The sequence below is a fragment of the Rosa rugosa genome, chromosome 2, assembly GCF_958449725.1.
Source record: "Rosa rugosa chromosome 2, drRosRugo1.1, whole genome shotgun sequence".
In the NCBI taxonomy this organism is placed as follows: Eukaryota; Viridiplantae; Streptophyta; class Magnoliopsida; order Rosales; family Rosaceae; genus Rosa; species Rosa rugosa.
Genome location: NC_084821.1, coordinates 37,665,054 through 37,733,512, shown reverse-complemented (window position 1 = coordinate 37,733,512; position 68,459 = coordinate 37,665,054). Strand labels below are relative to the sequence as shown.

The 68,459-nt window shown below is 40.6% G+C and overlaps 2 protein-coding genes and 1 long non-coding RNA gene across 8 annotated transcripts; all 3 read right to left on the bottom strand.

The window, feature by feature from the left end:
• Positions 1–10,747: 10,747 nt before the first annotated feature.
• Positions 10,748–16,610, bottom strand: LOC133733871 (ankyrin repeat-containing protein At5g02620-like). Of its 3 annotated transcripts, none has more exons than XM_062161520.1 (6): positions 16,509–16,610; positions 13,325–13,499; positions 12,617–13,084; positions 12,280–12,432; positions 11,748–12,196; positions 10,748–11,528 (listed from the first exon to the last, which is right to left on the bottom strand). In XM_062161520.1, exons 2-6 carry the CDS (start codon positions 13,446–13,448, stop codon positions 10,914–10,916), a joined length of 1,809 nt encoding a protein of 602 aa, XP_062017504.1. In that variant the 5' UTR covers positions 13,449–13,499; positions 16,509–16,610; the 3' UTR covers positions 10,748–10,913. The 3 variants fall into 3 exon arrangements, with proteins under 3 accessions (XP_062017504.1, XP_062017505.1, XP_062017503.1); XM_062161521.1 differs by lacking the exon at positions 16,509–16,610 and adding an exon at positions 16,175–16,501 and having other exon boundaries at positions 11,748–12,187; XM_062161519.1 differs by lacking the exon at positions 16,509–16,610 and adding an exon at positions 16,175–16,500.
• A 15,577-nt stretch (positions 16,611–32,187) lies between these two features.
• LOC133733349 (ankyrin repeat-containing protein At5g02620-like) lies at positions 32,188–35,493 on the bottom strand. 2 transcript variants are annotated; one of them, XM_062160983.1, is made up of 6 exons: positions 35,275–35,493; positions 34,942–35,160; positions 34,159–34,629; positions 33,851–34,006; positions 33,315–33,763; positions 32,188–32,972 (listed from the first exon to the last, which is right to left on the bottom strand). In XM_062160983.1, the coding sequence occupies exons 1-6, from the start codon at positions 35,321–35,323 to the stop codon at positions 32,358–32,360; spliced, it is 1,959 nt and encodes a 652-aa protein (XP_062016967.1). In that variant the 5' UTR covers positions 35,324–35,493; the 3' UTR covers positions 32,188–32,357. The 2 variants fall into 2 exon arrangements, with proteins under 2 accessions (XP_062016967.1, XP_062016968.1); XM_062160984.1 differs by having other exon boundaries at positions 33,315–33,754.
• An 8,885-nt stretch (positions 35,494–44,378) lies between these two features.
• On the bottom strand, positions 44,379–59,741 carry LOC133734612 (uncharacterized). 3 transcript variants are annotated; one of them, XR_009858430.1, is made up of 8 exons: positions 59,596–59,741; positions 58,758–58,858; positions 58,514–58,621; positions 56,825–56,865; positions 56,281–56,533; positions 45,353–45,480; positions 44,881–45,147; positions 44,379–44,595 (listed from the first exon to the last, which is right to left on the bottom strand). It is a non-coding gene; the product is annotated as an uncharacterized LOC133734612 (long non-coding RNA). The 3 variants fall into 3 exon arrangements; XR_009858429.1 differs by having other exon boundaries at positions 58,514–58,605; positions 59,596–59,740; XR_009858431.1 differs by having other exon boundaries at positions 58,514–58,567; positions 59,596–59,740.
• Positions 59,742–68,459: the final 8,718 nt, after the last annotated feature.

The following is a 68,459-nucleotide window of genomic DNA, read 5'->3' as shown; positions in this document are numbered from 1 at the left end:
CGTTGTTTTCAACTCTAGGAGTGCTAGGGTTGTATAACTAATTTATGAGGCCAGATACTGTTGTGAGGACAGATTATGGATTATGACGTGGTTAGTGTGAAGTGCTATAATCACAGAATTTTGACCCACTAGATGTTGACTTACCACCAAATGAGCAGTGAGGTGATTCGTGGGTGAGATACTGAGTGTGGTACCAGTATCGATTAGTGGATGCTAAGATGGTACATATTGCTTGTTGAAGCAATTGATAGATGGAGTGATCGAGATTTTTTTTAGAGTTGTAAGTGTGACTCTAAAGATGTGGGTTTTTCCTAGCTAACTCAGGAAGTGTTTAGCTTTATTAATCCCTAATTCTAGCGACGAAATTATTGTGTTTGGTTTGACTCAGAGGATACTAGCTTGACCTCTGTGTGACTTAATTGATTGCTAGGTTTTGAATGATTGTTTGTGATAAATCATTTTGAAAGATGTGTGCAGCAGAGTCTCGATGGTTTTGAAAAGAGTATTAAGTGACCAAGGTTCGATCCTTGGTGTTGTTGTGGTTAAACAAAAAAAAGAAAAAGAAAACATGCACACAATCTTATTGATTTTATATTACAAAAAGGGAAACGAGGACTATGCTATACTAAGCCTAGTCAGCAGCTCCGGATGGGTTGAGGCTGAGCTCAAGAGAAACGTTTGAGCCACTGTGGTAACCGCCTGAGCCACCAGAATAGTAACCAAAAGCGCTACCTTCCTCGGAAGTAGCCTTCAGGTTACCAAAGACGTCCTCGCCGTGCACGGGGAACAGAGGAAGAGTTTGAACCTCCTGGTGATCTCCTCCTCGTTGTTGCAGGGATGTTTGTCCTCCTGTTGTGCCAAAAGAGTTGTACTAGTATTAGTGTTGAAGTGTGAGGAAGAATATGAAACAGAATTTAAATCAAGAAATCCTTCATTACCAGTAGAATAGGTGGAACCAAAGTTGAGATCAATGGATCTACCATCATCAGTAGAACTAGTGGACCCAAAATTGATGTCAATGGATCCACCAGCTGGCCCAAAATTGATGTCGATGGATCCACCAGCACCAGTAGAACCAGTGGACCCAAAATTGAGATCAATGGATCTACCAGTACCAAGAGAACTAGTTCTCATGGGCACTGGAGCAGCCTGATTACACCTATTCATCTGCTTCTCTCGAGCCCTGACGTTCTGGAACCAAAAGTAAATGTTCTTACCCTCAACATACCCATACTGGTTCAGCTGGAGACAGATCTCGTGAATCTGCTCTGTAGTTGGGCACTTAAATCCCTTGACATAGTAAAGATCCTTGAGGATTCTTATTTGTTCTGGAGTAGGAATCCACCTGGTACGGCTTCGCCAGAAATCCATGTTGGCACTACTTCCAGCTGCTTGGGTGTTTCCTCCCTCCTCTGTTGGTTGCTGTTGTTGTGGTTCCATTTGTTGCGGGGTTTGGAGCTCCATTAGTTGCAGAGTTCGTGGCTCTTGGGTCATGGGGTGAGAGGATGTGGAAATCGAGGAATACATGGTTTAGTGTTTGAGGGAGATTTTGTTAGAAGGATTGGAGTTGTTGAACTGGTGATTGGAGATCTGAGATTCTCAGAGGAAAGATGAGATCGAATCTTCAAATGGAAGAAAAGATCTGAGAAAGAAGGATTGAAGATTTGGAGGAAAATATTGAAGATCTGAAAGTTCAGAGGAAAGATGGGATTGAATCAACTAGATGGGAGAGAAGATCAGAAGAGAAGGATTGAAATTGATGAAGAAAGGATTTGAGAAGAGAAAGGCTGAAGAGTTGAGAGAGAAAGACTTGAGCTCGGAAGAAAATTTCTTTCTTTTGGAGTGAACAGTTTTTCTCCAGAATGCACCTATTTATAGAGCGAGGTGAGCAGATCTCCATCGTTGGATGAACGATTCCTGTGATTCATTCTACGCGTTGGATTAAAGTCGCCCCGAAACCCGGAAAAGCTATTGGCGCGTGTTGAGCGTGTAAGGGGACAGGCCGAACCTCGAGACGCTGTGGCAGACAGCTTTAGCCGAAAGTGATTTGCTTTCCGTAAATCACGGAAGAGACGTGTCGTGGCACGTGGAGTGTACCGACAGTTTGTTGTTATTCTATCGCTTATGATAGAATAAATAAAAGAAGTTGCATGGATAGTAACGAGAGCAGCTGGTGCTCTAGTGGTTGAAGAGCAAGGCTCATGTACAAGAGGTCAGAGGTTCGAACCTTGCCTCTCGTTTATTTTTATTATGTTCGCTTATGACATAATAAGTAAAACATTTGTACACATTATATTAAGCACAGCTTGTGCTCCAGTGGTTGGTGGGCAAAGCCCTTGTGCAGCAGGTTAAGGTTTCGAACCTTGCCTCCCCCGTTATTTTATTTATGTCGCTTATGACATAATAAATATAACACGTGAGCATATATTAATGAAGGCAGCTCTTGCTTCAGTGGTTGGGAGCAAAACCTTCGTGTTTGAGGTCGGGAGTTCGAACCTTACCTCTTACAAATATTTTTGGATCTCGTATATGCTTGATATACGACGTATACACGGTATGTACGGTATACATACGTATATACGGTCTGTACGGTATGCATACGAATATACAGTTGTACGGTATGCATACGTATATACGATCTGTACGGTATGCATACGTATATACGGTATGTACAATTTCATACCGTAGCCGAGCTGGAAGTTGGTGGGCCGATTGGTAGGCCCAAATAGTAAGCCCAAATAGTAAGCCCAAATAGTAAGCCCGAATAGTAAGCCCGAATGGTAGGCCCAAATGGTAGGCCCAAATGGTAAGCCCAATTGTTCGGCCCGAATAGTAGGCCCAAATGTTAAACCCAAAGTGGTTTCGGCCGGTTCGAAATGTGGATGGTCCGATTTCTTCAGGCCCAATTGGCCAGCCCTAGTGCTTAACCCAAGGATTGAGCAAGCCCAAGTCATCATCATTGGATGACATAATTTATTGGCGTGCTTTTGGGGATGATTTGTTTTGAGTGATGCATCTTAAGTTTTACTATGGAGATTTACCGTGATGCTAATTGAGTAGCGAAACACTTTGTGAGAGTGTTTACTGTGCTTGTATGCCAGTACAGAGTGATGATCTATGTGAAGATCTATGTGATGATCTATGTGAAGATCTATGTGAGGATCTATGAGATGATCCATGTGATGATTTTGTGTAATTGATGTGGATTGATGTTGAACAATTGTGTTGTGCGTTTACGTTTGTGATGAAAGGATTTAGTGGCCATAGGAATGTATTTTTATACAAGGGTTGAGGCTTTGTAGATTACTACAGCTTTGGGAAAGATGGATATTCGATGGTTAGGTCAACCTTAATCGAGAGGAATTGACTTACGCTCAAATTTCGGGACGAAATTTCTTTAAGGAGGGTAGACTGTAATACCCCGGAAAATCCAAATTAAATTCCGTGGATTTTTAGAAATGATTTCACGATAGTAGGAGCGAGTACGAAGCTTGGAGAAGTTGTGGAATTAGTTCGAACGATTTTATTTTCGAAAACGAACGTTTTTAGGGGGTCAACAAAGTTGACTTTTTATACGTTCAAAATTTGGGAAAACTCCCTTCATGAAAGTTGTAGAGCTCGTCGATACGAGTTCGTGGACATGTGGAACGCAATATTCGGAGTTCGTATGATTAAGTTATGAATATTTGAAAATTGGGAATTTTCTATAAATAGGAAAAATATCAGATTTATTCATTAAGGACGAAAAAAATGCAAATTTTGCATTTTGGCCCCCGGTTTCCTCCGTTCTCTCTCCTCCCTACGCAGCCGACCCGACTGACCCGACCCGGACCCATCTCCCTCTTCCGGCGTCCTCCGGCCACGACCCGGCCCTCTCCGGACTCGCCGTGCCACGCCCAGCCGCCTGGTGGCCTCCCCTTGCACCGCCGCTGCCCCCAGACGTGGATCGAAGCCCCCCAGAGCCTAGCATTCGACCCGACCGGATCTTGGCCGTGCCGGCGTTGCACGGGCCGATCCTCCCCATTTTCGTGATCTCCTCCTCCCCCTGATCATCCCCATATAGGCCTTGCTTGACGATTTGGAGTGTGGAGTGAAAGATCACGAGTTGAAGATTTCGACGTCCCTGATTCAATCTGGAATCTGATCAGACGCACGAGATTAATCCAACTTCAACGCTTGATTTAGGACGATCTAGGCCGAACCAGGCTTAGCTCCAGGTATGAAAGTCGACCACCCTTTCATTTTGAACCAGTTTGTAGTTGGTCACTTTGCCATCTGAGGTGGTTGACCGGCGTTGACCGCCGCGTTGACCGCCCACTGACCACCGCTTGTGGCGGCGCATCAGACCATATTTCGAGTTTTCATTATCTAGGTGATGATCTATGCATCCATACGAGCGTTTTGATATATAACATGGTCATGTTAGAAAAAGTTGATAAATAGTGGATTTTCGTTTTGACGTTACTATTTAACGTTTTTACGTTTATCTTCGGTTTACGATCTGTGAAGATCTGACCATCGGTTTTGCTTCAATTTTGGATATGTTGATCGTATGACTGTCCCGGTGACTTTGTGAGGTCACGGGCGAAGATCCGACCGTTGGATCTTCGTATAATTGAGAAATAGTGATTCGGAAGGCGATTCGTGAGAATCTGACCGTCGGATTTTCATATAATTTTATGGAGATGTTTGTTAGAGTGATTCAAGAAGATCGGAGTCTTCGTGATAATTTTGGAGGATGATCCTAAAGGCGATCCGTGAGGATCCGACCGTTGGATCATCATTAAATTCAGATCCGACCGTTGGATCATCGTATGATTTCGATCTGACCGTTGGATCATCATTAAAATTAGAATCCGACCGTGGGTTTCCGTATATGTGTGCTTTTGAGTTGTTGGCTAAGTTAAGATCATTATTGGATTAGGTGATCGATGGATTTATTTGGCGGACGATTCGTGAGATTGTTAATGGAGCTGTTAAGAAGACGCAGCTGGATTAGAGGTGAGTAAACCTCACGTGGTTCATATTACGAACCCAATATATTTAATTGCTTTATTTTGCAATCATATGAACTATTGTTGGTGTATTAGACATTCCTGTGTGAATGTCTGTATATATATTATTACGTGAAATAATATGTATTGTTGGAGTTGTGTTGAGTTTATTGTTGAGAAACAATATATTGTGAGAGGTATTGAGTTTATTGTTGAGAAACAATATATTGTGAGAGGTGTTGAGTTTTATTGTTGAGGAACAATAAATTGTTGTGATCTGTGGAGATCACTAGGTCACGAGGTGACCATGGCATCTATTAGTGAATCACGCTCTTGTACCGGGCTGGTGGTTATTAATAGTATTAAATCGTAATCACGTCTGTGGCCGGACGAGTGGTTACGTTCAGTTAGAGCTCTAGTCTGTCTGCCAAATGTGGAGTGACCTTATGAGTGAAATTGAGAGTAACTCATAAGTGTCAATATATATATGGTAACCTTATGAGGGAAATTGAGAGTAACTCATAAGGGTCTATATATATATATGAGTCTGTCTACCAAATGTTGGGAAATCTTATGAGCGAATTTGAGAGTAACTCATAAGTGTCTATATGTATATATGAGAGTGAGTGATCTTATGAGCTAAATTGAGAGTAACTCATAAGTGTCTACATATATATATGAGAGTGAGTGATCTTATGAGCTAAATTGAGAGTAACTCATAAGTGTCTATATATATATATGAGAGTGAGAAAGTAACGTGGGTTTGTGGTAGTCTTGAAATCTAATAAATCAACAGTTCTTTCTTGTTTACTCATACTGGCTGTAAAAAGCTTACCGGGTTTTGTGTTGTTGCAACTCCCGGTACACTATTCAAATTGTGTAGCGGGTAATCCTACAGGACAGGAGAACCAGGACGGTGATCGTGCGGTTAGAGCAATTGTTAGAGTTTTACAACAATTGTAAGTTGTGAGGTGTGTTATGCTCATTTGAGCTTTATAATATATTGTGAGAGTGAATTGTAATAATGAACTCGAAGTTTCGAGATTTGGTTTTTTTTGTAATTGTAATTATTCAGGTTTCGGATTTGAATTTATCATTCAAAATCCGGGGCGTGACAATGAGGAGGAGGGTTAGGCATCTGTCTTCGTCTTAGTGGTGGAGGAGTTGCTACTGTGGAAGATGGTGTGGATGGAGGGTGTGGTGGTTTTGTGGGTGGTTCAGGGGATGGAGGATTGGTTTGGATGGTTGGAGGTGGAGTTGGAGGCAAGAAAGTAAATGGTGGAGCTGAGAGTGAAGTAATGGTGGATTGTGCTGGTGCTGAAGGTGGTGTAGAAGTGATAATTTTAAAGGGGAATGTGGAAACGTCAAACACAACATGGCTTAAGATATAAACTTTGCCACTTTTTGGATCTAGACAACGGTAGCCTTTGTGCTCAGTTGCATAGCCAATGAAAACACACTGCTTGCTGTCAAGGTCAAACTTATTTGATGCATATGGTCGCAACCAAGGGTAACAAGCCCAACCATAGGCTTTGAGAAACTTGTAGTTAGGTGTGCAATGCAACAATTTTTGAACATGGCTGAGATTTTGCAAAGTCTGGGAGGGCAATCTGTTAAACAAGTAAACAGAGGTGTAAACAATTTCAGCACAGTAAACATGGGGAAGACCAGATTGCGAAAAGAGAGCGAGTGAGCTCAATGATGTGTCTATGCTTTCTTTCAGCCAGACCATTTTGTTCCGGTGTGTGTGGATAAGAAAACTGATGGGTAATGCCATGAGAGGCAAGGAAAGCCCGAAAAGCTATGCTGGTATACTCCCCACCATTATCCAACCTTAAAGATTTAATGGGGAGGTCAAATTGTTTCTCAACTTGTGCTTTGAAAACTTGAAATATAGCAAAGACATCAGATTTGGAATGGATAGGAAAGATCCATGTAAAACAAGACCAATCATCCACAAAGATAACATAGTACTGAAAATTGCTCAAAGACTTGACAGGAGATGGCCCCCAAACATCTGAGTGGATTAATTGAAGGGGAGCTGTGCTGCTACTCTTGGAATCAGGGAAAGGAAATCTGGAACTCTTAGCTACTTGACAATCACAACAGAAGGTAGACTTAGATTTCGTTTGAATGGCTTGTAGGTGAGAGAAGGATAAAATGTGTCGAAGAAGAGGAGTGGATGGATGACCAAGACGACGATGCCAAAGGGAAGCAGAGATTGATTTGGCGAAGAGAGCAGTTGGTGAAGTAGGAGGATGAATTCGAAGATGGATAAGATAAACTGCCCCATCATTTAGACCTTAATAAAGAGTTTTTCCAGTGATGCTATCCTTGATAATATAAAACTGTGGGCTGAGAATGAAATGACAATGGTTGTCATCAGAAAATTGATGAATTGAAAGCCAATTCTGGGAAGCTGAGGGAACATGAAGTATGTTATTGAGTTTCAGATGTGAGTGAGAGGGGGAAAATGATGCAATTGAGGTGCCAATCTGAGCACTCGTAAGTTGTGCTCCACCAAGATATGCAAGGTAGTTTTCGAAAGCAGCAAATGGCAATGTGGTTATTTTGACCACAAATTAGACAGAGGAGATGCTTACCACATGGAACATTAAAAGTCCTTGATGCTTGAGAAGGAGGCTTGAGAGAGGGATGGAGAAAGACATTGGGATTTTAGGGTGAAATAAGATGTTTGGAATTGAAATTAGTGATTGGGCCTCGGGGTTTGGGTGAATATGGGTCACTGGGCTGGGGCAGATAAGATGAGCTGTCTATGGTAACAAAGGCCTGGGGTTGGTGAACATTGAGACTCAGAATGGGGTTTGTCTTCCTCCGTAATAACTCCACCTCTCCACTGATTAAGAAGCCATGGAGTTCGTCCGGCAAGATGGGTTTTGCTCTGACCCTAATTGAGGTAGTAAAGACATCATACTACTGTGGAAGTCCATGGAGTGTATATGCGACAAGATCCGCATCAGCAATTGGTTTGCCAGCTTGCGCAAGGGCATCTGCAATCTCCTTTCATTTTTGAAGATAGGCTTGCATGTTTTGGGTTCCCTTCTGAAGGGTTTGGAGACGGCGACGAAGTTGAAGGACATGGGAGCGAGTGGTTGCTGAAAAACGTCGCTCAAGTGTGACCCAACGAGAATGGGCTGTGGTGGATCCAACTTGGAATGGTAGAACAACATCAGAAAGTGTGGTTGTCAGCAATATTTTGCTGGTACGATCTTTTGATAACCATTCGGTATATGTTGCATTGATTTTGGTACAATTTGATGAACAAACATCAGGGCATAGTTCTGTACCAATAGCTAGGCCAAACATGTCATATTATTGTAGGATAGGAGTGAGCAATGATCTCCATAATACATAATTCTCAGATGTAAGCTTAATTGGAACCAAGGAAGCAAGTTGTTGAGGAGTTGGGGTGGGATTGAGAAGATGGGTAATGAGATCTAGAGAAAGATGAAGAATTGGAGGTTGAGTGCTGTGTAGTGATTGATGGGGTGGTGTAACAGCCATTGTGATTTAGAGATAGATGAAAAACAATAAGGATTGATGAAAATTAAAGAAGGAATGTAAACTGGGCAAGAGCAAGGAGGATTGACGAAGTAAAAAAGGAAACTAAAGCTTTAGGAATTTGAAAGAAGTTTAAGGAGTGAGGAAGAGAAATTAAAAGGGTCAATGATGTAGAATAGTTGTGAATCAAAGAGCCGTTAGGCAGAGGCTCTGATAACATGAAGGGAATCTATAACTTTCATAATGAAAGATAGAAAGATAGAAGTGTTGATGTATAACTTTGTATTTCATTCACTTGAAGAAGATGTGTTCTTTACAATGGTATATATACTTCAATTCTAAAAACCCTAGATGTTGTAAAGCTATGATCAACACTTGTGTGGTGTAATGAGCAGTAGTACACAAGGCATTTGTCTTGGTGTACAGGTTTATATTTATCTTGACTAGGTGTGCTCTGCTCCACATTCAGACTTCTGTCTTGTTGCACTAGAATGTGTCTTTACATGGTTAGGAGAGCCATAGTGTTGCAATCCTTTGTTGGGATTGATATCATTTTCTGATCCTATTAAACTGGCATTTCTTTGCTGCTTTGCTGCAATGGGTGCTACACTCTTAACACCTTGGTCTTCATTTATACTCCCATTGGCTTTATTCAAAGAAGTGGCTATCGTTATAAGTTCTGTCCATTTGGTTATTAGGAACTTAAAATCAAACCATTCACCGGCCGGTCTATTTGCAACTACCATTCCAAGCCTATATTTTGTTCCATGATCATTAATCTTCAAATGGGTCAAATATTTGACAGTAAAACTCTGAATTAGACTTGGAGTAGGGGAAGTTACTGCAAGTCTAAACCCTAGATTACTTCAGGTAAAGTTCCCACTAACCTTTGTTTGTCTTACATCTACGAGAACTCGGAAGGCGATAGTAATCCTACATCCTATGATTCTGATGGACTAGACTATCCATCTAGACAACAAAAATATCTTCAGTAATGGCCAAGCGTAGGTGTCGATAGATAAAATCACAGGCAATATCTAGAGTGAAAGAAGAATATAATCACATTTAATTACGAAATAGATTTAAGTTGTCAATGTGGTAACATCTGTTTTCAAGTTTTTACATGATAAACAACATGCATGTATTACAGCCTTATCCTTTAAAATATAAACTACTCATGTTGTCTGGTATCCTTTGGTCTAGTGCCATTAGTATTTTGTAAGCGAAAGAACTTAAGTTCGACTGATGAACTAATTGTTATGCTCAATTACCATTGGATATAAATCATGAGGTGGATAATAATAAGGTAGTTAAAATTTATTTATTTTTCTCTTTCTTCTTCACTCTTGGATTTAGATCCAATGGTGTAGTTGAGGATAACTGAGCAGTGAACTTATTGAGTAGGTAAACATAACTGAACTAGTATTTTGTGGTCTAGTGCCATTAGTATTTTGTTAGCGGAAGAACTTAAGTTCGATTGACGAACTAATTGCTATGCTCAACTGCCATTGAATATAAATCATGAGGTGTATAATAATAAGGCAGTTAAAATTTATTTATTTTTCTCTTTCTTCTTCACTCTTGGATTTAGATCCAATGGTGCAGTTGAGGACAACTGAGCAGTGAACTTATTGAGTAGGTAAACATAATTAAACTGTTGTACATGTACTCTCATTTATAATATTATGATGAGTTATTTCCCCGTGCTAAAGGCTACTACATCACACTCTTTTTTTACTTGAGCTTTATATAGATCAGAATATCAAACAATGAAGATAAATACAAACAAAAATAATCATTTAGGTAAGGGGTATGCAAAATTGCAACAAACAAAAACAGTGATCCAAATGAATGGAACCATTGGTTTTCACTTTTCAATATATATGAATAACATAAAAGTGAAATCTTTTCACCAATGAACAATGTATTCGATCTTTTGGAGTTTTTAAATAACTTATTTATATTGGACCAACTTGATTTGTTTTGGTAAGTTATTGATATGCTCATGAGTAATTTTACGATTTAGTATATCAACGTTCAAAATGACTTGTTTTTTATGTCGAGCTCAATGTTGAGTACAAGCTAGCTCAGTGTTAAGTTTAAGCTAGCTTAGCTTGTTTCTTTTATTGGTTGGGATGAGAATAAAGCCGCTGATTTTTAAAGTGTTGTAAACATCACAAGATGTACTGCTATTACAACATCAACATGAGAAATATTATGCAAAAATCATGTAAAGTAAAATTGATACCATGTTCATCCTTTTGTCCCATATATGCACAGCATAGATAATCAATCTATAATTACAACTTCATTCTAGCTAGAATATATAACTTTAGTATTGTAGCTAGACCAATGGCTTAACTTGGGAGAATATGTACAACATTACAATGCAACTTTCTAATATATTATACGTTTCCATGGCTGAAATAAAAGACTTGAACAAAATGTTGAAGACGACATATCAGACACAAGAGGGAATTGCAGAAATGCATATAAAGCAACAGGGACAATTGCAAAAGAAAATGTAAGATCTGGAACCCATCTTGATCCATATTGACAAGACAAATAGAAGGCAGTGCTAAAAGCCATCATCATAGATGCTATTGAGATGAAGAGGCAAGTGAGTCCAACCATCAACTTCAAGGGCAAGGACATGAGGAAATCATTTTCTGCATACCGTGAGGTAAGGATGAACAAGAACATCAGCATTGCAGTTGAAGAGGAAAAAAGTGCCACTCCGTCGGCTATGGTAAAGTATAAAAACGCTTTTTCTTTTAAAAAGTTTGGCTTTCCAGTATGATCATCTGTGCCACCTGGTATACTAAATGCAGCTGAAAATACAACAGTTGCAATAATAGTTGCAACAAGCAAGCATGAAGTTGCAGTGTCCTTCATCCATTTTTCTCCTTGATGCATTAACGTCCCATGCTCTTTAGTGAATATTTCCTGAGGTGTTTTCCCTTTCTTGTTTTCCATCTCTATATATTGAGGTTGCACAATCTTCTTTACTTCCTGCCATTTCAATGATATATAATTAAAGAAGTAACAAAAGCATTCAATCAAGTAAAGTAATTAATATGGATATAAAATTTGAAATGAATTCATTGGAATTTTCTTCTGTGCATGCATGTATGGCACACATGTAATTTTTCCTTTGAGTAACCAAATAATTATTAATTAGAACGCACATCAAAATGAAAGGTAAATTAAGGATACAAGGAGCAGAAGTACCTCAAACCATACTAACTCTCGCTGCATTTGAAGAGCTACGCCCGACACTAGATTCAGTTGGTTTTGAGGTGCTGCTTTTGCAGCCATATGCACTATATTATTACCCTGATCATCCTCATAAGTCACTATGACATCCTTGATTGAGCCTATTTCATGCACTAGATTGAAAATACTTGAATGACGATGTAGAACTGCGACATGGATTATGGTTCGATTTTTTTTATCAGTTTCCCAAACTAACTCAGGATATGAGTTTATAAGCGCTGCTAGGAACTCATAATTCCCTAATTCTGTTGCATCAAATAATAAATTTGAGGGATATTTGATCAACCTCATCACGTCATCATGCTCATCTTTCAAAATTTCTTCCCAAAGGCGTTGGACTAGCTGAAGTGCTTCATCAACATGATTTAAATTTCTTTTCAATGCAAACTTAAAACCTGGGAGGGCTTGAGATGAAAAGTTTGAAGAACATAAGCAACAGGGTTAATAATGATAAGGATAAACATTAACTTTCAAAGACTTCACTCACATGATTTAATGAGTCTACCCCACATTCCTGGACTATGGGTTCCAAATACTGAAGGCCTTCGAGCCAAGATATGCAAGGCTGTTTTATTTTTCGGCCTATCAGTACGTGCCTTGGCTAATGTTGTATCAGTATCCAGCAACTGTAAGGCTAAATCTGCATATTTTACACAGGAAGTTAAGAATGCATGTATAATTTCTTTAATTATTTTAAATCTTACCATAATGTTCCAATGCATGTATAATTTCTTTAATTACAATATGTTCATTCATTATTTTCTCTTGACCTGGTTAAATATAAAATAAGAAAAACAAAAGGATGATTTGTTTAGTATACCTACCATACAAACCATTGTTGATGCACGAAAAGAACAAATTTTCGAGGTCGGTTTTCTCCAACATCTTTTTACTTTTAGGGTATAGGTACCATGCCATTTGTGACTGTCCTAACACAGCAGCCATATATGGTGGTGCCATTTTTTGACCTCCTCGAACTGTCAGCAAAGAATCATTATGATTTATCAAAATTTGGACAATCTCTACAGATCCTGCCGCGGCAGCAATGCATAGTGCAGTGTTTCCATTTATGTCTTGGAGTGCCAAGTGTTCTTTGTCCATAATTTCTACCAGTTTCTCCACAAAGTGAATATGTCTTGCTCCTGCTGCAATATGAAGGACAGTGTCCCATCCCCTTGATATGCTAGCACTCAAAAGTGTCCAATCCTTTTCCAAGATTTGTTCAGCAGCTTCCCAGTCACCTTTTAGTGCATACTTATAGAGAGGCACACATATCTTAAGGTATAGCTCTCCTGTGTAGTTTCATTAAGCAGGCTAAGACACTTATATAAAATATTAATTGACATGTTGGATATAGAGTGGTCAAGATATGTTGCAGTACGTTAACTTAGCAAGTATTATGAATTTCAAACAGTCCATGCAATTCACTGCCAAGTACAACTACATGGATCTACCATTTTATACTGTATTGATAAATTTGCTTTACCAATTATGTCAGTATGAATGAAAACTAAATTAGAGATGATACATACTATTTTTGTGTTCTAGTAGATGAAGTGAAGGTGTCTTAGGTCTAGGTAAATCTGCTGAAATATCGATGGTGGTGGTTAATTGGATCCCAGCAGGTGGTACATGTTGTTCTTGTGAGATAGACATGGTTTCAGATTGAAAATTGAACACACTGTATAAACATACCGGCGTGGGCACCTGCAAACAAATTATTTATAGTGAGTTTTGATAGGAACAATTAACTAACATTCATATTTTTGTCTTTATTCAAAAGTCAGGAAGAAAAACAAGTGATCAGATAGTATAAAATAAGGGATTATATATTTTTGAGGGTCACTGGAAATTATTGTTGTTCTTGTTTTTGTTTTTTGTTTTTTCCTTTAACAAGTAAAATCCAAAAGGAATATATAGCTCTGTTGCTTTTAAAATTTAAGGCTTTTTTACTATTTTTTATTAGTATAGGACTTAATTCAACGATTTCAACCATTGAAGAATGTGTCTACTAAAAATCAACCATATCCATAATCATTTGGTCATTGAAAATTGCGTAAACAAATGTAATCTATTAAATAAAATTAAAACGAATATTGTTCTAATCAAATGGTCAGACTTTTTTGATTTGGCTATTTTTTTTGTAGAATTCATGTGTGTATGTAATTAGAGAATGAATGGTTTAGATTATTGAAATTTATGTTAAACATAAAAACATCTTCACATTTCAAGTTTAAGGAGGTTATATATATATATATATATATATATATAGGGCTCTTGACCATTCACCCAATTTGGGCCCAACAAATGCCCACTTACTCCACTAAAAGATTTGTGTGCCCACTTACCCTATTTAAATATAAAAAGACAAGTTTACCCTCCAAATAATTAAAAAGTCATTAGAGACTTTGCCGGACTTGGGTCACCGGACGCCGGAATACGATCGTCAGAATCCGGACACCCGCCAGAGATTATCGGAGGTCCCCAAAAAGGTCATCAGAGATCTTATAGATCACCAGAGAGGTCACTAAAGACTTTTATTCCCTAATAAAACGCAATAATTTTTATTGCGGGGCAATAAAGTTTATTAGATTTTATTGGCGTTTATTAGATATTATTGGGAAGTAATAAAACCAGACACCGGACTTCGATTACCTATCACCGAAGATCCTCAAAGAGGTCGTCGAATATCTTGTAGGTTACCGGAGAGGTCGCCGAGGACGTTTATTATCCCTCAATAAAAGTTTTTTTGGGGAGCAATAAAAGTTTATCAGGTATTATTAGAGGGCAATAAAACTGGACGCCAAACTCCGATTACCGATCGGTGGACTCTGATCACCAGTCACCGGTTGCTGGAGGTCCCTAGAAAGGTCGCCAGAGATCTTATAGATCACTGGAGAGGTAGTCGGAGACTTTATTGCTCCCTAATAAAACCCAATAAATTTTTATTGGCGGAAATAAAAGTCTACTGGGTTTTATTAGGGGGCAATCTAAGTTTATTGAGTATTATTGGGGGGCATAAAACAGAACATTGGACTTCGGTCACTGGTCTGGAGGTTGACGGAGGTCCCTAAAGAGGTCACCAGAGACTTTTATTACACCCCCTAATAAAACATAATAAATTTTTATTGAGAGGGTAATAAAGTTTGTTGGGTATTATTGGGGGGCAATAAAACTAGAAGCTGGTCACGGATCGTTGGACTCCGATCTCCGATCACTGGAATCCAGCGGCCTGTCATCAGAGTCCTGCGAAGTCTCTGATGACTTATCTCTCTCTCTCTCTCTAAGAGCGAGGGCAAATTTGTCCCAAAAATAAACAAGAAATAATAAAAATATTTAATTGGGTATTAGGGCAAAAAAAATATGTAATTTATTATGTAAGTGGGCAATTTCATAAGATGTGTGGGTAAGTGGGATTAGTGTAGTTGAAATTTAGGTAAGTAGACATTTTTCTATTTACACACACACACACACACACACACACATACATACAGGCCCGATCACAGACGGACGTCCGCACTATCGCTAAAGTGCGGACGTCGACGCAGCAGCCGCTTTCAGGCCGCGACGGCGGCGGGAGGCTTGCCGGACGGAGGCCGGAGGCATCCCAGACGGCTTCTGGGCAGCGATCGAGGTCGGAGGAGGTCGAGGTTGCAGGTTTATGGGCAGCGACCTCACCTGCAACTGCAGGTTCTGGGCAGCGCTGCAAACCAGTCGCCGGCGACTCCACCCGATGGCAGACTGGCTTCGCAGACCCCTGGCCTCCGTCTGGCAAGCCGCGCCGCGCCGTCGACGCTTGATCGAGGCCGAAGGAGCGACGTCCGCACTTTTTCTGGATTGCGGACGTCCGCTCTCGAGCAGCTCCATATATATATATATATATATATATATATATAGAGAGAGAGAGAGAGAGAGAGAGAGAGAGAGAGAGAGAGAGAGAGAGAGAGAGAGAGAGAGAGAGTGGAAAACATGTACGTATGATTAAATTGACTAGACTACAAGGGAAGGATCACCAAAGAGTTAAAAACATGCAGATCATGCATTCAGCTTATATGGAAATTAAACATAGCATTAAAATTGCATGATCGGTCGTATAATTTTAATCTTTTTTAAAATAAATAAAAAAATTGCATGAATAAAAACTATGGAAGCCATTAAATTTGAAGGTAATATATATATATAACCAAAAACAAATAAATTTGAAGGTACTATAATTTCCTTTCCCCTCCCCAGAAAAGTAAGATTCCTTTAGATGTAAGAAATCGCTATTGAAAATTTGAAACTATTTTGGATAAGAAACAGCTTGTCTGTAATCAAAATAAATCAGAGGGAGGGAGGGAGGGAGGGAGAGAGAGCGCGCTATGGATGCAAAGATTGCTTACAGATCGATATGAAATGGTGCTAAAGCAGCAAGTAATACTCTCCTAGCCTTTTGCTTAGTCAGTAAAAATCTGTCTGAAGCGCATATATATAGGGGTCTGAAAGTAGTCGTCGATCAATGTACCAGAGCACTGAAGGAAATTTACAATTTAAGTATATGGAGCTCGCTATCATAAAGCCAGTAAGACCAAATGACCAATCTCTCACAGATTATAGCCTATAAGCCTATAAGCTAGTCTGTAAACTAGTGCATCGTGGAAAGACTTTCAAACACAAATGGACCACTGGATGATCAACAGACAAACAAGGTAGAAGGAGATATAATATCAATCTCACCACTGAAATGAACTAGTGGCAGGTGAGGAGCGACGTATCACTCTTAGTATGTGGATTAATAAAACCCCATAGTCCATGGAAAAAGTCTATGGATATATGGCTTGACTAATTGTGTGAATAATATCAGGGGGAGGAGCCCGCCACCACAACAGTACAGGATAAACTAATCATCGTCACCGGCCAAGAAAGAGAACCTCGACGACCAAGTTTATTATTGAAGTCTCCCACTAATAATTTCTGGAGGAAATTGGTAGGAAATTTCCTTTCCCCGATCAATTCGGGGCCCTGGTATAGTTTTATAAACACTGCACTTAAAAGAGTAAAATTAATAGAAAAACTGAATTATGTTTAACTGTCTGTAGTTTGCTTCATATGATATATCACTTTTAATTTTTAATTTTGACGATCCACTAAAATTAAGGAAAACTTCCGAAAAGAATTTCATGTTTAACTAATTTTAACGAGTAATATTTGTACATGGAGAGACAATCCCAGGGTCAATGACAATATATAGCAAATTTCATGCATTAATTGAAGCTTTTTTCTTCTACTCACGCACATCTTAATTCTAGCTAATTAACCACCTACTCCATGTTAGACTCCAGAAGATTCAAAAGATTATTAGCATATTGAAATAGATTGATTCCAAAGTCCAAACAATAAATAAAAAATTCGAGGAGGAACTGCTATCGATCCGACATGTATACTGATCTTGTAAACACTAGATAGAACAGTAATCCTATGTTTTTGAATAACAAACAGGGCTTTGTAAATAAACAACACAATTAGGAAGACCTCAACAATTGCTGACGCAGTGTAAACCTCACCACTGAGGAAACTTCACTGCGTGGCTTTTAACGTAGCCAACACGAGAAACAAATCCACTATTAAATCAAATTGTTACAGATCACAAGTCGTAGTATTCAACACAACCACATTACTAGCAACACAGCTAATTTGTATACAATTTGATAATCCTATACTGCAAACTTAAGTCTCTCAATGTTTTGTAAGCTTCAACGAATCAATCTTTCCCTTTTGCCTTGTATCAAGGGCTCACTGATCTCAAGTATGATATGTGAGAAAGAATGCAGTGAACATGAAAGGTAAATATCAAAGAGAGTTTTTCATAAATCAGTTTATGAAGATCATGCAACACATGAAACAGTTAAAAATGCCTAACGCCGAAAACTCTACATCATAGATCAGTTTGAAAACCTTATATAGAGGAGCAAGACTCCCCCTCAATCAAATCTTTTCTTAATCACCGAATAAGATAAACATGGAAAGGTTTTAAAACTGTTTTGAATATACAATCAAATCTTTTCTAACTGCAAACAATGTCTCAATCGGATATGCACTCAAATGAGATTTTTCATATCAATTAAAAGCAATGCATATCAATTTAGAATCGTGCAAAATGATATGGATTAAAAGACACCTTTATCTCAAGATCAGTGAGAGTTATCTTCCTTGATTTCCTCTCCATGATACGATTCTGCGATCTTCTTTTATTTTCTTTAAGTCTCCGAACAAGTAGGAGAGATACTCTCCTAATGCTTTGCACTTTCTGATGTCCTTGTGGCCTTGGGAAAGTCATGTGTTGAATAGGAATAGTCCAATGTACTTACAATCTCCCCCTTTGGGCATTCCCATTCAACACATGACAATTTTCATCTCCGTACTCCTGCATGTTAGATTTCACAGACAGCCACTTATCATGAATAAAAAGTGCTACTTGGATTTAAGGAATTAGTTTCCATCCTTTTCCAGATCCAAGCCACCAAAACAAATATCAACTAATAATAATAAGCCTCCAAATAATAAGCATCCCAAAAGGTCTGTGCTTATGCACTTACAAACCCAAAACCAAACAAAATATTGTTCAAGAAAAAATAAAATGCAGAAACAGAAAGAAAACAGAAAGAAAATTGTTTTTACTTCTCCCCATTTGAATGGGAAGGCACATCAAACTCCTCCATTAGCTTGGTCACGGTATCCTGAAATTCCTCGCTATCCATGGAAGCAGTGTTGTCCTCCTGTGCGTCTTCCTCCCTGACTGCAGTGGACGGACCAGGATCGCCAAACCCAGGAGGGTGGCGCTGCATGTTCCGGACTTCCCTGGTGAGGTTGGTCAGAGCGTGATGAGTGCGGACCAGGAGGGAATGCATATCGTCCATGTCATTAGTGAGGCACGCAATCCGCCAGTCAGCCACCAGGATGGAATCACGAACACTGTCCAGAGAAACAGGAGGAGGAGATGCATGAGAAGGCTCGCCAGTGGGAGTCGGAAGAGATTGACGGAGAGGAGGGCTGCGGCTTCGTTCGCGATGCATGCCAGGGTGGAGGACGCCGGCTCTGGCAGCGGCCTGGCGGCCCTCCTCAGGAGGAGGAAGACGCCGGTGTCCACCAAGGCGTGTGGTGATCTTAGTGCGAACCATGATGAAAGAAGAAGTATGGGAAAAACCTGCACACTTAGACAAACCAAAGTGAAATCCGAGAGAGACAGGATAGACGTTATATATATCGGACCAGTAGGGTTAGAGAAATCGAAGAGACATGCCAGTTGGAGGTAGCGTCTCCAAGAAGGAGAGGAATTATTACAAGTTATTTTTCCGAGATACACGCATGCAAATAACGTCTCCCCCTCAACCTAGGCTTAATCAGTAAGGAAATTAAGTGCAACCAGATGGCAGTCGAATATAGAGAGTCCAAGAGAAATCAATTATATCACACAATATATGCCGCTGCCAAGTATCGAAGCAATGAATGCATTTGTCATAATGGAAGGAGAAAATATAGCATAGTCAAAACACAGAGAGCACAAATCAATTAGTGAGAGGAACATATTTCAAAGCATCAACCATGAGGTATTCTATCAACAAATAGAATTGGTACTCACTATTAGGCCTTAAGGAGTAAACCTGTGACAAATGTGAGTATAAACAGTACGTGGGGCTTAGAAACAGGTTTAGTGAAAGAGAGGAGAAGTGAAGGGGAAGAACTGATCATATAAACTGAGCTCAGGAAGTAGGAAACATTGTTCCTAGGTACTGATTTTAGTTGAGTCATAGACTTCTTTATTTTGTAACAACAAGAACTCATGTAACAAGACCCTTCTCAGTAACTCCCAGACCAGATGATCTTAGGGTACTAAGCATAACAAGGATGCTCCATGGAGAGAGTCTCGAGTTGTGGTTTGTATTTTCACAAATTACGTACATAGGTCACCCACCAACTCGTTTCTTGCAAACCCTAGAAAGTTCACCACAACTAGGGCCTGATTACTTTGAGAGGAGGACTACCTCGATCCATTCTCGTTTCTTACAAATCCTAGAAAGTTCACCACAACTAGGACCTGATTACTTTGAGAAGAAGGAATGGAACGTCTGAGCATTTCGGGTAGTTCTCCGACTTCACTGATGCTCTCTTGACAGTAAACAAGTAGCATGCCACCACGTAGGCTATAAGTGAGAGTGCATAAGAAGTTTAACTGACTAAGATACTAAACATAAGTACACAATTTTTGTCCAGAATAAGGCATGGCAATAATGGATACATAACTGAATATATGTGCAATTCACTAGTGACAGTGGTCAAAGTACACTAAGATCACAATTTTCTCACTCAACAGTGGACAGACATTCTTGTGCCTCAATACTTGGAACATATCCCCAGTGCATTTCTCAATAATTCAAACCTTGCAGTGTCCAGTGGTTTGGTGAACAAATCAGCAAGTTGACTATCAATGGGCACAAAACTTAACTCAAGTATATTCTGCTCAACCAAATCCCTAATAAAGTGATAGCGAAGATCAATGTGCTTTGTTCTAGAGTGTTGAACAGGATTTTTTGTGATGTTAATAGCACTTGTGTTGTCACAGAAGATAGACAACTTACCTTGAGTGATGCCATAATCATGAAGCATTTGCTTCATCCAAAGCATTTGTGTGCAGCAACTCCCAGCTGCAACATACTCAGCCTCTGCAGTAGATAGAGAAATGCAATTTTGTTTCTTGCTGTGCTAAGCCACAAGATTGTTCCCAATAAAGAAACAGCCTCCAGAAGTGCTTTTTCTATCCGTTAAATTTCCTCCCCAGTCAGCATCAGAATACCTTGCAATTTCCACGTTAGTGTCGAAGGTATAGAAAATACCACAGTTAACTGTACCTGAAATATATCGGATGATTCTTTTGACAGCTTCCAAGTGTGATTCTTTGGGATTTGCTTGAAATCGAGCACACACTCCCACACTGTAGGAAATATCAAGTCGACTGGCAGTGAGATACAGCAAGCTTCCAATCATGCTTCTGTAGAGAGTGGAATCGATTGATTTTCCATGCGGATCTTCGCTCAGCTTAGTAGTGGTGCTCATGGGATTGTTAACCACTTTCTTGGATTCAAGGCCAAATTTCTTGATGAGATTCTCAGCATATTTGGTTTGAGAGAGAAAGATACCTGCATCAAGTTGCTTTACTTGCAGTCTAAGGAAAAATGTTAGCTCACCACACATGCTCATTTCAAATTCACTTTCCATGACAGATTGAAATTCATTGACAAGATATTTAGATGTAGAACCAAAAACAATATCATCAACATACACTTGAGCAATGATAAAATCATTTTTCACTTGTTTTACAAATAATGTTTTATCAATTGATCCTCTCGTGTACCCTTTTTCTATAAGATGAGTGGAAAGCCTTTCATACCAGGCTCGTGGAGCCTGCTTGAGTCCATATAAGGCTTTCTTGAGTCTGTAGACATGGTCCAGGTTATGTGGATCTTTGAAACCTTGAGGTTGTTCCACATAAACTTCTTCTTGTAATATACCATTGAGAAAAGCAGTTTTGACATCCATTTGGAACAGTTTGAACCTAAGATGACAAGCCACAGACAAAAGTAATCTCACAGACTCTAGTCGTGCAACAGGAGCAAAAGTTTCATCAAAATCAAGTCCCTCGACCTGTGAATATCCCTGTGCAACTAGCCTAGCTTTGTTTCTAATGACATTCCCTTTTTCATCACTTTTATTTCTGAAAATCCATTTAGTCCCTATGACATTGCAATTACTAGGTCTTGGTACTAAGTACCACACATCATTCCTAGCAAACTGATTCAATTCTTCCTGCATAGCACTAATCCATTGATCATCCAATAATGCTTCCCTAGCATTTTTTGGTTCAACTAATGACACAAAACCAAACTGGGATATTACATTTATGTTCATCAGATTTTCAGAGATAAAACAAAGCAATACATTGTCATGGCTTACCTGATCTTGACTTACCTGTGCGGTAGCTTGACTTCTGGTCCTTGGGCCATCTGAAACTCTCCCAATGATGTCTTGACTAGAATGATCCTTTCGAACTTGTTTGAAACCTTGTCTCATTGTCAGAGCAGGTTCAAAAATTCTGTCAGTTATTTCCTCTTCCTCATCATTGTTTAACTTAGATTCTGCCAGTGTGTTTGAGGTTGAAGAAGTATCTGCATATGACTCTTCCTGCTTGACAAGCTGATCATCAATAGATACATTGATAGATTCCATCACCACACGAGTTCTCTTGTTGTAAACTCGATAAGCCCTACTATTTAGAGAGTAACCTAGGAACACACCTTCATCATTCCTTGCATCAAATTTTCCAAGATGTTCTCGATCCCTTAAAATGTAGCAGATACTTCCAAAAGCATGAAAGTGTCCTACATTTGGTTTCTTACCTTTCCAAAGTTCATATGCAGTTTTGTCAGTGCCCGGTCTGAGAAAAACTCGATTTATGGTGTAGCAAGCAGTGCTTATAGCTTCAGCCCAAAAGTTGGTGCTAAGACCTGCATCATGTAGCATGACTCTGGCCATATCCAACAGGACTCTGTTCTTCCTCTCAACAATTCCATTTTGTTGAGGAGTGATTGGGGCTGAAAACTCATGGGAAACACCAAGCTCATTGAAATAGTTAGTAAAAGCAACATTTTTAAACTCAGTTCCTTTATCAGATCTGACCCTTATCATACACAGATTAGATGATTGCTTTTCTATCAACATTTTCTGACTTAGACTTTTAAAAGATTCAAATGTTTCAGCTTTGTCTTTTAGAAAATTTACCCAAGTAAATCTTGAGAAATCATCTACCACTACCAACATATAGATTTTACCTCCAATACTTTCAGTTTGAGCTGGTCCCATAAGATCCATGTGGAGCAGTTCCATAACTTTTGTGGTTGTAGCTGAGTTCAACACTTTGTGAGGAGTCTTGATCTGTTTCCCAATTTTGCAGCCTCCACACATCTTATCTATCTTGCCTTTTAGGGATGGTAAGCCTCTGACACATTGCTTGGAAGCTAACTTTAGCAGATCTTGATAGTTCACATGTACATCCAAGTCTCATGTGCCATAATTCAAATGTCTCCTCTGTGGATTGCACTGAAAGACAAGACTGCGCAGAAGAAGATTCATTAGCTTTAATATGGTAACAGTTATAAAATGATCTCTTACCTCCCATGATGCTTTCCCCTTTGTGATTTAACACTAGACATCGTTGTTTATTGAACCACACATCTTCATAGTCATCAGCCAAGTGACTGACACTAATTAAATTTGCTGTCAGTCCTTCAACATAGAGTACATTCTTGAGATTTGGAATGCCAGGTGTATTGACAGTGCCTCGTGCTAGTATGCTTGCTTTCCTCGCATCACCAAAGGTGACAGATCCTGTTGTGCATTCATCCTCAAAGGAAGAGAACCATGCTTTGTCTCCAGTCATGTGTCGCGAACAACCACTATCAACATACCAGAAATCTTTGTGTTTGTCCTCCAAAGCTGTTAGAGCAACTAAACAGGTGGCCTCAATGTGTGTCACTTTTTCACCTGGTTTCACACATGTGATAAGACAAGTAGCATCAGTGTGAGCAAGAGAACTGCTTTTCCTAGTCCAGATAGGTTTATCTTTGGCAATTTTTAAGTTGCTTGTAGAAAATAAATCAGTCAGCTTATTGATAAGTTCCTTTTGCTCTCTAAGTCCAATTTGTAGTGATTCTACACTACACCTTCCTTGAATAGGCTGTGCCTTAATTCTCTCGTTACATCTATGTCTAATATGTCCTATCTTACCACAGTAATGACAGGTAGGAATAAAATTCTTGGAATTGAGATACCTGTTTTGACCAGTAGTAGTTCCTTAGTCAACCTTTACCTGTTGAGCATATTTATGCTCCTTGATCCTTTTGACAGGTTCGGTGCTTGATTCGTTATTCTCAACAGTTTGTCGAGTTTCTTTTACAAACTTTGTACCTTTAGAACTTTCACCAGAGTATACAAGTCCAGAAGTGTCATGTGGGGCTTTACCTGATCCAAACTGTTTGGATATAGCTCCTGAACTGATGTCGAACTTGGTAAATTTTTCTTGTGTGACTTTTAGTTCATCCTGCAAGGAATCAATTTCTGTTAGCAAATTTAAGTTTAAAGCGTGTTGCCCTTTTACCTCAAGTTCCAGCACTTTGATTCTTTTGTTAAGTTCCAGACGCTCATTTTTCCATGCTGACACTTCTTCGTCATTTGACACATTTGCTAATTCATCAGCGAACCTATCCCGTTCTTGATCCAACAAGGTCTGATATTCCTTTAACAGGTGTTGCATCTTTCCTTTTTCAGCCTTCAACTTCTCAACTTCTCTTTCCAATTCCATGTTCTTGATCAATGTGGCTTTTGATGCCTTATAGAGTTGCTTACAGCGGATAGTAGTTTCATCATCTGAGAATATCTCATCACTCTCAGAGTCAGCTAATAAAGATGATACAAATGCCACATTTTCACTTGAGTTTCATCATCACTCCATGTTCAGAGTAGCGACTTATTTTGACTGTTCCCATGTTTTCTATTTCCACAGTCAGTGGAAATATGACCATAACCTCCACATTCATAACTCTTGGTTTTTCCTAAATGATTTCATTTGAAGCTACTTTTCCCATTCTTCCCACCGTAATCACTATTTCCATTACTGCTACTGTGAAAATTTTTTCGGGGAGCGCTGGGACTCCTCATGGAGTTTTTGCTTTTGAGAAACTTCTTGAACTCCTTTGTTAAGAGAGCAAGATCAAGTGTTTCTTCTTCTTCTTCTGCCTCTTTCACTGCCTTGAAAGCTACACCCTTAGATTTCTTGTCAGGCTTTAACCTCATTTCATAGGTTTTGAGATTTCCAATGAGCTCATCGAGTGGATACTCATCAATATCAAATGAATCCTCTATACTAGTGACTTTTGAATGAAACTTTTCTGGCAAGGCCCTGAGTATCTTTTTGACTATCTTATCTTCATCAAAGGGTGCCCCCAGACTACGACACTGATCGGAAATTTTAAGAATTCTACCATGAAAATCATCCACGGTTTCATCATCTCCCATAGTCATAGTTTCGAACTCAAAAATCAATGCTTGTAATTTCTGTGCACGTACCTTTTTATTTCCTTCGTATGTAGTCTACAGAAGATCCCATGCCTGCTTGGCAGTGTCACAATGACTGATCCTTAGCTTATCCCATTCAGAGAGGGCTGTGAAAATGCTATTCTTAGCTTTGAAATCTGCTTGTAGATCACGAACTTCTTCCTCAGTCCAGTCCTTCCTTGGTTTGGGAGTGGCAGTGGAAGAGCTTTCTCCTTTTGCTTTTACCTCAGGTATCTTCCAGCCATTTTCTACAATATTCCACACATGTTCATCTTGAGCATAGAGATATGATTTCATGTATATCTTCCACTGAGTATATTTTTCACATCCGCCATCGAACCATGGAGGACTATTTACAGATCCACCAGCAGCCCTGTCACGTGAATGTTCCATCATTTCCGGGATCACTAGAAAGTTCTAGAACCCGCTCTGATGCCAATTGTAAACACTAGATGGAACAGTAATCCTATGTTTTTGAATAACAAACAGGGCTTTGGAAATAAACAACACAATTAGGAAGACCTCAACAATTGCTGACGCAGTGTAAACCTCACCACTGAGGAAACTTCACTGCGTGGCTTTTAACGTAGCCAACACGAGAAACAAATCCACTATTAAATCAAATTGTTACAGACAAGTCGTAGTATTCAACACAACCACGTTACTAGCAACACAGCTAACTTGTATACAATTTGATAATCCTATACTGCAAACTTAAGTCTCTCAATGTTTGGTAAGCTTCAACGAATCAATCTTTCCCTTTCGCCTTGTATCAAGGGCTCACTGATCTCAAGTATGATATGTGAGAAAGAATGCAGTGAACATGAAAGGTAAATATCAAAGAGAGTTTTTCATAAATCAGTTTATGAAGATCATGCAACACATGAAACAGTTAAAAATGCCTAACGCCGAAAACTCTACATCATAGATCAGTTTGAAAACCTTATATAGAGGAGCAAGACTCCCCCTCAATTAAATCTTTTCTTAATCACCGAATAAGATAAACATGGAAAAGTTTTAAAACTGTTTTGAATATACAATCAAATCTTTTCTAACTGCAAACAATGTCTCAATCGGATATGCACTCAAATGAGATTTTTCAGATCAATTAAAAGCAATGCATATCAATTTAGAATCGTGCAAAATGATATGGATTAAAAGACACCTTTATCTCAAGATCAGTGAGAGTTATCTTCCTTGATTTCCTCTCCATGATACGATTTTGTGATCTTCTTTTATTTTCTTTAAGTCTCCGAACAAGTAGGAGAGATACTCTCCTAATGCTTTGCACTTTCTGATTTCCTTGTGGCCTTGGGAAAGTCATGTGTTGAATAGGAATAGTCCAATGTACTTACAGATCTCGATCAGATACTAGCTATAGAGGACAATCTATTGTAAGTAAACTTAATAATTAGTTAGTTAAATTTTGTAATGATACGTATGCCATGTGCCTATCTACCCAAAGATCGATGAAGTTGGGTTAGCACGCTTGAAATCATGGGCATAGCTAGAGATGGTCGAGGTGTGTCATTTGACTCCTCTTATTAGTCTTATATTTCAGTTATTTGATGTTTCTAGCTAATTTCACATAATTTGTGAAGCCTTTGTGATCTCTCTACTTCTTTTCAAATTTTGTGACTTTTCATTATTTTTTGTTTACTTTTTAGTAAACCATCCAAGTTTCAATAAATTTAAGCAACAAACATACGAACAAATAATAAAACTATCATTTATTATTTACTAAAAAAACTTAGTTCTTTTGTATATGTAAGGTTAGTGAGCTATTTTAATCATGTTTTTGATATTCCTTGATAGAATTCCTGACTATAGCACTGCTTGAAATCCTATGTCCTTGTTTTCTGTGTCCCTTTCTCTGTCTCTTTTTCAAAATTTATCACATGTATACCACCTGTCTTATAAGTTATAAGTGTTAAGGGATACAAACTCTATTAACTTCTTCAAAAATAAAATGTCGTCGATTTCTTCAAGGAAAAAAAGAAGAAGATGAAAATAAAAGCTATAACCTGACGGCCGTGCTACCAACGCATCACCACCACCATTTGCCTCACGGCCTCACGGTCCTGGAATAAAAGCTAAAATGTTATCTCTGCATTTCGTTGTAGTTTTAGTTAAGAGAGTCTCCAGCTTAGTTCATGTTTGTGTGGTGAATGGAAGAATAGAGTCTCCAATTGATAGAGTTCTGCGTGATGGTGGAAAACTTGAGAGAAAGAATGGTGAATTGGGTTGGTTTACTATTCTGATAGTGGTCATAAGTTCATATACTACGACCAATTTTTTGTTTTGTTTTTTTTTTTTTCTTGGATTCCTTTGATTGTTTTTATAAGTGAGAAATTGGATTGGTGCATCATATAGGTTTGATTTTGGATTGGGAATTTCAATCCCTGGGATGGGTTTTAACTCCTTCCTCCCTTAAGTAGAGGACAGAAGATTTCAACCCGACTAACACTTATTCTAGCTTCCAGGTTCTTTCTGTATGGTACCAGTGACCATAAAGGAGTCATTAATTTTGGTCATAGGAGGACGTGGTGGAGGAGCTATAGTTCGTAAAGGCGGTGAGGTTTTTGAAGACTTGACTATACTCCATTCTTAATCTTTTATATATTTGAAACAGTACGATTGTTTTATTTTAGTTACCTTAGGGCATGTTTAGCAGACTCTCTATTTTAGCTCATTAGCTATTTTAGAGATCATGTTTAGTTTTGTATATAAGCACTATATTCCTGAGTGGCTCTCCATTATAACTTTTAGTTATGTCGCTCATAAATATAGAGAGCGAGATGAGGTTTTTTATAATTCAAAAATATTTTTTTCAGTTATTTTATATAATTTAATAATATATTTAAACTATGTAATCTTCATTTAAAAATTAATATAAATTTAAAACTAGCTAAAATAGAGAAAATTGATGCAGCTGTATTTTAAAACTTGCTAGACAAAATAACGTTTTAGCTACTTTAGCTAAAATTTGACTAAAATATAGTTAGCATTGCTAAAGATGCTCTTAGGGTAGTTGTAATTGGATTTTTATCTTTTTTTTTTTTTTTTTTTTTTTTAATATTGCATACTGTTTAGGTATAGTTTATGTTTTTTCCTATTTGCAATGGAAGCGAGACAATTAAATATTTTCCTCAAATCTAAAACAAAATGGTGAAGGTATCCGAGTAGTGTGTCATGATCACTACGTATATCTAACAAGCTTGGGAGCTACAGAGTTTGATCCGAACAGGGTATATAGCTGGGGAAAATGAATACTATTGATCGATGACCCTGCTCGGAGGAGAGTTTTAGGTAGCTTGTTCAGCACTAGCAAGTAGCAACACGTACACACACCTAAAGAATTTGATTGCCAGTAGATGCAGCATTCCTTTTCTTTTAGCCTTTACACAATTAAATAGTCCTGTATTCAAACTGAGAATGATACTGGGGAAGAGAGGATCGAGTAGCTTAGTGGCTGTACTAGTAAATACTTGAAATATTCATTTTCATGAAACTATAATGGTCAAATATTGGTTAGGTACGTACTTAGCTTTACGGGATACATCTACAATTAATTAAAAAGAAAGCTAGTATCCTGTATAATATGATGTTTCTAGATAAATAGTTAGTGGGAGACTTGTGAGTCAAAGTCTTCTAACCCAGCCTCTACTTTCTTTTTGATACTCGGGAGTCGGGACAATGGTAGATTAAATCATTTCTATCTGAATATGATATGAATCAAATAATGGTTAGTTTTACCTGCATTCGATCATATAAAAAAATAATTGCTATCAAAACAAAAAAATATATATAAAAAATAGTTAAATAATTAGAGCTGGGACGAAGACTTGAGGGTCAAAGTCTTCTAATCTCACTTACAAAAAGAAAAAAACGTCCTTCTAATCTGGCCTCTACTTTCTCTTGATATTGTTTGCCTAGCCACTTGCCTAGTTGCCTTCCTCCAAAATATCTTGTTTTGAAATATCTTCTATAATATTTGTGTCATGGGTACGTCCCTGTCTAAAGTTTCACTTCTTTCTTTTGAGCTTTATACCATGGGTCTTCGTGAAGTGCCTAGGTTCTTTTGTTTTGCTTTCTGTCGACCAAAATTTCCGACCATTTTAATGCTGAAATAGTACTTTGATCAATATCAAATGATATTAATAGTATAGTTAAGGGAAAATGTCCATTAACTCAAATTTACACTACACTAACTTTACTGGGAAATTCTAGTGTAGTGGTGGGTATCTCATTCCCACATTTACAAAAGTGAGAACAAATTTTGTTGTCAAAGTTGTAATTTGAGTCATACTTTGTGTAATTTTAGTTCTAATAATGGTAATTACACCTCTTACGACATTTTACAAGTTTTTAAACAAATTTGTTGTCAATGTTGTAATCTTAGTTCTAATAATGGTAATTACACCTCTTACGACATTTTTACAAGCTTTTGAACAAATTCGTTATCAATGTTGTAATTTTTGTTTAACTATATGTAAATAGTGTAAATGAATATGGTAACTTTTGTTTTCAATGTTGTAATTTTGGTTCAAATACTTGTAAATTTTTGTTCAAATAGTTGTAAATGAGGGTATCTCATACCCACCAGTACACTAGCTTGACTCAACTTTACTTACCCAAACATCTTATAAGATTGCCCACTTATCCAATAAATTATATATTTTTTGCCCTAATATCCTAAGTTTTTTTTATATTATTTTTTATTTATTTTTAGAAGAATTTTTTACCCTCTCTCTCTCTTTGTCACTTAGAGAGAGAGAGAACTCATCGATTGCCGGTGGTCTGACGGCGGCGTAGCTACAAATGCGGTGGAGACTAGAGGCCGGTGGTGGGGAGGTAGGTTTGGTGGCCGGGTAGTGGTGATGGTGTAGGTGCAGTCTTCGGCAGAGAGGGAGGGATGCGTTCTCTTTGTTACCTGGGCCTGTTTGGCCTAGGCATTGCTGTTGCACCCTTTTGGGTCAATGGGCCCTTTTGTGTATTTATTTTGTTTTAGTTGCTTTGTTTATTTCTTAGTTATTAGGGTTTTGATGTCAATAAGTCCCTATCCAATTTTTATAGGGAGAGTTGGGCTGAATGCCTGTGCGTGCACTCAAAGTGCCTTGTCTGTCCTATAGAGGAAGCGAGTCTTTATTAAATGGACACAACCTCCTAGTGGCAGGATGAAACGAAGTGTTGTTAGAGTTATTTCTAGCCGACAGCATAGTGGGAAAGCATGTTTAATTGTTCTATGGCTTTGTATGAAGTGAACTTTATCTTTCTGCTATGTCACCGTTGTGAAGAAAAAAAAAATCAATCCAGATATTTCAAACATAGCCAAGACCCAAATCCGAAACTTCACCAATCATCGCATTTCATACTTGAAATCAATCATAGCAAAATGTCAATAGCGAAACCAATTCTAATATCCAAAATATCATCGAATTGCATAAAATGTCAAATAAACCATATTTAATTCAAACACGAGAAAATCACCGAAAATACGTGAAGACAATTATCATCACCCAATTTTCCAAGGAAAACACATTTCAAATATTATTTCCAAAAAATAAAATCGCACGCAATTATATTTAAAACCAAAGTCCACCCACACTTCATGGCTAAAACCCCCAAGTGTAGGGATCCTTGTCTAGCAATGGCCCTGCACATCGTCCTGTACAATCGACGAATCTTAAACAACAATTTAAAATGCTCGAACATTAAATACAACTCGGAAACGAAACCCAAAAATCCCTTCGTAAAAAAAATTCATCAAAAATCTGAAATAACATCGGATTCAATGCAAACTTCATCGGTTTTGTCAACTCAACAATTCTACCGTCATGAGAAAAATCGATGACGATCTAACAATCCGATTTTCCCTAATTGAAACCTAAAAATCAGCAAAACGAAATTTCGGATCGATTTCAAATGTTAACCAAATTCAACGAAATTTATATCAACATGCCCCCAACACCAAGATCTACCCAACGAGCAAAACCACAAGGCAAAATGAGGCGGTATGCGTCCCCACGCGCCACCAGAAGTGACGATGTGTGGGCCCTACGTGCCACCTTCGATTCTGATTTGGGTCGTGAAACCTATGTCAAAATAATTCTCATGAGAAGCCCAACAATTTCTTCAACTACGAAAACGATCAAAAACAAGTGGCCAAGCCGGAAAATACCTCAAAAGAAATAAAAAAATCCTAGAATTTCAAATGCTTGTTTCCGGCTCCACGCTTCAAATCGGATCAAGATGTTTTGGAGGGATTGATGTGAGTCCCAAGAGCCATCTGAGTAAGATGTTTAAAGCTCAACTAGTTTCGTCGAAAGAAATGGCCGGAGTTGTGAGTTCTGATCAGGTCAAGGATACGAGTCGGCCGATATTTTTTTTGCTCAAATACTCTTTCTACACTTCGAACTGATTGAAACCACCACGACAGAGAGAAAGATAAGGACGCATGGTTTAGATGGGACCGGTGGCGCACCGTCAGGTGTTCAGACAGCGGAAATTATGTTGGGTCAAAGTTGAGTTTCGGGTCAGCGAGAGGGAAAAGCGGATTTAGGGTTTGGTAATTTTTCTAAAATAGCAAGTTACCTAGGTAAGTTTTTGCTATTTATAGTAAGTTTTTCAGAACAGTAATTTTTGCTTTTTTGACCATAACTTCTTCATACGAACTCTAATTTGAGTGTGCCATGTGTCCACAAACTCAGTTTAACGTCCTCTACAGCTTTCTTGAAGGAATTTTTCTCAAAAAGTGATTGAAATAAAAATTCAACTTTTGAAGCCCTTAAAAGCTCGAAATGAAGGTAAAAAGTAAAGATAGTTATCGTTTACCGTCCAAATGACTAGGAAACCGGTAAATGAAGGTAGTGACATAACAACCTCAAAAAAAAAAAAAAAAATGAAAGTGTTCTTTTCAGAGGTTTCAAATAATTTATTTATATAAATGAAAGTCCAACTTTATGATCAAAGCTCTGATAAATGCATGCATAGAGATTGATCCAAACTGCTTTTGTTTTTAGAAAATTATAGGATCTGCTCACGCTCGAGCAATTAATTATTTAGCATATCAATATTCAAAAGACTTATTCTCTGTCAAGTATAATATATTGAGCTCAAGTTCAGCTCATTTCTTTTACAAGTTTGGGAAGGAATAAAGCTACTGGATTTTTTGGTGTTGTAAAGATCAGAAGATGTACTATATAATAGAGCATGAGTTCTGTTAAAAAAAATAAATAGAACATAAGTAAAATTGAAGAGTAAAACTGTCACCATGTTCATCTGATTATGCCTTAAATGTACATAATAGATGATCAATCTGTAGTTACAACTTCATTCTAGTTAGAATATATAACATCATTATTGTAGCTAGGGACCAAAGATTTAACTACGTCAAAAATGTACACATTTCAGCCCAACATTTTAGTATATCATACGTTTCCATGGCTGAAATAAAAGACTTGAACAAAATGTTGAAGAGGACATATCAGACATGAGAGGGAACTGCATAAACGCATACAAAGCAACAGGGAGAATTGCAAATATAAATGTAAGATTTGGGACCCATTTTGATCCATATTGACAAGACAAATAGAGCGCAGTGCTGAAAGCCATCATCATAGATGCTATAGAGACGAAAAGGCAAGTGAGTCCTACCATCAACTTCAAGGGCAAGGACTTGAGGAAATCATTTTCTGCATACCGCGAGGTAAGAATGAACAAGAACATCAGCATTGCAGTTGAAGAGGAAAAGAGTGCTACTTCATCAGCTATGGTAAAGTCTAGAAAGGCTTTCTTTTTCAAAAAGTTTGGCTTTCCGGTATGATCATCTGTGCCACCAGGTACGCTAAATGCAGCTGAGAACACAACAGTTGCGATAATAGTTGCAACTAGCATACATGAAGTTGCAGTAACCTGCATCCATTTTTCTCCTCGACGCATTAACACCATATGCTCTTCAGTGAATAATTCTTGAGGAGTTTTTCCTTGGTTGTTTTCCATCTCTATGTATTGAGGTTGGACAATTGTTTTGACTTCCTGCCATTTTGAAGATATAAGAGTAAAGAAGGCAACAAGCAGTCAACTAATGAGATCTATTAACTTGAATGTGAAACCATGAAATGAATTCGTATTAGAAAAAAAAAAGAAGAAGACAAAACGGAGTAATGTTAGCTAAACCAACCAGAATCCACCTTAATGTGACAACTGATGTGGCAAAAAATCATAAAATAAATTCACCAGATGTTTTTACTGAGCATGCATTTGCAGTCACATCATTCGTCATCTCAGTAAGGGAGGAAAACTAGATGGCTATTTTAACGGAATGTCCGTCAGAGTAAAAGGTAAGCATAACGGTTAAGGGTACAATGAGGGAAGTACCTCAAACCATACTAACTCCCGCTGCATTTGAAGAGCTACGCCTGACACGAGATTCAGTTGATTTTGAGGTGCTAATTTTGCAGCCATATGCACAATATTGTTACCCTGATGATCCTTATATGTCACTATGACATCCCTGATTGAACCTATCTCATGCACTAGATTGAAGATACCTGCGTGACGATGCAAAACTGCGACATGGATTATAGTTCGATTATTTTCATCAGTTTCCCAAACTAACTCAGGATAAGAGCTCATAAGTGCCGCTAGGAACTCATAATTCCCTAATTCTGCTGCGTCAAATAGCAAGTTTGTTGGAAATTTGATCAGCCTCATCACGTTATCGTGCTCGTCTCTCAAGATTTCTTCCCAGAGGCGGCAGACTAGTTGAAGGGCTCCATTAGCTTCTTTCAACTTTGTTTTGCATGCAAACTTCAAACCTGGGAGTACTTGAGATGAAAAGTTTGAAGAACATAAGCAACATGGTCAACAGTAATGAAGCTAAATACAAATTTTTGAAGAATTACTTCACTCACATGACTTAATGAGTCTAGTCCACATTCGTGGACTTTGGCTGCCACCAAATGCTGAAGGTCTTCGAGCCAAGATATGCAAGGCCGTCTTATTTTTCTGCGAACTAGTACGTGCCTTCGCTAATGCTTTATCAGCAACTAGCAACTGAAAGGCCAAATCTGCAATTTTTACACAAAGAAATTAAGAATGCAAACGTAGACCACTGGTAGACGTCTATCTATTCATTCATAATTTTGAGATTTTGAAGTTTTCCTAGTCCATAAATGTTCAAAATGCATGTATAAAAAAGGATGAACTTTAGTATACCTACCGTACAGACCGTTGTTAATGGAAGAAAAAAACAAGTTTTCTCGGTCGGTTATCTCCAACATCTTTTCACTTTTGTTGTACAGGTAACATGCCATTTCCGACTGTCCTAATACAGCAGCCATGTAGGGTGGTGCCATATCTTTACCACCTCGAATTGTCAGCAAAGAATTATTATGGTCTATCAAAATCTGGACAATGTCTAGAGATCCAGCCGCAGCGGCAACGCACAAGGCAGTGTTTCCATTTATGTCTTGCAGTACCAACTGTTCTTTGTCCATCATGTTGACCAGTTTCTGCACAAAGTGGATATGTCTTGATCCTGCTGCAACGTGAAGAACTGTTTCACATCCTGATCTTGTTATGCTAGCACTCAGAAGTGACCTATCCTCTTTCAAGATTTGTTCAGCGGCTTCCCAGTCGCCCTTTAGTGCATGCTTATAGAGGGCAACACATGTCTTGAGGTATTTTTCTCCTGTATAGGATTAATCATAAGGGGATTAATTAAGTTACTTATCTGAAGAATATACATATAACTGAACATACATTAAATTTAGATGGGTAGAATTATGGAAAAGTTTGCATATGTCAATAAAAAAGACCAGCTAGCTAGGTCTTTGCTGAGTCGAGTGAATAAAGCTTGTAAACCACTTATAATTAATTTGTATTTTTTTTGGCAATTATCGTATTAATACATTTACGTAGCAATTAAGAAATTAATTTTACAGTACTTAGATGAAGCTCACTGAATAATGTGAATGTATAAGAGATTAGAGATGGCATGTACTATTTTTATGTTCTAGTAGATGAGGTGAAGGTCTGTTTGGTTGAGCCGCATCAGCCAAAATGTCGATGGCAGTGAATTTTGTAGATTGGTTGTCTATCCCAGTTACTGAATTGTCACGAGCCGTGGTTAATTGAATTCCAGTAGGTGCTACATGTTCTGCTTGTGGGATAGACATGGTTCCAGATTGAACAAATTGTATAAACACGCAAGCATGCACCCCTGCAAAAGAAAAATAAAATAACAGATATAATAAGTGAATTGATAAGGGGTAAAATATTGCAGGTGCACCTAGCTTATGAACAAATATTGAGAGAGAGAGAGAATGGTGCTAACTCTTCTCTAGCAAGTTCACTCGTGCTTGGTGTGGAAACGGGAAAAGCATAATATATAGAGGCCCGGTCTGACTACCGCAAGTGTTAATTTAGATGCGGTAAAAAGTATACGGAGCATATGTGTGTGTGTATTATATATGTATAGTTAAAGCCAGAAAATCTGCACTTCTGCAGATGGCATGCGGATAGGCTATAGTGGCTAGTTTTGTAAGCTATTCGATCATAGTGGGAAACCCAGGGACAGGAAAACAAGAAAGAGGTATATATATTCTCATGAGATTCACCAAATCCCCACCGCCTTGGATAAAGAAGTCCTTCGGGGCTGGACTAAGGTATTACACACCTCTCAGTCTCAGGTGGAGGAACCCACCACTATAACAATAAAAAGTAACATCCATGTTCTTTTGGTCACCTGCCGAAACTCGACCACCAAGCTCAAAGTCACGACTAATAGAATTCTGAGGGAAATTGGTAGGAAATTGCCTTCGATTCCTCAATCCTCTCTCAATATCTATAAGGGCCCCCATAAATTAGTATTACAAATAAGTGCTCAATAATTAGCAGTAAAAAATAGATCCATGACTTCCCAAACCTTGAGGACGCAACTGAAACCCGACATCTATCAAAAAGCAAATTAATATAATAGTCATTTAGTGATAATATATATGCAAAGGTCGATCGAGTTGGGGGTAACACTTATCGTAGCTTTAATTGCATGTTCTTTCTTTACACTAGTGGTCGATCATAAAGTAGTACCAAAACAAATTAGAGGAGGAGCTTAATGTGCGTAAAGGTTAATTGCTTTGCAGACTTGATTATTCTGCAGTCTTGGTCTTCCATTAGGAAAATGCATGTATAATACTATAATAGCTTTATCATGCATGGATCTCAATCATACTTCATACATTTTCTAATGTTCTACATACTTTCGATGTAGTTCGTTTTTTATAATCGAAAGAGAAACAAACTATTTTCTTCAAATCTCAAACTCAGGGGTAAGAGGTCTAGCAAGCTTGTAAGCTACAGAGTTTTCAGTGGAACAAGGAATGTGGAAAAGGCTTAGCTGAGTAACCTTCTAAGCTACTCCATCATCAACAAGAAATATATATCATCGACCGAAGACCCTGTTCATATATAGCAGAGAGCTAGGTATCCTCCCTTTTACTACTAGTGGCTTGTCTAGAACTAGCAGCATGCACAACAAGTAAAGAATTTCCTTTTTTACTCTATTACATTAAGGGTTTTTTACTTCAACAGTGTCTGAACTCTTCGAGGACTTTTGAAATGATACCTGAACTTTCAAAGTTATCAATGTGATACCTGGACTCTAATTTTCTTGTCAAAGGAATACCTACGTCAGTATTCCGTTATAGGTCCGTTAACTATGACCACGTGTCGGCATGTAAGGCACAAAATAAGAGTAAAAAGACTAATTTACCCTCAAAAGTATTTTTTTATTATTTTTAATTCTTTATTTTTTTTGCTTTCTTTCTTTCTTTTTGTCTTTCTTGTTTTTCTTTTTCAGCTTCTTCTTCCCCTGCTTTCTTTCAGCTTCTTCGTCAGCGACCCGAAGGTCCGCCAAGTCGGGTTCTTCGCCGCCCCGGAGCCCATCGCCTCCTCCCCTCCGGTCTCCGACATTTCCCCCTCCGGCAACTCTCTCTTTCCTGTCATGATCCCCCCGCCACGTCACTCCACCTATGCCGCCCTCCCATTCTCTTCTCCCCCTGCCTCCCCCGGCCGCCACGACTCCCTCACCTCCTCCGACCTCTTCACCTGCAAATCTGCAAATCTCACACTAAAAACTAACACCACAACACCTATCCATTTCTTTTTTCTATACAATCACCGCCACTCACCCTAATAATCATTCTCTCCTTGGAAACACAAAGCCACCAGATTTATCCATTCCTTTTCCTACCTCTCACCACTGAAGCCACCACTTCCTTTTTGGTTTGGGAGCAATAGTTTATGATTGATTTAAGATCTGAAATTTTCTTTGTGTGGTTAGTTTGGACTAGTAGGGGTGGATTCGGTACTAAACCGATCCATTTGGTGATGGAATATGTTGTAATTACAAGATCTGATGTTGATCTGTGTTGATTTGAGATGGAGATTGGGGAGGAAGAAAAAAAAAAAAAAAAAAAAGATGAAGCAGAATTGCAGAACTGCAGAAGAAGAAAGGTCGAAGACCAAGAGAGAGAGAAGATTCTGTTTTATGTTTAATCTATCACCTAAAAAAAGTATAAATATAAATTTTGTAGACATTATAACGCCGGCAGCTCTTGCACCAGTGGTGGGGAGTTGAGTTGTTATGCGAGAGGTTGAGGGTTCGAACCTCATGTCTTTCATGGTTTATATGTTTTGTTTAATTATTCCGTACCTCTTAAAAAGAGTATAAATATAAAGTTTGGAGATCTAATACCGAGGACAGTTCGTTCTCTAGTGGTGGGGAGTTGGGTTGTCGTGCGAGAGGTTGGAGGTTCGAATCTCAAGTCTTCCATGGTTTGTATGTTTTGTATAATTATTCCGTATCTTTTAAAGAGAGTATAAATATAAAGTTTGGAGGTATTGTATCGAGGATGATGTGTGCTCCAGTGGTGGGGAGTTGAGTTGTTGTGAGAGAGGTTGGGGGTTCGAACCTCGTGTCCTTCAAACATTATAGAGGAAATTTAGTTTTTGATCCATTTTAGGGGGAATTGGGATAAAATGTCTGTTTTGCCCTTGTTTTTTTGATCACGTGCGCCTCACATGCCTCCAGATAACGGACCCGTAACGGAATACTGACGTAGGTATTCCGTTGATAAGAAAATTAGAGTTTAGGTATCACATTGATAACTTTGAAAGTTCAGGTATCATTTCAAAAGTCCTTGAAGAGTTCAGACACTGTTGAAGTAAAAAACCCTTACATTAATGTGGTTCAGCGTTTAAATGAAAATGGTAGATCAAATCTTTTATCTGAACATGATATGATGATTTAATAATGGATACCTTTACGGCCTAGATTCATATAAAAAGATACTAGCCCTAGTTTGGTAATATGTTTGCGTAATTGCCTAGTTGCTTACTTCGCACTTTATTATTTAGTTTAGTTGGGGGCGTGCGAATCTTCTCTTAATTATATTTGTGCAATTGGAGGTTATGTCCTGTTGTTTTCTTTTGTTTTTGGTTTGCTTTCGGCAAGACTAAAATGCACGGTTCAATATACAATACTCAGTCCATCATTCCATTTACTTTGATCGTTATGATACTTAAGAATCTTGGTTATAGCCCGTACGGATATATGGTTGTTTTATTTCGTGATCTCTATGCATTTAACACAACCTCTATCTATCATCAATTGTGAGCCACAGCCTTCTGACTCTTATTAATTTAAGGGTAGTGAAATTTGCACTCCCTAAATTGTAAACCACACTCCCACCTTCTAAATTTTATATTTTTATAATTGTGTTTATATATCTTTCCCACCCTCTCTCTCTCTCTCTCTCTCTCTCGAACTTCTCTTTCCATCTACATGTTTTCCATAGACTCGAATCTCAATCTCTAATTCTACCTCTAAATGAAATGGATTCTTTTTGGGTCTGACAACAAAATGGAATATGATCAAAACCCAGAATTATTGAGCAAAACATTCGAAGATTGATAGGCATGAATTTGGGTATTCTGGGCATGAAGCTGGACGATTGTATTAGCTAACAAATTTTGCTTTTGGAGATCGTTGTTTGGCAAGAGAAAGTGGTAGAATTGGAGGTGTCAGATCCATCTTTGCCAAGAAGGCGATTTGGCAGATACGTAATCCAATATGTGTCTTTCTTTTTATATTTTCAAATTTCAATTTCAAGCAAAGTACAATTCTCCAAGAGGGCATTTGCTAGCTATACATATGGAGACCTCCAATTGTACGTATATGTCATCAACCCATCTTTGCAGAGCCACCTCCCTCTTGGCAAGGGAAGCCACCAAGTGCGCGGCGGCATTCGCTCTACGGGGAATCTATTCCCAACGAGCTTCAGCAAAAAGAAGAGCCCAGGTCAGGCACTTTTCTTGTGAAAGAATTCTTACCCAAATCCAATTCCTACAAATTAGTAGACTTGATCAAATCCTCAGTGAAACTTCCGTGTAGGAAATTTGACCCAAAAGAAAGCTTTTCTAGCTGTGGAAGTGAGCATATTGCATCGAAAGGAAGAAACTCACAAAGGTTTTGCTGAGAAAGATTGATTTCTAACCATTCGAGTTGCAGACAATCCCAGTAAAATTGCATGTGGGAGTTTCTTGATTCCAACAACTAAACAGAGATGAAACTGAAAGGGGAATCTATCCCAACGGCATTACCTTTCATCTGATCGATCTCTTTTAGCAGAGGGAAATCTACGAGAAAGTTAACCAAGTAGAAATGATCTTGGTAATATTGGAAAATCATATGCCACAAACATAAGAATAATATTTAAAAATAAAGAATAATATTTAAAAATAAAAAGGGAGTGTGGTTTACAATTTGGGGAGTGCAAATTTCACTTCCCTAATTTAATTACTGATCAAGATTCTGCATGAAAGGCGGCTACCCTCCTCTTGATTATTATTGTTTTTCAGGTTCGTTTATATAAAAAAGTTATCTATAGTAATTTGCCCATAAGAGCTTGTTAGAACAACTTAAATGTCGAAAAACTCAGACATAGCTAGTTGGAATGAAAGATTACCTACTAGTGTCCTTAATGCTTTTAAATTTGATTTTCATGATAGGTTGTAATAGGGGCTTTTTTTTTATAATTTCTTTTCTTATATAGAAAAACTTAAATATTTTTAATTCCTAAACATGTAATAGCAGTAAGACCAACAAAAAAGACAAACTCCATAACTGATATTAATAATAGAAAAATGTACTCGATCCAGAACAGCAACTTCATCATATATTCAAATTGATACTGCCAAGGCATTACAACTTCAGAGCGTAGGCAGAGAATCGAAGTCTAAACTGAGCGAATGAACACAACTCTACTAATAAACAACCTATAATAACCTATATCATCTTGCGACCATAACTAAAAATAAAAAATAAAAGGGGCAAAAAACAGAAAGAATGGAGTTAACCTTATTCAAAATTTCAAATGGACACTTATTCAATTGGACACTTCTTCAAAAGGGTGCCTGTGCCTAAAATCGGGACAAAAAAAATGCTTAGTTACTCTCTCTGAGAGGTATAGGTGGAGGCGCCGTGGCCTTCTGGCGGCGGTTCTATGAATTGGGCTAGAGGAGAGAGGTCTTCCTCATCGTCTGGTCGCTGGGAGATAGAGGATGGCAGGATTGAGTCATCGGCTTCTCGAAACTAAGGGTGGTGTATTCATTTAAGAGTTTACAGGTTTTCTTTGTATTTTAGAAGTCTATGGGTATTCAACTGATATTTTAAACAGTCCTTAAAAATCTTGATGTATTCAATTAAGATTTAAAATTATCCATTCAAATCTATTGATATTCAAAAGTATAAGGATTTTTAAGGATTTCATTAAATGCTGGATTTTGGAGGATTTTATAGTGTTTTTTATACATATCAAAACTCAAAAACAATCCAACCACTTCCCAAGAGATTTTGATGGATTCTTTTTCAGTCAAAAAATGAAGAAGCTCTTCACCAAAAAAAAAAAAAAAAAAGCAAGTCTCAATAGGTGACACTCATCCATTTTTGTCTTAGACCTATTTTCCCACTATCTTCCTCTGCCTCTACTCTCATCTAATAATTTTTTATTTTATTTTTATCACTATAGCTTTAGAAGCCTTAATCCTTCTAGCTAATTAAGCTCACTTTCAATGGTATTATTAAGATGATACATACACATGATTCTTTTGTAAATTAGATATGAATAACATTTTGGCTAGTTAGTTTTCTCTTATTGTTCATATATCATTAGACACAACATAAAGAATGGTAGATTGCCATACTTTCTTGTCATTGATATAGCATTATAGTTGGATCCATACATCCATTGCTTAATTAAAGAAGAAGAAGAAAAAAAAATTAACCTACCAAAAACATCATAAGGATTTGTAAAATCTAAACAAATACTAGTTAATCAATCCATTAGAATCAATCATAGTCCATGTAGAATTTAAAAAATCCGTGGATTAAGCAAATCCATGGATTATAAAAACTCAAACAAAGTCTTTTAAAATCTGAATTGAATACACCTCCCCTAAGAGTGGTGTTGTGTCTGAGTCGCGGAGTCGACATGGAGATGATGGATTCGGGTCAGACCGGATCAGGGATGGCCGGGCAGGACTGCAACAGGGTCCGGTGAGCGAAGTGCCGGGCGGTTACCAGCTTTGGATTTTCAAAGACCTTAAATACTGCGGTGTTAGGCTTACTGGTGCTTCTTCGTTTCTTGGGCTGGCGGCGGCTTGTTGCGGATAGCAATGAAAGGCGGTGCGGCCTCAAAGGCTACGACTGCTGCACTGGTGTGGGGCTGATGGTTGTCAACGGCGGTGCAGGTGGTGTCGTGCAAGCGGCAAGTCTGTGGCCTAGGGTTTTCCTAGGTTCATGGGTTGGGGGCCTAAGAGTCTGGGCTTGGGCCCTGGTATATTGGCCTGGGTTTGGGCCTAGGCTCTAGGTTTTATTTTTCTGGTTTATTCTTTAGGGATTCCTCCCGATTTTTGGGATGAATTTATAGATTCTCTTTGAGATTTGTCGCCAAAAATACATGAGATGTCTTGGCCTCTTGATTTTGTAGGACATTTTAGGATAGATTTTGGTTGAGCTTCATGGTCTTTAAAAAGGTTGAATAGCTTAGTAGTGACTCTTTTGACAGCCCCACATGGGTGGGTCATTATGTATAATTTCGATGATCAATGCAATGAGTTGACATTTCTCTCAAAAAAAAAAAAAAGAATTAGATGCTTCAAAGGAAACTCGACATGAGGGTGCATGTGAAGACTAAACTAGATGAATGAATGCAACTTCAGTAAATGACCCGCAAATAAAGTTTGAAGGAGGAAGAATGTGGATTTGGGGGTGATTCTTAATTTCATATCATGGTGGCTTTCCGAGTTTGAAGGAGGATGAATGTGGGCCTATAAAGGGAACTAGTGCTTTAGAAGACCTTTAATCCAGATGGCTTATAATTGCCTCCAAGCTTGTGTGATCCAATCTTAGAGTTCCTCACCATTCTCTTCTTCTCTCTTATGTTATTTCGTATTATGGGTGTTATAATTTGTATGGGGAAAAAGTCTTGGGTAGGGGCTGCCACGTGGTAGGGCAATGCGGCCCACCAATCAAAACTCAAAGAAAAAATTTCTTGTTCCAAAACTGTCATCAATTTGCAAAATAAAATACCCAAAATATCTCCCATGCTAGGCAGTGATTGGAGGGCCTCACTGCCCCACCACGTGGCAACCCTACCTAATTGTATAGGTAGTAAGTAGTTGACTACTATTCAAAAAAAAAAAAGTAGTTGACTAATTTGGAGTTAGGGTTTAGACCTAGCTAGCCTAATCTCAATGATGTATAACTAATTTTGAGGATTGATGAATGAAATTTTATGTTTGAGGATTTTTTTTTTTTTTGTAAAGAATTTGGAATTCAACCTAACTCGGAGGCTCAGCCCCACCTCCGGTAAAACCATAAAATTTAAATTACATAAATATTTGTAGAGAATATTTTAAGTAATAACAGGTGTCTCCTCTCTCTAAGTGGGCACTCCTACTTGGACAACACCCTTGGCCTTCTCACACATGGCTTCACATGATATTTCTGATACTCTCCCAAATATTGGGCAGTCCAGTGAGCCATAGAAATCGGGTCAAACACCTCATCCTTCCACAATACCTTATTTCTTTCATTCCAAATGGTCCACAGACCAGTAGCAAACAAACAGAACCTCTGACGGTCCAGCTTATATATCCAACAGCATGAAGCACCAATCTTGCATGCTACTAGCAGCGAAGTCCTCAGGCCGTAAATGTAACGGACCCTGAGACCAAAAAACATGGGAAGTAGAGCAATCTTTAAATAAGTGTAAAGGAGATTCATAATAATCGTTGCAAAATACACACCTGTGGTCCCCAAACTCTATTCTTCTATTAACAAGAACTGTACGTGTAGGCACTATGTCCCTCATGAGTAAGTGAAAATTCTCACTTTCGGAGGAACATTCAACCTCCAAATTGAACGCCAGTACTTACTCAACGCACATCCTTCCTTCGTACAAGATGTGGAAGCCTTCTCTGACCGAGTTCTATCCACTCTTGACATTATAAACTCCCTTCTTGTCACCGAATACTAAGTGGGATGCTGGCAATAACATGCACCTCCTCCTCCGTGAAAATCTCCTGTAACAACTTTACCACCCATTCCCTCTCTCCTGATCAATGAGGTTATGCACTCTTAAGTCCTCCAGGCCCTCCATAGGAAGAGAAAACGATGTTTGAGCATCTTATGTCTACTTTAATTGTGCTACATGAATGATTGAAACTGAATCAACTTCTATTTGCATGTTTTCTAGTAGTGTTGGTGATTCTCCCAAATATGAAAGGCAAAGGGCTTAGCCTATTGACGATGCCACCACAGACCTCCATTTGAGAACCAAGTTTCTCATGTTACTAAGTGTCAACAAACCAATGACAATATAGCCATAATTGATCCATACATGGAGATGTTCATGCTGTTATGTTGTTACTTATGGTTGAAAAGGCACCACGAAGTCCACCTGTGCCCCTGAAAACCCAAAGGAGAAAGAACTAATTAAGGAAGGAGATCCATGAGAGAGTAAGAGGGAGAGTAAAGGTCTTGCCGATGTTGTTGACGGAAAGTGTGAATATATGAATGTGCTTAATTAGAGCTCTCAGCATCTGCTATGATTTAAGTTTTTGGCTTCAGCTTTAATTTAGGTCATTTATATCAACTTTTTTTTATAATAGATATGATAAATTTATTAATAATGCGGTAGCACTATAAAAGAATCTTGTAGTGGCCAGCTATCAAAAACGATTGAACGAAGAAGTCAAGTAGGTAAAGCCTAGTAACTGTCACTAAAGGGGTAAGTCCCCCATACATAACACTACATTTACATATGTGTCCCATATATACTAGCTACTACCCCCACGCGATGCTGCGTGTTTGCATTTTTCCCCAATTTTTGTATGGTATATTAACCAACATTTGTTCAAAAAATGATCATTCTAACCGAAGTTCCTAAACTCTAATTGCAAAGGTAGTTAGCTATTAACAAAATAATCTGCATTTATACTTCAAACCAGTTACTTTACATGAGATTGTCAAAGGTATCATCCTTTGGTTCGGCTGTTGATGAGAAGCTCGTTTGGTCCTGATTCTGGTGCGCTGCCATTAAAAAATGGGGTAGTCAGATAAGAGAAGGTTGAATGGAGCTGCAAATTCTGTTCAAATGATAATCCAATGCACAACCATGAAAGCAACAACTATGAAGCTGATAACAATTATGCAAGCAAACCGATAACTACAAAGCTGACAGGAATATAGTCTGAAACCAATTCACCGGAGCATTTCAAAACAAAGACTCAGTATGAGAAGAAAAATAAAGACACAAATAGATGAGCAATCCAAAACAAACTCAGACCCAGATCCCTGTTCTTCTTTCTATATTACCTGCTATCAACTGATGTCCTGTCTTCTACGTTTGAAGCCTCTTCTCCAACACCGATTCCTCCTCTTCTGCTTTCACAATTTCTCTCTATCTCTACACCTCTTGTCAAATAAATCCAGATCGATCACTCCTTTTTTTCTTTCACAGTCTGTCTCTGTCTCTGCACTTGAAACAAATAGAATCTCTCAAAAGTGGCAACACAGCAACCTTGACTTCATGGGTTCAGATCCTTGACAGACGCTCCAAGTATCGTCATATATTCAAGCGACCTGTATTTTAAAGAAATGCATGTAGATTAGAGTTCTGAACATACCGCGCTAATAAATCCTACTAAAATATACCATACAATAGCAACCATTAGAAAAAGGAGTACGTTTTGTATTATTAATGCCAAAGTTTACAAATCTATAGACAACTTCTATTTGCGTAGGATGCATGGTGTAGGAAGGTTCTGGGAAGTCATGTAAAATGTACCTTAATAGTCTTTGCATCAGAAAAAATTTCAGAACTCAAAACTTTAATCTGCAATCTGCATAAGCATCCTTTGTATTTCTCAAAGTCTTCCTATTTCTGTCTCGGTCATGACATTGGAAGTGGGATCCCTGCAAACACAGATGATGAAAATGATGTACGTTGTTAGTACCAAGGTAAACATAACTTCATCTTCTCTATAATTACCTGTTTCTGGTGGCTTTCTCCGGGTACCTCACACAGAATGCTATACCGTCTGGGGTACCGATGCACCTCCTAAATCCTGTACCAAGAACACACGCTTAGAGGGGTAAACCGTACCGGACGGTTTACACCTCTCCGATGCCTGAGTGAGAAGCTAATATAGATGTATAGTAAGTAAATAGTGGACAAAGGAGTTATTACCCGTAAAAGGTGGTTGTGCTAATGCCTTTATACTCGAGCATGTGAAGGAAGTCTCCCCCATCTTCGATGTGGGACACTAGTTGTTCTTCTGATGCCATATCAGTCCTCCTGTTATGTAAATAGTTGGGCTGTGCTGGCCTTGCCCAGGGCCCTGGGTGCCCGGGGTGGCATCCCAAATGAGCCCCGCCATGGTGGGTCGTGAACCCGGCCCATGGCATAGTACATGGGAGTACCGATGGGGCCCAGCCGATAGTGCCAAACTTAGTTGAGACTTCCCTAGTATGTACAAGTCCCCCAAGTTCCCGTTCAAGATGTTTCTTGGGTGGGGACTTATTATTGTCTCGGAAGTTTGGCACTAGTGTGCCTATAGGGAGTCCCCCAAGTTCCCGTTCAAGGGATATCTTGAGCGGGTTACGCTGTATGTAGCTAATCTACACGCTGCGATAGGGTGAGGGTTGAGCCTCCGGTACCCAATGGGGTAGAGAGGACTTGGTACCCGATGGGGTAGAGGATGTGAGCCTCCGGTACCCAATGGGGTAGAGAGGACTTGACTCTGATACCCGATGGGGTAGAGGATGTGAGCCTCCGGTACCCAATGGGGTAGAGAGGACTTGGCTCTGATACCCGATGGGGTAGAGGATGTGAGCCTCCGGTACCCAATGGGGTAGAGAGGACTTGGTACCCGATGGGGTAGAGGATGTGAGCCTCCGGTACCCAATGGGGTAGAGAGGACTTGGCTCTGATACCCGATGGGGTAGAGGATGTGAGCCTCCGGTACCCAATGGGGTAGAGAGGACTTGGTACCCGATGGGGTAGAGGATGTGAGCCTCCGGTACCCAATGGGGTAGAGAGGACTTGGTACCCGATGGGGTAGAGGATGTGAGCCTCTGGTACCCAATGGGGTATAGAGGACTTGGCTCTGATACCCGATGGGGTAGAGAATGTGAGCCTCGTGGTACCCAATGGGGTAGAGAGGACTTGACTCTGATACCCGATGGGGTAGAGAGAGGACTTGCCTCTGATACCCGATCGGGTAGAGGATGTGAGCCTCGTGGTACCCAGTGGGGTAGGCGGTGCATGTCAGCCACGTGGGGCAGACAGAGTGCAATAAATGCCCGTCCCCTCAACTGACGGTTTTCGAGACGTGGGACACGTGTAGTGATCTTGCGGTTGAGGTCTTTTCGTCTTCAACGGTCCTGATGCTTTGGAGATTGAATTTAAGAGGGAAACAGACTGTTTCCCTTCTCACTTTTTCCAAAATTCTGAGAATTTGCGAGTTTGCTTTTTTACCTTCTCTCTGTGTGCCTCTGTTGCTGTGAGGAGTGAAGACGAAAGCCTTGAGGTGCGATCACAGAGAAGGCCTTGGCCGGATTAGCGACTGCAGGAAAAGAGGTAAGAGAATGTGGTTTGGTTTTTGGTTTTTCTTGTGTGTGTCCGTTTGGCATGTTTTTTTTCTTCTGTTTTTCATGGGTTTTTTTGTTTGTTTGCGTTTCTGGGTTTCTCAGAATAAGCAATATGTGAAAGTGGGTAGGGATTGCTACGGCCGATTGGGTGTTTATGGACTTTGCTTGAATTTCTGGGTTTTTTCTGGGTTTTTTTTCTGGGTTTTTTGTTTGAAGTGGGGAGTGATCCGCGCTTCACCATGGTCTTAGATCTGGCTAGGCTAACCCTTGTGCTTCTGATTCCAGATACATCGAGTTTTGAAGTCCCCGGTATCGTAGTTAGGATGGAATCAGAAACCAAGGGTGGGGATGCGGGATCGTCGTACCAGTCCTCTGCCAGGCAAGCTGAAGTGGACATCGATCGGTACTTAGCGCAAGTAAGTCAATTAGCAGAGAATACCGAATCCTCGACTGGGGTGTTCTCGGAGAGCAGTGAGGAGTCCGACGAGGGTGAGAGCGAGGGAGGGTCGGCGGAGGCCCCGGTAGTCACAGTGGCAATTCCCGAGGGCATACCGAAGCCTAGGTATACACTTGCGGACGGGACCGTATGCGACGAACCCCGGAGAAGTATGACGATGAAGGAGATCATCGCCATGCGACTGAAGTGGGGAATACCGGATACAGTGGAGCTTAGGCCTCTCAAGGATGGAGAGATGGCCGCAAATCCTGCCCCGGGGTGGGTGGCGCTGCACGAGAACCAGTTCCACCAAGGATTATCGCTACCTCTGCCCCGGTGCCTACAGTATCTGCTGCGGATGCTGAACCTGTCACCGGGGCAGTTGACCCCGAATGCTATTCGTCAAATATACAGTATGTTGGCCATGTGGGACTTGTGCCAACAAGGGTGGCCTTCCGTAAATGAATTCCGCGCGGTGCACAGGGTCCTGTACTCGAGGAAGCTGTCCTGTGCGGGTACGGTGACATTTGCTGCTAGGGACTACGAACCACTAGTTACCGATATGCCTTCCTCGATGAGCAAAAGGTGGAGGAACAAAGTATTTCTAGCCGGGGGTCGGTGGCAAATCAAAAATAAGAAGTGGCAGCTGACCGGTACCTTCCAAGCCATCGGGGACCAGGCCTACAGTTTGTCTGAGGTAGAAAGGAAGAGGATAGCCCGGGTATATGCAGTTTGGAATGAGAAGGAGAGGAGCTCTTATAGATTCATACGGCACTCTATACTTTATAGGCTAGGACTAGGATGGCTTCCCGGTGAGGCTGAAAGGTTTTTTTTTTTGTTTTGCATGTCACCCTGTCCTTTTTCCTTGACTAACTTCGAACTGATTGCAGTGAAAGCACCGAAGAGGAAACCCCGGAAAGGAAAAGAGGAGGACAAAATGGATGATAATCAGCTGATGGATATGCTGATGGGGCAGGGAGAAGACGCCCTTCATATTGAAGTCGACCTAGGGTCGAAAACTACGGGTCGGTCCGTTGAAGAGACCCTACTGGAGCTTACTGATGCGGGGTATGGGGAACCTGATCCTGAAGCTCCCGCGACCCAAGTCGTACAGCCGTCAGTTGCTGACGTCATTACCATTGCTGATACCGGAAAGGAAAAAGCACCGGCCTCCGTATCTATTTCCTCCCGCTCCACTGGGAGTGATGAGGCCTTGCTTCCAGGTGAGAAGAAGAGATCTCACAAGCATCGGCACCGAAGCGAGAAGCATGAGGTGACGTACACCGGCCGGGACGTTAAGGGATCCGGTGCTAAGAGACAGAAGAAGGATCACCCGGTACCCGAGTCGTCGCCTTCGCTTGCCCTGTTCTCTCCTGCCCTTCCGGTAGTCCCCAAAAAGCCCATCAAGCAGCTGCTGAGTGAGTACGGGGTTGCTGATGAGAAGTTCGTGCGGGCCATGCTTAGTGACCTGAAGGACATTGATCTCGACCGGGTGCGGGCCAAAGACAATACTCCCAAAGAGAATCGCCGTATTGCCCGGGAATCCATGATGCGGGTACGAGTTTGCTTTACCCTTGTAGCCTTTTATTACTATATATACATTTTAATCGGTGCGCTTGCAGGCACTCTTCAATGTGTACGCGGTGGATGCCAGCGAGGAAGATACTCAACTGAAGGAGGAGGTTAGCAATCTCTCCGGGCAGGTGAAGTATCTTCATGGCGAGAAGGCCAGGCTGGAGAAGGAGCGGGACTCCTTGAAGAAGAAGATTGAGTCTTTGACTCCCCTGGTTGCCGAGATGGACGCGGCCAAGCAGCGGATCGCGGAGCTTGAATCTGAAATCTCTGAGGCCCGGGAAGAGGTGAAAAGTGCCCAGGACTCCGAAAAAGAGGCTGCGGAGTCTGCCACATCCTGGAAGGAGAAAGCAGACTACCTGGAGGAGCGTCTTCCCGCGGAGAAGCACGAGGCTGTAGAGGAGTACAAGGCCTCCGAAGAGCTCATTGCCATGCTGGCTGCTGCCCAAGACAAAGCTGTTATCATGAAGTTCAAGGAATGGGTGGCGGCCGGGTACTTGGACGAGGCCAAATTCAGGCGGGGCCTTCTTGAGAAGAAGAAGAAAGACAAAGATGCTGCGGCCAGGTCTGGTGCCGGTGGATCCTAGAGTACCGGTGGGGAGCAGTAATACTTGGATTCCCTTTTTTTGTATATGTTTTTTTTTGTAGAAGTTATCCTTGCCTTGAACAATGGCGTAATTCCTGTGCTTGGTAGTCCAGGCTTTTGTGGATTAAGATTTTTTGAATTTGAATGGGAATTGGAAAGGAATTAAAATTTTTAGGATTTTGTACCTTAAGCACTTACTTGCATCACTTATTACCGGAATAGAGTAACTGACAATAGCTATGTCCGGGCATGTCCGGGGTAGGTAAAAAAATGCTAGAAATGGTCTGAATAATTCATTTTTCCATTCAAATACCACATGGTGGTTAAATACAGAATGAGTACCCGATGGGTAGCTTGCCATAGCTGTATGGTCAAAAGCAAAAGCTAGGACAAGATGCTCCCGGAGCTACTTGTAATAGTACCGCAGGCGCTGGGTATTCCATGGATGCCGGGATACGACTCCGTCCATGTCCCGGATGAAAAAGGTTGCGGGGCCTACCTCTTCAATGATCTCGTAAGGGCCTGTCCAGGATGGATCCAGTCCCCGGGGCTCTGGGTAGACCTGCTTCATGACCCAGTCCCCCAACTTCAGTGTGCGGGATTGTACCTTGGCATCGTAGTAGCGAGCTATCCTCCTCTTGTTAGCCAAGTTATGCATGTGTGCCACATCCCTTCGTTCCTCTAGTAAATCGGCATCGAGTTGTAGGCCTTCCGAGTTGGTACCCGCATCGAAGTATTCGATCCGGGGACTCTGGACCTGTGTTTCAATAAGGAGTACCGCTTCTGTCCCGAAAGCCATGCAGAATGGGGTCTCTCCGGTGGCCTCTGTTGCCGTGGTCCTGATAGCCCACAACACCTCCGGGAGTTTAGCAGCCCAAAGACCCTTGGCATCGTCGAGCTTCTTTTTCAGTATCTTCTTGATGATCTTGTTGACAGCCTCGACCTGACCGTTGGTCTGGGGGTGGGCCGGGGATGCATATAGAATCCTGGTGCCCAGGTTCTCTGTGTAAGCCCTCAACTCATCATTGTCAAACTGGGTACCATTGTCCGTGATTATGGTGTCCGGGACTCCAAACCTGCAGTAGATGTTCTTCCACAGGAAATTTTTTACCTTTTCCGTGGTGATGGCGACAAGAGGTTCTGCTTCAACCCACTTTGTTTGATAGTCCACAGCGACGATGGCGTATTTGAATTGTCCCACTGCTGTGGGAAGTTTACCAATCAAGTCCAAACCCCACTGACAGAACGGCCACGGTGCCAGGAGGATGGAGAGGGCAATGGGCGGTGCCCTTGGGATATTTGCATACATTTGGCACTTGTGGCAAGAACTGGATATTGTTTGGGCTAGGGCCGACATGGTTGGCCAGAAATATCCTGCCCTTAGGGTCTTGTGTGCAAGAGATCGGGCTCCAGCATGGTTACCGCATACACCAGCATGTATGTCCTTCATTATTTTGTGACCTTCCTCCGGTGTTACACACCTCAGACTGGGGAAGCAGTGGCCTCTCCGGTATAACTTGTCATTCATGATCGTGTATCGAGCTGACCTTAACTGCAGTCTTCTGGCCTCGACCTTATCATCTGGTGCCAGGCCGTCGACCATGTATTTCAAAATTGGGTCCATCCACGAAGCTGTGTGATCCACAGCGAATATTTCTGACACAGTTTTAGAAGTGCTAGGTCTCTCGAGTATTTCGACTTTAGTGGCTCCATAGGTAGGACTTGGGGAAGTTGATGCAAGCTTAGCAAGGGCGTCTGCCTTGTCGTTTTCTGCCCTCGGTATTTGGGTAAAAATGTAGGAGGTAAATCTCTGCACTAATGCCCGAGCCAGAGCCTGGTAAGAGGACATGTGGGGTTCCTTTGCCTCGAAGTTACCGCTGACCTGGTTTACGACTAACTGGGAATCACTGAAAATACTAAGGTGCTGCACCCCTAGTTCCCGGGCGATCTGCAGACCTGCTATGAGTGCCTCGTACTCTGCGGTGTTGTTGGATGCCTTGAAGGCAAATTTGAGGGCGTACTCGTAGACTTGATCGTCCGGGCTAATTAGCAGGATACCGGCTCCACTTGTTTTCTTGTTGGATGCGCCATCAACATATAATCGCCAAGTGTTTGGTGGAGGCGGATCCGGGGCTAGTGGTTCAGGTGATTCCAGGGAAGGGTTATGGGAGGGAATCGCCTCAGAAATAAAATCTGCCGCTGCCTGGCCCTTGATAGCTGTCCGGGGTTGGTACTTGATATCGAACTCTCCCAGCTCGATGGCCCATTTAATTAACCTGCCCGATGTCTCCGGTTTCTGCAAAACCTGCCTCAGCGGGTGATTAGTGAAAACGGTGATTGAATGTGCTTGGAAGTAATGCCTAAGCTTCCGGGCCGATACCAGGAGGGCCAGTGCTATTTTTTCAATGTCCGAGTACCTGGATTCTGCACCAGTGTACCCCTTTCCAGCATAGTACACCGGGTACTCGCAATCGGAGTCCTTCCTAATCAGAGCTGAGCTTACAGCCGTTGAAGATGCCGCCAGATATATGTAGAGCATTTCTCCTGGAACAGGTTTGTAAAGTAGAGGTACCGCTGATAAGTACGCCTTCAAGCCAATAAAAGCAGTCTCGTGCTCAGCTGTCCAGGCTATTACCTCGACGTGCTGGGTTTTTAGCAGTTTGAAGAAAGGAGTACACTTGTCCGTCATCCTTAAGATGAACCTTGACAGGGCGGCCACCTTGCCTGTAAGAGATTGGACCTCGTTCCGGTAGGTTGGGGATACCATGTCTAATATAGCCTGCACCTTCTCCGGGTTGGCCTCGATCCCCCTGTGGCTAATGATGTACCCGAGAAACTTTCCTACCTCGACCCCGAAGATGCACTTCTGCGGGTTAAGCCGCATACCATTGCGTAATATGATGGTGAAGACGATTGACAAGTTGGTTACGTGGTCCTCCGGAGTTAAACTTTTTACCAGCATATCGTCCACGTAAACTTCCATGATAGTACCGATAACCTCCTCAAACATAGAGTTGACGAGTCGCTGATAAGTGGCACCTGCGTTCTTTAATCCGAAAGGCATGACCTGGTAACAATAGAGACCCTTGTCTGTGGTGAAGGCAGTGTGCTCCTCGTCTGCCGGGTTCATTCGAATTTGGTTGTACCCACTGAACGCATCCATGAAACTGAGTAACCGGTACCCAGCAGTGGAGTCGATTAGTTGGTCAATTCGCGGGAGCGGGAAGCTATCCTTGGGGAATGCCCGGTTGAGGTTTGTGTAGTCCACACACATGCGCCATGATCCCTGAGATTTCTTTGGCACCATGACCACGTTGGCTAACCACCGGGGATACGTGACTTCCCTGACAAAGTTGATGGCCATCAACTTCTTTACTTCAGCCTGGATAGCCCGGTACTTATCGTGTGTGAAGGCCCTCCTCTTTTGTCTTACCGGTGCTGAATAAGGGACAATACTAAGATTGTGCGTGGCTATCTCCATTGGTATACCGGGCATGTCCTCATATGACCAGGCGAATGCAGATGAGTTTGAGCGGAGGAACGAGATCAACCTTTCCCTGATAACCGGAGACAGCTTAGTACCTATCTTAACAGTCCTGTCCGGGAACTGCTCTGATAGCACCACCTCCTCAATGTCCTCTACGGCACCGGGCCATTCTTCGTCTGAATCGGTATCGTCCCTGGGATCCTCGTACCTGTCCGTCAGAGGGTTAGTAGCCACGGGCAACATTTCAGACTTTCCCCTACCGCGAGATACGGTCAATGAATAGCATTTCCTCGCTGCGGCCTGGTCACCCCGGATCGTAGCAATGCCGACCGGGGTTGGCACTTTCATCATCAGCATGTGACCTGCAATGAAGGTTTTCAGACGCCAAAGTGCCGGTCGGCCTAGGATAGCATTATAGGATGAGACGCAGTCCACCACGATGAACTCTGTTTTGATGGTTGAACAATTTGGGCTTTCGCCTACCGTGATCGATAGGTAATCTGATCCGAGTGGTTGGACGATATCCCCTGAAAAGCTAATGAGGGGCTCATTATCCTGCGACAGCTTGGCTCTCCCTCTGTTCAAAGCTTTGTACGCATCGCGAAATAATACGCTAACTGAGGCCCCGGTGTCTACGAGCACCCGGGACATTATATAATGGTCCATTTGGAGCGTGATTAAGAAGGGATCATCATGGGGCATTTTCAGATCGGCTTCCTCCTCCTGCAGGAATGTCACCGATGTCCATCCAGTACCACCGTCTTGCCGCGGGGCCTTGTGGAAGTTGAAAACTTCCGGATGACCGAAACTAGAATTTCGCCTCTTCCTCTGGGGATGTAATTCCTTCGGGCCCCCACCGTGGATCGTGAAGATTTGGCCGTACACGTCCACCGCTCCTATCTCCTTAGCAGGCAGGTACCGTTGAAGCTTGCCCCTCTGGATAAGGGACTCGATAGTATTTTTTAAAGCAACACAGAGATTGGTATTGTGTCCGGCATCCTCGTGATAAGTGCAGAACTTTCCGGTATCTTGCTGGGTAAGTTTACTCTTCGGGAACTTCCTTGGGGGTGGGCCCGGTATCTCATCCTTACTTTCGTTCCAAATAGTCTCGTATGAAGCGTTAAGGATTGTGAACACCTCATACCGGGGGGGTGGTGGGGTTCGCGGGGCCTGTTGTACCCCTGGCTCCCGCTGATGGTGAGTGGTCCCATAACTGTTAGTCCTGGATGAGGACTCTTTGCTTCTTTTGCCCGAGGTATGGGGTGACCTGTCATGACTATGGGCCCACTCCCTCTTTCGTGGCTCATCCCTGACAGTTGAAGCCGGGGTTGGCACCCTTAGCTCTGGTCTGGGGGTATCCCCGTAGGTTTCGAATTCGGCCTGGGCGTGTCTGATGGCAGTGGCCATCAGCTCGTCGTAGTTGGCTGGAGGATTATGGTTAATCCCATAGAGAAATTCTCCGCGCCTTAAGCCTCTCCTGAAAGCCAGCTCGGCCAGTTCCTTATTAAGGTCCCGGCACTTGGCGGTAGCCGCCTGCCACCGATTTACAAAAGACTTCAAAGTTTCATTCTCTCCCTGCTGGACCTTTAACAGGCCCTTTGGTGTGTGTATCCCATCGGTGCGTAAGATGAATCGAGCTACAAACTTGTCAGCTAACTCCTTGAAGTTCCCTACAGAACCGACCGGCAGTTCGTAGAACCAACTCAAAGCTTCCCCTGACAAGGTTTCCTGGAACATATTACAACACACCTCATCCGTATATCCCTTGGCGCTTGTTTGCGAGCGGAAGGCCTGTAGATGCTGATAGGGGTCTCCAACCCCCGTGTAGTCAATCTTCAGTGGCTTCGACATATCCGCTCGAATGGCTCCTCTAACCTGTTGGGTGAAAGGACCCGGGCGGTCCTCGTAGGTGGCCAGGGCCCTCCAGGTGTCCCTGTTTTCTATGGCCTGCACCCTTGCCTGCAGAGCATGCAAAGAGTTGCTCATTTGCACAAGTAATGCCGTGTTTGCGTCGGTTACCGGGGGGATATTCGGTACTGGCTGTGGTAACGGTGGTGGTGGTAGATGCCTCAAGCTTTCCGGGAATAATTCTACCGGTACTTGGATTACCCGCTGGGCAGCGTTCACGCCTGTTGCTGGTTGGGATGCCCTAGCCAGGGCCTGGGTGAGCGCCTCGTTGTGCTGGTGCCTCCGGTCCAGTGCTCGGGCCAGCGCTGTGTTTTCATCTTCCAGATCCTGCATCTTCTGTTGCGTAAGGCGGTTTGTTTCCCTATCGGTACTCTGTTGTTCCCGATCGATCCTGGATTGTTCCCTGAAGGCTGCTATCTCCGCCCGCATGGATTCCAATTCCGATACCGGAGACACTTGGTCCGGGACATGCGGGTCCAAGGATCCGAGACCATGAATTTCTTCAACACCTGGCGCTTCTGCTGATGAAGTACCCGGAGAGAATATCAGTGCCCGGGCGACACTTCTACCCTCTCCTGCCGTTCCTTCCGGCTCAGTCATGATTGGACCCCTATCTGGCGCGCCAATGTTTCTGGTGGCTTTCTCCGGGTACCTCACACAGAATGCTATACCGTCTGGGGTACCGATGCACCTCCTAAATCCTGTACCAAGAACACACGCTTAGAGGGGTAAACCGTACCGGACGGTTTACACCTCTCCGATGCCTGAGTGAGAAGCTAATATAGATGTATAGTAAGTAAATAGTGGACAAAGGAGTTATTACCCGTAAAAGGTGGTTGTGCTAATGCCTTTATACTCGAGCATGTGAAGGAAGTCTCCCCCATCTTCGATGTGGGACACTAGTTGTTCTTCTGATGCCATATCAGTCCTCCTGTTATGTAAATAGTTGGGCTGTGCTGGCCTTGCCCAGGGCCCTGGGTGCCCAGGGTGGCATCCCAAATGAGCCCCGCCATGGTGGGTCGTGAACCCGGCCCATGGCATAGTACATGGGAGTACCATGGGGCCCAGCCGATAGTGCCAAACTTAGTTGAGACTTCCCTAGTATGTACATTACCTTAGTATATCTTAATTTACCTTTTCATGATGCGACTGATGTTATCCACCAATACTGAAATTCACAGAGGGATTTTGAACTGATTGATACATATGGCGAATGATGTCTGGAATAGAGAGGCAAGAACAAATAAAGTTACTCTTGCACCAAACCACCAATACTGCCAAGCTAATCCAACATTCAGTATCATCCTAAAACTCGCTCTAACTCGAGCTCATCAAGAGCCTGCATAGCAGCTCAATGAATCTCATTCACCAATCTCCATGGCATTAACTGAAAATCCAAGGGATGCAAAAATTGCAACCAAAGTGGTCAGACAAAATCTGTCATGTAAGGCAGAATCCAGAAATTTTATTCTACTTCACTTTTGAAATTGAAATTGCAAAACTGTAGCAAAAGCAATCTTAGTCATTAATCAAGGAATACATTCATATCAGAGAGAATCAAAACTTCCCTACTTTCTTTCATCCAAAACCTTCACAAAATCGATAAGAATATAAATCACAATTAAATTCAGTACAACCAAATCTAAATAACAAAGAACTAAGTTGAAAAAAAAATTACCCCAGGAACACTTTCAGCCGCTTCAAAAAAGCTTTCCCTATCTGAAACAACATTAACACTGTCAGTGAGTATAAAATCCTAACAAATTCGGAGACCAAATCCAACAGTACTAAATATTAAATGTGAATAAAATCAAAGTAAAAACTTATGGTTTCAGAGTTTTCCATTAAAAACCATGAACTTAAGCATTTACTAAACAATAAAAAAGATAAAATTCATGTTTGTTGACAAACATATGAATTTGTAGTAAAAGATGAAGTTCTATCATATTGTTAATAAAAGAGCCTAGATAGAATCAAAGGTACATGCAACTAAACAAAATATTATACAGGACATTGCATTAAAGGGATTATGATCTAAGCGGCCAAAATTTCATTGAAAATTAATGTAGCTTTGTGTGATTTGCTAGTTATTGCAGTAGCAAACCAAAACGCTTGCATAGCTACAGCTTAGTTAATATCCCTGTGTTCATTTTTTTGGTCTTATGCAGCTGTTACTTATGTTCGGATCTTATAAGATCTTGTTTCCCTTTGTTAATAAACAGAAACACTTGAGAAGCTCCCAACTAATAATCATCATAGATTGGAAATATAATTTGATAATGTATATGAACTAAAGGAATGTAGAGCAGTAGAAATAAGGAAAGAAAAAAAACTGTCAAAAGAGAAAAGGAGCTTCTATTCATACCTCCAAAATTGGTATTTTGACCTCTTCACCTAATAGACCTCCAACTTACTTTTACAAATAGCTAATTTGCTATCTACACCTCTTTATTTTTCCCACAATGCCCATCGTCCAATAAAACAAATAAAAGCTCCTTTTTTTTATTTTTCAATTCATACCTCCAAAAATCAGTAGTTGGACCTCCTTCAATTTTTGAAGATTTCACAATTCTATTTTACCTTAATACAATTAAGCTGAAAAAAAAATCTTTTAGTTTGTAGTCCTCTCGCTCTCTCTCTCTCTCTCTCTCTCTCTCTCTCTCTCTCTCTCTCTTTCTTATTATCATTTGTAATTTCATAGAGGTTGTTTACAGCCTTGTACATATGAACTTTTTCAGGAAATTTTCAAGGTTTTATGATCTTATGGAGGTTAGATAGCTTATGTTTCTTTTTGTTGAATCAATGAAATACAATGACTCTTTCTCCCCTTGTGAAATCTTCTTTCCACCATCATTCTTGTTAACAGTTCCACAATTTTTTGTTTCCTTGTTTTTTATCAGTTTCATAGCTGAAACTCTTTTTTCATATGAAATCTATTTCCATTGATGGGTGATCAACCACAAAGTTTAGAAAAGTTTGACAACAACATAGATAACATTTGCTGACGTATATTTTAAGGTTCACGTTGGAGGAGAAAGTTTTCTCCAATTAAAGATTACTACTGTACGTAGAGGTAAGAAATTTTCTTTTTCTTCTCTCTTTTGTGTCTTTATTGGTAATTTAACATGAGTTGACAAAGTCAACTATTATTTGAAAAAAAAGGGAGGTCCAAATGACAATTTTAGAGGTATGAATAGAAACTCCCAAAGAGAAAAGCAAAGGAAATTAACAAAAAAAACAATATTCTACAGAACATTAGACTAAACATCAAATTAAAGGAAAAGAAGGGGCCACTAAATGCCCATTCAGTTGAATTTGAGTAATATGCAGTGATAAATAACCAATTAAAGAGATACGAACTACTTACCATTCCAAGTTAAAAACATCATGGCAAGAGCTGCTACTGTACACAATCCTGCACCTGATAATGATGCTTCTGTCAAATCTCTTGCAATTTTTCTGCACATAGGGCAAGCTGTAGTATATATATTTTTTAAAGTATCAGGGAGAAGTCAAATTTTACAGAAGTTTATCCCAGGTTTATTTATATATATAACTTTTTCTTCTGTTTTCAAATAGACACACCAAACCTCAGATCACTATGTAGATACCTCAAAAAAAGAATCAGAACAGTCCCTCTGCCATTGATTCTACCAAAGCGGTCTCTGAAGACTCGTCACACTTGTTGTATCTTGCAATAGTTTGTTTCATACTGTAAAAAGTTGGAACAGACATATAAAATGACTGAAAAATTATTTAGCTTCTTGGTTTTATAAATAAATTCGTAAAGAGAGAGCTGCTTTGTGTGTCAGAATGAAGAAACTGACAATAAATGTATAACTGAGTGATAGAAAATGTAACGACCAAAATATAATTACAGGTATAAGGGGTATAGAAATGAGGGGTATGTAGCTGGCCTCCATCACATTAACCATTCAGGATGCTCAGTTCACTAATACTATTGTTTCTGACTGTCATCTAAGCTTGTTATTCTCCATTAGTCACTTGATGTAGTGTCTGAATTTTTTTTTTTTTTTTTTAATATCTACATATGGTCATTACATTCCTATCACTTTGCATACAAAAGTAACTGTGAATGACCTGAGGTAAAATATAGTCACCCTTCTAATGTGATTTTGGTATCTATATTCAAGCGCATCCTATTGTACATGTTGTATTAGAATGAATTCAGTTGGATCAAGTTTGTTTCTTGACATTCATAACCAATATGAAAAAAATGGCAGAAAAATAAAGGAAGAATTCAGAATTTCAATCAAAAGCTCAACACTTATGACAAAATTTCAAAACAGAAACTAATTTATTTAAAGAAAGACAGCAAAATCTAAACCAGGAATACGGGTAGATCATTGCTAAGGAATCAGAACTGTAATAGTACATGACATAATTCACAATTAATCAAGATGCAAGATCGCACATAAAGGGTGATACCTTGAAAGCAGACTGAATAGATGAGCAATACAATTGACCTTGCTGCTACTGATAAACGGTATCTGCTGATCAGCTGCCAAACAAAAATAACTATGGTTATAGTTAACGTCGTGAAACACAGCTTGCATCATGTTTTAGACATTGGTCCAAATAGCAATAAACATAGGTAGAAATTTTAGTGATTTGCAGGAACCAAATAGAAATTCGCAGATCAAAAGCAAGGAATGATTTGCAGGATCAATCTTGGTTATATGGCTAAAGAAGAAAGAAGAAACCGACGCAAGTCAATTCTTTGGCTGTAGAAGAAAGAAGAAACCTCCAGAAGCATATGGTATATCCAGGTTGGTTTTGGATTTCTGTGCGAGGAGACCGAGAGAAATTTGTTGACTCGAGTGAGAGCAAGAGCGATTTGGAATTCTAAAGAAACCTCCAGAAACACTAAGGCATCTTCCCATACCTAAAGACGCATATGCCCAGCCAACATCGTCTCAGCAAGCAGTACAAACCTGAAATTATAACAGCAAATCAAGGGCAAAAGAGTCAATTCCTGTAAAAAGACCCATATGCCCAGATGACATCATCTCAAACAGCACTCACTCTTGCAATATAACAGAAAAGAAGGGACGAAAACGTCTTCTCCACCCCTTGATGAACAGTAGTAACAGTGAACTCATCTTTCAATATATGTATAATATGCATGCATCGAAGAAAATTCTTATGGTAGTTTACCAACTTTTGGTTCATCGACAATTCGGGTTAATGGCAAAAATTAAAATTTGGGTTTTGTTTAAGTAAATCCAGAATATGTGTCTGGCCCAAACTCGAGATTACTTGCTCTAGTTGAAATAGAGTTATATTAGAGATATTCTCGGAGAATCTTAGGAGATATCCAATCAATGTACGAATATGTTTCCATGTACAACTCTATCTCTATGCTTGTAATCCTCTATATAAAGAGGTCCCTATTATCAATGAAAGTATGACTCAATTCTCTCCTAATTTCAGTTTTCCTTAAACACGTTATCAGCACGAAGCCCTAACCCTGAAACAAATAGCCAAACCCTGATTCAAAAAGCTAAAACCTTAAATCAGAATACAAAACCTTGATCCCTTTTCTGCCTCCGCCACATAACTTGAAGCCCTCGACCCCATGAATAGGTTCTGACATTGAGGCATCCCCCAACGATAACCATAACCCGGAAGATTCTCATGAGACGGATTTTGAGTGTCGATGATCCAAGGATTAGGTTATGCCAAAGCATCCTTCGAACCCACGGGCCTCCCACGCATCCTAGCTGGGGCCATGGCCTGTAACGCCAGAGTGCCACTCTCTTTGGCGTTGGTGCCATGCCTACCTCCGTGTAGGGTGGCGCTACGTCCTCTCGTAGGGACGTCCATCCTTGCAGGCATGTTTGCAGCATATTTGTGTGATCTCGTCACTTTAACGGGGATCAGATGAGACATAGTGGGAACAGACCACGACAATTCCTGTCGTTCCTGCGGAACATCTATGTTCTTATCTCCCCCTAACGACGGGAAGACTGTCTCATCAAAGTGACAACCCGCAAATCTAGCGGTAATGAGATCGTCTTGCAAGGGTATTAAGTGGCGGACGATTGTTGGAGTCTCAAATCCAACGTAGTTGCCCATTCGTCTGTAAAGACCCGTCATAGAGCGCAGTGGCGGCGCAATTGGCACATAAATGACTGACTCAAATGTGCGTAAGTACGATACTTGTACCTAGTCACTAGCTGTAACGCCGAGGTAGATCGAGTGGCGGTAGGCCGTAGACGAATTAGCATAGCTACATACGATATTGCATCACCCCAAGCGGATATAAGGAGATTGGTGCGCATTACCAATGTCCTGACTACCACCGTAGTCGTTTTCGCGAGACCATTTGGGTGTGTTCATGATAATATGATGTCCAACATCAGTGCCATTGCAATATCCATCGAAAGTCTTCGATGTAAACTCTGTAGCATCGTCAAGTCCAATTGATGGAATAGGATGATCCGGGGAGTGAGCCCGTTGTCAAATGATATGTGCTAGAAGTGTAGCATAAGTAGCATTACAAGTGGACAATGGCACAACACGTGACCAGTATGTTTGCGTGTCAACCAACATCATGAAATATTTAAACGTCCGCAAGTTGGTTGAATCAGTCCATAGAATCCCCATGGATTCTATGTAAGAACAGAATGAGTATTTTCATATCCTTTGCATAGAACGGTCTCAGTCCTAATTTTCCTAAGGAACGGGCTTTGTAAAACGAGCGAGAGGCTTTAGAAGCAACCAATGAGGATTTTGGTTGGGCTTGAGCGTCTGAAACGCTATTTGAAGCAAGTTGGTGATTGCAGCATCACCTGGGGCGCCATCACCATGATGGATGCCATCCATGGTGTCATGGATAGGGACTGTGCTAGCCCTAGGCTGGTGGTGGACGGCGGCGGTGCCAGAGTCAGCGGCAGCGGTCACACTTAGTCCAAGAATCAACCTTTGATTCATGCTTCATTTCGCTCGAGAGAATGGATGTCCGTGTGAAGTCTTTTGTAGACGGATCATCATATCATGACTAGGATGATCTATCCTGTCGTGACAAAGCCAATATGGGTCTAAATCCAAGAGATCTTCTCTCATAACTCTTCTTGGATTAATAGCTCGAATAGTGACATAGAGTCCACTAGAGAGACACATAAATTTCTCTAAGATGTGCCTTTGTTCGCAATCATTAGAGGTATTGCAAATGAACTCATTTCCATTTTCTACATGTGTTTTCGCATGGAATCCGTTGGCTATTCATAGAGTACGATTTTCCCTAAGAGCGTAGAGAGTTTCTGTGACAGTAATCAAGGTGCCATTTGGCAAGTGGAACTTGGGCTATTCCATGTCCTTGAATTAATACCGATGGCCCAGCCATCGTAGTCACAAAGTAATATGCTCAGAATCAAAATGGAGTCATAATGAAAAGAACTCGAAATTTTATTCATAAGCCAATGGAGTTACATCATTGTCTCGTTGACCAAAGAAAATCTAATCCAAAATTCTAGGTAATGCAAAACAATGGTAGTCGTCTAACTTCTTTCGGTAATTCCAAAATAAATGTGACCATGTGAGTAGAGAGATGTTGGTGGAGCAAGGCTCGCTTAAGTACCACTAATCTCATAACCTTCCTAGACATCACACTTACTTTGGGTGAGCCTACTTTGAAGAAAGACTAAACCATTGACATTTACTACAAAAATATATGGCAATTGCCTATTACATCTCTTGGTAAAATAAAGACTTAAACAGAATTGGCGATCTATTGATCCCAGCCAGATTTGTAGTCTTCAACCCTTCACTCTAGATCATCTTCTTGATCTTCTTGTTCCACATCGTGAGCTTCTCTTGCTTCACAATATGCTTTGTAGGCGGTGACAATTTCTTCACGAGCTCTACAAATGCGTGCCCAATGACCGGATACTCCACATTGAGAACATACATCTCTTTGCTTAGACTCCATTAATTGAGGCGCTTTGAAAGCATCATTTAGATGGCTCTTAGTGTTGGTGGCGCCACCAACATGGCCAGAGGCGTTGCCTCCCTCTCTCTTTCCACGTTTACCTCTTCGGCGTTACAGCTAGTGACTGGGTACAAGTATCGTACTTACGCACATTTGAGTGAGCCATTTATGTGCCAATTGCGCCGCCACAATGCTCTATGATGGGTCTTTACAGACGAATGGGTAACTACGTTGGATTTTAGACTCCAACAATCGTGTGCCACTTAATACCCTTGCAAGATGATCTCATTACCGCTAGATTTGCGGGTTGTCACTTTGATGAGACATTCTTCCCGTCGTTAGGGGGAGATAAGAACATAGATGTTCCGCAGGAACGACATGAATTGTCGTGGTCTGTCCCCACTATGTCTCATCTGATCCCCGTTAAAGTGACGAGATCACACAAATATGCTGCAAACATGCCTGCAAGGATGGACGTCCCTACGAGAGGACGTAGGGCCACCCTACATGGAGGTAGGCATGGCACTAACGCCAAAGAGAGTGGCACTCTAGCGTTACAAGCCATGGCCCCAGCTAGGATGCGTGGGAGGCCCGTGGGTTCGAAGGATGCTTTGGCACAACCTAATCCTTGGATCATCGACACTCAAAATCCGTCTCATGAGAATCTTTCGGGTTATGGTTATCGTTGGGGCACGCCTCAACGTCAGAACCTATTCCTGAGAATATAGAGCTCTTTGAAAATTACACTAGTGTACATGAGACGTGGGATAGAAACTCCATCATAATTGATGATGTAGTTGCACATTTCGTTGCGCATGAGTTTGTTGAGTCCGATGATACCGAACCACGCTCCGTTGATGAATGAATGCCAAAGTAGAGAAATTTGGCCTAAATGGAAAGATGCGATCCAGGTTAAGTTGGATTCTCTAACGAAGAGGAAGGTTTTTGAACCAGTGATGCCAACACCTCCTAACATAAAACCTATTGACTAATGGGTCTTCGTTAAAAAGCGTGATGAGAAAAAGAGATGGCAATCTCGCCTTATGGCGCAAGGCTTCTCACAAAACACCCTGGAATCGACTACGATGAGACATATTCTCTCGTAATGGGTGTCATTGCACTCCACTACCTTGTCAGTTTGGTAGTTTCCAAATAACTGAAAATGCAGCTTACGAATGTGGTCACTACGTATCTCTATGGGGATCTAGATACGGAATATACATGAAGGTTCATGGTGAACTTCATTTACCCAAGTCAAGTGGCTCTAGACCACGGTGCGCGTTTGCAATAAGATTGAAACGCTCACTAAAGTGACTACTTGATTGGGAAGGGATATGCCCGCGCGTTTTTCATAACAAGTTTAGGATTCTATCGCGGTTCATGTTGGACATGATCTTCGTTAGAAGCCCTTAAAGAGTTAAGGGAAACCGCTGAACACTTGAAATCCGAGTTTGAGATGAAGGATTTTGGGAGAACACGATTATGCCTCGGTTTGGAACTTGAGCATCGTGTTGAACGATGCTTAGACATTTTGACAAGGTCAAGCCTTCAAGCACCCCCATGATCGTCCGTAGTCTTAATCCTGAAAAGGATTTTCTTCGTTCAAAGGATGATGACTAAGATGTGCTAGAGGCAAGAGTGCCTTACTTGAGTACAATAGGCGCATTATTGTAGTTAGCTCAATGCACAAGACCGGACATCTCATTTGCCATGAACTTGTTAGCTAGTTATAGCTCTGCGCCAACGCAACGCCATTGAATTGGTGTAAAATATATCTTTCGATACTAGAGATGTACGACTGATATGGGCTTGTTCTATCCCTATAGAGAGATGATGGATTCGGATCCATCACACACCAGGAACGCCGCCAACACTGGCCTGCGTCCACTATCCCCATCCCAAAACAACATGTGTTTTGGAAGATTTTGCTGATATTGGGTATCTTTCTGACCCACACAATGGTCATTCCCAAACTGGTTAAGTGTTCACCATGGGTAAAGACCATGATATCTTGGAGGTCTACAGAAATAGACCTTAGTCGCTATATCTTCGAACAATGCAGAGATTATTGCTCTTCACAAAGTGGTTCGTGAATGTATATGGATTGGATCCATAATTACACATGTTTGAACAATTGTGGTTTGAAGTCTACCACAGATGAGCCTACGAGCATATAGGATAATGCTGCTTGTTTTGAACAAATGAAGCAAGGCTACATCAAAAGCGACATCACCAAGGATAATCAGCAACAACAAACTCTCCTCAAAATCAAAGTGAACTAGGTTCAATCTGAGGATAGTACGGCAAGCTTGCTCACTAAGTCATTGCCTAAATTCCACTTTCGATAAACATGTAGGTAGCATTGTTTGCGGAAGTTATCCGAACTCTCATGACCGTTGTCATCAGGGGGAGATGTCTACATGTATGGTATCGAAACGTGAGGGGTGTGTTGTGCTCTTTTTCCCCTTCGACCGAGGTTATTTTTGTCCCACAGGGTTTTTGTTACTCGGCAAGGTTTTTAGTGAGGCAATGAGAGGAGCATCACGTTTGGGCGACACAAGGGGGAGTTTTCAAGTAAATCCAGAATATGTGTCTGGCCCAAACTTGAGATTACTTGCTCTAGTTGAAATAGGGTTTATATTAGAGATATTCTCGAAGAATCTTAGGAGATATCCAATCAATGTACGAATATGTTTCCATGTACAACTCTATCTCTATGCTTGTAATCCTCTATATAAAGAGGTCCCAATTATCAATGAAAGTACGACTCAATTCTCTCCCAATTTCAGTTTTCCTAACAGGTTTGAGTTTGAGAAAAGCCATAATACTAAGTGGGAAAAGAAAACAATACTAACCGTGATAAATCCATAATTCGCAAAACTTGAATTGCCTTCCACTTAAGAATGCAGATTATGTACATGCCAATTTGTTCGAATGGGAATGCTTAAACAAATCTTCAGCAATGGCCATGCTTGGGTGTCACTGTATTAAATCGCACGCAAGTGCAAAAAAAGAATATAATGACATTTAGGTAATAAATTTCAAGTTATCAAAATGGATGTGTTGCCAAGATTATACAAGAAAAAAACCATGCTTGTGCCACAACCTTGTCCTTTAAATTTTAAGATATCTTTTGGTCTAGTGTCATTTGTGCTTATTTTGTAAGCAGAATGTCTTAAGTTCGATTGATGAAATAATTGTTGTGCCAACTGTCATTGGATATGATAACAAAAAGTCCATAGAGCTAGTAGATTAAGACTCGGAAATAAAGTTTAAAAAATGATAAATTCATCGAATCTCATAGGGGTTGTGCTAGGATTCTCTGGCGGCGACACGGCAATTTGGCCTAGTAAAGGGGATTCTTTCTCTTTCTCTAGTCAATTGGCGGACGGTGGAGACAAAGGGCGGCATCTTCTGGGTCTTGTACTCATGGGTACCTTTTCCCTACTTTTTCTAATCGTAGTGCTTTATTGTAATGTAATTTGGATACATGATAGTGTAGCAGTGAGGTCTGTGCCCAATTTGTGGGCGGCGAGGCGTCGAGACGATTTGATGGTTGCTCATGACTGGTAGCAAGGGACTGTGGCTGGTTTTGTCGCATTTGATAGGGATGCTGCCATGTTTGGGCCCTAGATGGTAGAGGCTTTTTGGGCGGCTGTCAGTGGCAGCATATCCATTGGTTTTCTAGCTGTGGGTGTTTGCGCTGGTGGGATTGAATGTTTAATTTGCTGCGTTGTGTGGCGATGGCAGCAGGTTCTTTGACTAGGAAGGTGGGCCGTCGGTGGGAGTTTGTTGTGCAGGTGGCAGCAAGGGTGTTAGACCATAATTTACATATATATGTATTCCCCTTATTTTTGAGTCTATTTTAGCTTTCACTAAATTATTTTCTTATTTATCTAGGAAGATTGCAAGAGTGAAGGAAACATCCATTTTGGACTTTGCAGTGAAGAATTAGATCTAGGAAGAATGATAGTTAAATGTGGAGCAAAATGTTAAATTCCAAATTCCGGCGAACCACCACAAATGGCAGCCCACCACCACTCATGGTGGTGTGGTGCCATGTATTTTTCGGCTATATTCATGGAGGAGCAAGGAGGAGGAGTAACATTGTACCTATTCTGTTACATCTATTCATTATCATTCTATTGCAACCAAATCCCAAACCTTTTGGTTCAAAATCAACTCCAACCATTTTCTCTTTTTTCCACACCATCCCAACTCTCCATATTACCCAAAAGTCCACCATCATCATCACCAAAAAATCTTCCATGTTTTAGAGTGTGATTACCATCTTTTCTCCATCATTACCTATCCTAATCTATACCACTCCCTCCTTACCTTTTTTCCTTGATTTTGGGATCTATTACCACTCAAACACTCTTCCTCCATGCTTTTTACAAGGCTATGGCTGTTTTCTTTAGCTTCTAATCACCAGTTTATATCTCTCTCCATCTATTTAAGCACCTGTTCTCACAAGGAAGAAGGCCATCACCCATACCACCCATTACATATCTTTCCTCTCTCCATCTCCACCACAAAACCTCCATTTTCACCTCCTAAAATCCAAACCCATGCATAATATCCATACTCCCTTACTACTCCATCTCTTCCATTATCACCACCACAACTACAATCTTCTACCACCAAAAACTCTATCACCACCACCATAAACTCCATCACTACCACTCAAAATTAGCCAAAACAACATCATATATTCATCACTATTAAAAAATTTATCATCCATCCATTGAAATGCATGACTTAGGGTAATGCACTAAATATCTAGCCCTTGGCACCAATCCTATGTATCATTCAAAGCTTAAACATATTGAGGTTGATGTTCATTTCACTAGGGAACAGGTCAAGCAAGGCTGGCACTATTCGATTGCAGTTTGTTACATCTCATGAACAGCTCGCTGATTTATTCATCAAGGGTCTTTGCTCTCCTCAACATCTTTATCTCTGTTCCAGCTTGATGCTCACACCCTCCCTTCAAGCTGAGGAGGGGTGTTAACAGAAGAAAAGTCTTTTTCATTTGTTTCCTTCATTTATCAAGCTTAATTGGTGTTAATTAGTGTTAATTAGTAGGTACACTTGCATGCTTTATTAGCTGGTTAGTTAGTGCCCTACAGCTGTACTACACGTGGCACAATATCATGCAATCTGGAAATGTATATAAATACCTCTCTACTCATTGTAACAGAATTAGAACCAATATTCCACAAGTTGTTAGTGAAAATATCTCAGTCTCTCTCTTCTACTTTCTCTTTCGCTAAGCTAACAATGAATATATCTTATAATGCAAGCAGGCTTTTAATGTATCTTTAGGCTCATATTAGCTTAATGAAAAGTGTAAGGG

What these genes read in the sequence shown, in the direction of transcription:
- LOC133733871 (XM_062161520.1), bottom strand. Translation starts at nt 13,448, where the DNA reads ATGTCTATCTCACAAGAACAACATGTACCACCTGCTGGGATCCAATTA. An exon ending in GGGTAGACTCATTAAATCAT is followed by an intron (nt 12,197 to 12,279) that starts GTGAGTGAAGTC and finishes TTTCATCTCAAG; the next exon opens with CCCTCCCAGGTTTTAAGTTT. An exon ending in GAGAGTTAGTATGGTTTGAG is followed by an intron (nt 11,529 to 11,747) that starts GTACTTCTGCTC and finishes TTGAAATGGCAG; the next exon opens with GAAGTAAAGAAGATTGTGCA.
- LOC133733349 (XM_062160983.1), bottom strand. Translation starts at nt 35,323, where the DNA reads ATGCTTTTCCCGTTTCCACACCAAGCACGAGTGAACTTGCTAGAGAAG. An exon ending in AGTGAACTTGCTAGAGAAGA is followed by an intron (nt 35,161 to 35,274) that starts GTTAGCACCATT and finishes TTTCTTTTGCAG; the next exon opens with GGGTGCATGCTTGCGTGTTT. An exon ending in CATTAACAACGGTCTGTACG is followed by an intron (nt 34,007 to 34,158) that starts GTAGGTATACTA and finishes TAAAAATTGCAG; the next exon opens with ATTTGGCCTTTCAGTTGCTA.